The 72,089-nt window shown below is 31.7% G+C and overlaps 1 protein-coding gene across 1 annotated transcript; it reads right to left on the reverse strand.

The window, feature by feature from the left end:
- Nucleotides 1-9,095: 9,095 nt before the first annotated feature.
- On the reverse strand, nt 9,096-60,284 carry LOC135963847 (uncharacterized). The gene is made up of 5 exons (XM_065515837.1): nt 59,970-60,284; nt 54,169-54,437; nt 27,851-28,252; nt 24,636-24,927; nt 9,096-9,807 (listed from the first exon to the last, which is right to left on the reverse strand). The coding sequence occupies exons 2-5, from the start codon at nt 54,195-54,197 to the stop codon at nt 9,415-9,417; spliced, it is 1,116 nt and encodes a 371-aa protein (XP_065371909.1). The 5' UTR covers nt 54,198-54,437; nt 59,970-60,284; the 3' UTR covers nt 9,096-9,414.
- Nucleotides 60,285-72,089: the final 11,805 nt, after the last annotated feature.

A 72,089-nucleotide genomic window follows, 5' to 3' on the forward strand; every position in this document is an offset into this window, starting at 1 on the left:
ATTACATGGCAAAGAATTAGTTTAGGCATAGAATGCATTGATTGCATAGAATCAATGCATGTTCGATGAATTGACTACGTTTTTTCATTGGTGCAACACATTTATTGTTATATGCATTGCGGCAGGTATTTTAAAAGATAACTAAATTAAACAAATGTTTAAATTGTAATTCACTATTGCTTAAGAAGTCGTGAAAATAGCATTCACTTTGAACTACTTCCAAATCTCGCCAAGAACCATTTCAAATGAAGATTTCCTAATAGTTGCCAGCCAAGCTGACATCACCACTGAAATAAGACGTAGACACATCGTGAGAAAATCGTGCTCGCCATTGTGGATTGCTCAAATTAGGAGCCAAAGGAAATCAAATGTACATATATACATACATATATAAATTTACTAAATTGTAAGGTTTCACATGAACTCTTGGAAACTCAGACTTTGACACAGGACCGATTAGCTGACCGATCCCACATAAGGCATTCATTAAATAAACACCATGCAGTTCCAATCGGTTTTCATAAATCCATTTGATTTTACATATTACGACAATGCACACATATGTATTTCTCAAAACATATTCATAATCAATGGTTTTTTTATTGAAAAATAATCATGTTCATTTATAATAATGAAAAACGTCTTGTCCTTTATTCACCAATACAAAAGTATGAATCATTTCAAAATAATTTTACATTTTTTCACTTTCATTTAAAAAAAAACTCATCGTCTTAAAGGTTTATTCAACCGTAACAAAAACATTCTTCCTTTTTTGCAGTATTTCGCCAGTAAATAAAAAATACAAACAAACAACATCTTTTTTTGATTTATAAACATTCTCGTATGAAGGAAGTGGTGGAGAACAGAACAAAAATAAAAAGCCAAAGAAAAGAAACGAAATGAAACTTTAGAAAATACCAATAAAAAATTGGCTGGAAGACCACAAAGAACACATACCAGACATCGTAATATCCTGATATGAGTTTAACTTGACATACCTAAAGGCATTACTTACTCGTATGTAAGTAATATGTAGTATGTTCCAATCTACTCGTATGCTGTGTTGCTACCTACTACTACGTCGAACTTTGTATGGAACGTTTACTCCTCCGGTGCTAGTACAATGTACATAAATACTCCTGGGTGCATTTTTGTTATTTATTTTCTTTATTTTTTTTTTTTTTTGGAGATTTATTTTTTATTCGACTTCATTCTAAATAAACGTTTATGAATAAGTTTATTTTTGGGTTCTGTTGTCGTTAACTTACCTTGAAGTGTGGTGGTCTTTCAGTCATGTCAATATCGTTATGAGGAATAAAGACTGAAAATGATTTAAAAGTTTGATGGCTTTGTGTATGATAAAGCAGAGCTTTAATGTAATAAATTCTTTATTTATTAGAGAAATATCGATAAATATTTCAGTTTTTTCTCGTTGACCCAGCCCTCAGGAGATGACCCTATGCAATACATTAGTTGTGTTCGCGTACTTGATAATTTGTAATAATTTGTAAAAATTATCACTGGAAGTTATGGGATTCCGTTCGTTTACTTTTAAAAATTTGTAACGAGAGAGCAAGAGAGTATTAAAAGTGACAGTTCGTAGATAGAGAACATGATATTTTTTTTATCATAAAAAATGTGTTTAAAACACATTGTTGCAAATGTAAACCAAACAAAAAAGTTGAAAAGTAACCCAATTTACAAGTCTTGCAAAGAAAAGAAGTAAAATAACACAAAACAAACGTTTTAAATTGATTTATAATAAGGAGTGAGATCGAAAAATTCTTAACATACATATATGTTTATAAAAAAGAAACCACTAAACTTACAGCTTTAATTTTTTTTTTATTTGATTGAAATTATTATTACAATTTACAAAAAAAATTATTTTTATAGTTTTAATCACTAGTGATGAAATTTTGAACCTTTTTCGGAAACCCTTCCATTAACGTTTTTATAGTGCTTTCTGTCACTTTGCTCGAACATGTAGTCCATCTCCGTTTAAAATCTACCACACTTTTGGACACCTTTTTTGTACTCTTCAATTCTCTTTTAACAAGAGCCCAATATCTCTCCACTGGCCTTAGCTCCGGGCAGTTTGGAGGATTTGCCTCTCTTGGTACAAATACCACATTATTGTTCTTGTACCACTCAAGGGCTTGTTTGCCATAGTGACAGGATGCCAAGTCAGGCCAAAAATAAGTGGACACATTATGAAGTCTTATGAATGGAAGCAGCCTTTTTTGTAAACATTCCTTGATGTAAATTTCGGTATTTATAGAGCCCGTTGTAACAAATGAGTGGCTTCTTTTGCCGCAACTGCATATTGCTTGCCATACCAAGAACTTTCTGGGAAATTTTGTCTGCTTTTGGGTCCTAAACTTTTCTTCAACATTCCCTCGAGCATCAGCAACATAAAATTTTTGACCTGGAAGTTGCGAAAAATCTGCCAGAACATACGTTTCGTCATCCATTATGCAGCAAGAATATTTTTTTATAAAACTTGACTTCAATTTCCGTGCTCTGTTTTTGGCCTCTAAATTTTTAGTAGCGTTCCTGTCAGGAACTTTTTGAGCCTTGTATGTTTTTAAACCTGCATTAGCTTTAACTTTTCGTACCAAATAGTCCGAGCACTGAGCTAACCGGGCTGCTTTCCTACCGGATGTGTTGGGAGCTCTTTTGAAAATGCGTTCTATTTTTTTGGCTTTAGAAACATCATGTGGACCATTCCTTCTACCTGAACCAGGTTTTCTATCAATTGACAAGTTCTCCCGGTACTGTTTAATAACATTGGAAACAGTTTGACGGCAGACCTTTGTATGCTTGGCCAACTTTTTGTAAGACCAAGTTGGGTTTTGTTGAAAATATTTAATAATTTCAGTACGCACTTTTTTCTGGTCACTCATTTTAATCAGATTAACAAAAAAATTAATATAATTGACATTACACATAATAACTGACATGTTTTTCAAAGGTAACTTGATCAAAAAAAAATTCAAATAATACTTGGGTTAAAAAATGTAATGAAAAACGTGTGTTAAGAATTTTTCGATCTCACTCCTTAAAATACAACTTATTTTTACAAATTGTTGTTCGCGTACTTTTTTGGATATTTTTTTAGATTGAGAGTAAATGTATTTTAACGCTCTAAATTAAAGTTAGTGGATAATTTTTACTGGAAAGTACGCGAACACACTTATTGTGTTGGTACTATTATTATTGTAGAGAGTAGTAAAGGAAAGAAGTCTGTTGGGAGTTTATTTCATATACCGACAGTAAGGCTAAATATCAAATTTTCTTGTAGTCTGTGATTTATTGGTCGAACGGCCACAAATAGATGAGATTTTTACTTTATAAAATAGATAAAACTTTGAAATACAACTTGTAATTCTGTAATGCTCCAATGAATGAATAGAAATTGTTACGCTACTGTCGCCGATTAGCAACTTAGGTATCTCATATCTTATTCTATTATCTGCGGAATGTAGATGGTATAATTAAGGCAGTTTGCTTCCTAAATATGTATACACCTGAAGCAATATGATTGGGTCTAGCTGGCATTAAAATCAACCCTATTCGCACGATAAATAAAGTTCTGCCTCATGACACCAATTTAACAACCCGAAATCCAAGGGTTGCGGGTTCGATTCCTGCAGAGACTCTGGGTGTTTCTGCAGACAAGCAAAACGCTTCGCAGTTTGTGTTTGTTTTTTTTTTTTAAAAAAAAACTCGCATATTTTGATCTCTGAGAATGCTTGGTATAAATCGAGAGAAGAAGTTGTCGATACCCAAATTTTAACAACTTTTGAAATATATTTAAGGTTCAGTTTTTTCAATATTCTTTAAGATTTCTAGTTGGCCAATTCGTCGTGGATGAAATTGTCTTTGACGATATATGTAAGTTATTTTTAAATTCGTGCCCAATTGCTAACAACGACAAAAAGGAAATTTACGTTAACGACAAGATAAAAGTTGACTTAATTAAACTCTATTGATGACAAAATTAGTGACATCAGTCTTGGCTAAAAGATGGGAGACATAATTGCAAATATTGTCTTCTTTTTTACTCACCTTGATAAAAAAAAAAATAGTGAACATGTTTTCTTGGATTTCTTCTCTCATCCTCTGTTATTGACAAATTTAGCAATATGGTCTCAAATGGTCTATGTGTTCTATAAAAAAGGATTTAATTAAGTGATAAACCTTTTTTACAAATTGACCGACAAAGTCACATTTGTTGTCTTCTGTAAGACTATTTTAACGTCAAGACGATAATCCTGAATGTTGTCTTCTGTAAAACTCTTTTGACGATTAGAAAGGGGAAAAAATAGTGAATATTGCGAATAGCGAAAAACTCCCTTTCACCACATTTTGCTATAAAGTTTAAATATTATATTCAAAGTCATTGTAAAAACTTAAGTCCCATTTATGACGCGAGCAACAATTTTGTTACTAAACTTATAGGAGCCTAAAACACTGGAACGATCCTTTTGCAATTTTTACTATATGTTTCTTCATATCTAGAGGGAACAATAGGATCTTTTTTTATGTTGAAAATAAAATAGAAATAGTTATTATGGAATATCTGGAGAACTATAATTGTGAAAGTAAATCTGGTGAACTATAACTTCAGCGCTTCTTGGCTGAAAATGGGCGTGGCACCACACACACCATAGTCATTTTAGAATATCTGCAAAACTATAATTGTGACAGTCTTCAAACTTTATACGAATCAATTTCTTATCAGTGCATGAAGTTTAAACAAAAATAGGACGGATTGGAACAGTTGGTACGAACCCTCCCATACAAAGTAAATAGTATAATTGGAGAACAATAGCTTTGGAAGTCTTAAAATTTTGCTCTAATATCTCCTTTATTATTGTACATAGTTTGGCTGAAAATGGGCAATATTGCATTAGTGGGCGTAGCACCTCCCATACAATGTAAATACTTAATTTCGAATATCTGAAGAACTATAATCTTAAAAGAATTTAAACTTTGTACAAATTATCACTATACGGAGTTTGGCTGAAAATGGGCGGGATTCTATTATTAGGCGTGGCACCTATTATACAAAGTAAATAGTTATTTTCCAATATCTCAGGAACTGTAATTGTGAAAGTCCTCAAATTTTATACAAAAATATGGGAGGGATCGGTACAGGGGGTGAGTCACCTCCCATACAAAGTAAACAGTTATTTCTAAATATCTTGAGAACTATAATTACGAGTTCAATTCAATCTAATATATAAAAATCTCGTGTCCCTATCCACCCATTTTTTAAAATATTTTTCGCCAAAAATTTTTGTTTGTATTTCTCTTCATTTGGCATCAAAAATACCTATAATGCCAACTTCACTTAGAATACATTCGCTATTTTTTATTTAACAACCAAAATATTCACTAGAAATAATTTGTATGGCAGAACAACGTTTGCCGGATCAGCTAGTATTCAATATTATCCGAATAGCTCTGTCACTTTACACATATTTTTTTGACTCTAAACTTTTTATTTCATTACGATACGGTTAGCGAAGCACACCGGGTTTTAGCTACGATATACAGTAGCGAGCATAAAAAATTTGTCCAATATTTTTTTACGTAAGGATAATTATATAATTTTTAGTAAAAACAGTGGTAAAATTGTGCGAGCAAACAAAATGCAACTAACTCTACAGAAAATTGACTTGATTTTTAAAATTTAAAAAAAAATAATTATAAAAAATTGCTAAAAACTATAATACTGTTACAATACAGTAATTTACTATTTGAAATCGATGTCTTCCGTTCGGGATGAAATTTGCACCCCAGTTAGTCCTATTGGATAGTAATTCAGATACAAGAACTTTCTGAGTTAGAGGAGGTCAAAATTTTACATTTTGGTCAAACATGTGTCATCTATTAACTAATATTCTTGGCAAAATGTGTCCAAATAGTTTATAAAATAAAAAAATTTTTGTAATTTTTTTTTTCCAAAATCAAAAGCTTTTTTTTTTCAAAATGGTCTCTTTTTCTCAAAAGAAAGCTTAGATCTTTTCTTGAAGACCTTTTTGGTTACTTAGTGGGGTGCGAGTTGGATATCTATCAAAATAAATGTTTTGTAACTCAAAACATTTTGTTACGAAATTGTACTTGAATTCAAATATAACGATTTTAACGGCTGATTTAATGTTGCATAATGCTTTCAAACAGCAGTGCCTCTGAAACTGTAACATATATGTGGACTTTATTAACATAGAATAAAAGCTTAGAGTTGATCATTGATCTTAGGTATGGCAACGCGAATTCGAATATAAGAGCTTTGACAGTTAAAGAACATTGTAGAAAGTTTACCAGAGATGGCGTGTGTGTTCGAAAGCTCTAGAATATACGAGCTTTGACAGTTAAAGAACAATCTAGAGTGCAGATGGCAGTGTTATAAATAGTGGCAGAGGTTGCAGTCAGTTTATCAGATACGCTATTCGAATAAACATCAACTAAGTGCCTTAAAGTGTGCTGTATTTTTCAAGTGATTTCGTGTACATTATAAAGTGTGTCTGTATTTCAGCGAATTTATAAACGTGTATAAAAAACATGGAGTGACTATTTAATTCTGTTGTTGTACATTTGAAATAAATAAAGAGTTGTTACAATTTTTAAATTACTAAACGGCTTTTATTTGCAATCAAAAGTATCCGGTTTATTTAAAGGAAATAAACCAACGTTTTGAAAAGGTTAAAACGTAACAATATAATTTTTGACATTTTATGCAAAATCGAAAACTTTGTTGACATTTTTTTTTTCAAATTTTTTTAATTTTGCCAAAAAAATCCGACTAAGCGACCAAAAAGCTTTTAAAAAAGGGCCCATTTTGAAAAAAAATTGAATTGAACGTCTTGAGTTACAAAATATTTATTTTGATAGATATCCCTCCCACTCAGCGATAACAAATATCTTAAAGAAAAAGACCAAGCTTTCGTTTCAGCAAAAAAGGGTACATTTTGAAAAAAAGTCAATAAAGTTTTCGATTTTGGAATTTTTTTTTTTCGAAAGATTGAAGAACAATAAGTAATAAGTTACATGGATGAGAAAAAACACATGTTTGGCCAAAATTTCAAATTATGACCCCCTCTAACTCAGAGAGATCTTGACCGATCTTGTTGAAAAAGGACTAACCTTGACATCGATTTCAAAAGTCTGTTCACTCGACATGAAATGCCCCATTGTTGTGCATTCCTTCGGTTTCAAATATGAGAAAAATTATTCGACAACAATTCTATATATCGAAAGGCTTAAACTCGTGGTTTTTTTAAGTCGATATTTTTTGGATAAATATGATTTATGAGCCAACCATTTATCGAAATTAAAGAAAATCGGGGCTTACAAAAAAAAAACACGAGTTAGGACCTTTCTATATTAGGGTAACAATATGTTATTGTGTTGGAAAGTTATTGTAATAGTTATCAAAACAATTTTAAATTGTGTGTTATATAATACACTCTCTTACAATTCTGCCGCAACGTATCCATCTTCTAAAAGGAATTACATTTGGTTGTATTAAAAATCTTAAGGATATTTTTATAAATAAAACAACATGATTTGTATTTTTTGATTTATTGAAAAAGTTGTTGTTGGTTTATTAATGTTATCAGTCCAAATAGTTTGTTACAAATTCTGTATTTATCTTTTAAATTATTAATTTAAAATATTTCGTTTCTAATCATAATAAACTGAATGAACATATTCATGATCTTATAAATGAATTTTATATGTATAAAAATAAAACATAATTTACTTAATATTAATTTCAAGTAACATAAACATTTTTATTATTAATAATTATATTATTTAATTTTTAAAGAAATAAATTTATTTAATTGAAAAGTTTATTAAAGATAGGGTGGATGGGTTGTAAAAATAATTGGACGGTTGTAATTAAAAATACTACAAAATATAACCAAACAACTTCGGAATTTCCCTAAATTGAAAATTCGGAGGTTTTTTATTTTCGATATCGAATAAAACGTATAGATATTTTTAATAATGTCATTCGATAACGAGCGAGATTTTAGTCGTAAGCTAAGAAGCAATCGAAATTTATTGCGATTATGTATACGAAAATGAGCTATAACTAGAGATTTATATTAATAACCCCCATTAACACGAAGCCTGTTTATGTCCTAACTAATAGTTATACTGTCGGTTAAAAATATTTTTGTATGAAAACTATTAGTTAATACATAACCAGACTTCGTTTTACTGGGGGTAAAAAAGCTTAAAGTTGTGATATACATTGCTCAACATATCCCTAAATTTATAAATATTTATTTCTTAAGGATTTTTATTACAAAAACAATACATTTATTTTTTAATTAAAAATTTGCTTTTCAGATCTTTGTTTTATGTGGCCTGTATTCATTATGGTAAGTAAAAATTCCCATATTTTATTACAAATTAAAACTTTTTGTGTCCAAACTATTAGAGGGTTTTTAAAACATTTGTGTGTATGTTTCTGTTACGGCAAACTTCGTTAATAAACTTTCCATTTAAACAAAATATTAATTCTTTAAGTTGACTTAAGATACTAAACAAATTATTACTAAAAATACTACCATTACAATTTTTGTCTGCATTTAAAATTTAAATTTATGTTTATTGTATCGTTTTGAGTGTGAGAGAGACAGTACGATTATAAAAATATATTATGTATTTTAAATTTTGACATTTCGATAAGAAAAAGCCATTAAATTTTATATAAATCGATTAATTTTAATTGTTAAGGATCAGTTGCACAATATTTAGTTAAATCTAAATTTTGTTAGTTAGTTAACAGTTACAAAATCTAACATTTGTTCTGAGATTAAAACAATGGGAAATAGTTTTGAAAGTTAAAACTAAGTTGATAAATTTTGGAAATGATCTTCAGTTAAATTAAATTGTTGAATTTATAGAAATATTTGAAAATTTGAATGTCGTCCTTTATTTCGAGACAACTAAGAGTTTATTAAATTTTTTTAATCTAAGAACAACTTTTAAAACGCTAACATCATTTAGTTAAAACAAAAATCGTGAAAGTAACCCTTGAACATTTTATTACATTATAAAAGTATAAAAGGTTTTTTTTTTGTATATTTTTGTTTGTTTATTTATTTAGTATTATTAGTCTTTTGATAAGTCTAAAGTTTTACTTTATGCTTGAGTTATAAAATTTAGGATGCATGTACTATATTTTGCAATTAATATAATGTCTATCATTATTAACTACACAATTTGTTTGTTCTTTTGCAAAATAATAAAAAAGAAATGTTAATATGGCTTTTGTTTGCTTTAAGATTATGATATATTCCAATATTTATTAATTTAATCTGTCTTATTTAATTTCATTATTTTTTTTAGCCAATCTTTTCATTATTTTCTCATCTTTTGTTTTATCTTTTACGCTACAATATTTTTATAGTATGATGGTTTCTTTTGATTCTCTTTTATGACATAAAATCCTTTGGGTTTGCCATTGCCCGAAAAGTATTTATTGAAACTGTTTTTATTGACCGCACTAGCCGGTGCATAATATGTAGGTGATTTACGTTTTAGTGACTTTTTATAGCTCATCATTGAATCCTGATTGTAGGATTTTTCAATCGAATCATTTTCCCATGGTTTAGACCATGTTGGTATATTTTTTATATCAATTAATTGTTCGACTTTGTTCGGTTCGATGTTGGCAACGCTGGGAAAACGTTGTTTATCTTCGAGCATCTTTTTAATGACCGGCAAATTCCAATGGTAGATACGTCCTGGTTTGCCATTCGAGTTGAATGGGAATGAGACCTAAAACAAAGAATGAGACAAAAAAAGGAACAATGAAAGATGGTTAGATAAGTATGTATGAGTGTGATGGAAAGGATTTTTAAAAAAGGGGGAATCTGGGATAAAGAAAGAGAACACATAACTCTCACATTAAATTGACTACTTTGAGATAAAAAAATTTAAAAATCTAAATTGCGAAATGGAAATCAGGGTGCTGCACCCTGAACAAATCAGAGAGCTATATTCGACTGTGCCGAATCGTATGTACACAAAGTATACCTTGAGATAAAGATTAAAAACTAATTTTTGTTGAAAAAAAATTGGGGTTAAGAAAATTTTTGTTAAACAAATTACATTACAACAAAATCAAATTTTTTCCAAAATTACAAGGTCCGACCAATAAATTTTGATAGAGGAGAAAAAAAAAAGACACGTGTATCGGCGTTTTGAAAGTTGACATCTGAATTTTATTTGAGGGGGGGTTAAAGTTTCCTAACTCTGGCACATTCTTATTGTTAATCGTCATAAAAAATATGTGATCCTTACATTTTAGGTATAAAATGTGTTCAGCAAAGTTATGTAAAATGTTAAGGAGAACATTTTTTTAGAATATGTCCTCAATCCTCAAGGCATGGGTCTTTTTTGTCCTTCTCTTGAAGTGTTGTTTATCATTAGATATCTATATTGTCTATGTTAATGACTTAGTTATCCAAATATAAGGACTGAGAAGGGTATATATAAGTTTGTCATTCCGTTTGTAATTTCTACATTTTTCATTTCCGACCCTATAAAGTATATATATTCTGGATGCTTATAGATAGCGTAGTCGATCCAAATCTGTCAGACATGCTTTCGAGAAGTTTGCTATTTAAAATCAGCAAAATCGGTCCATAAATAACGGAGATATAGCAAAAAACCGGGACAACCTCGATTTTTGACCTATTTTTGATCTATAACTGGATTACTAAGTCATTAATATAGACAATATGGATACCTAATGATAGATATTTCAAAGTCCATTGCAACGATGTAGATAAGGCTATTATAGTAAGTTGGACCTACAATGGGTCAAAACCGGGAAAAATATTTTTTATCAAAATTTTTTTTAAAAAAAAAAAAAAAAAAATTAAAAAAAAATTTTTAAAAAAATTTGGGAAACAAATTTAAAAAAAAATTTAAAAAAAAAATTTGAAAAACAATTAAATTTTGTTTACCTAAAAATATTTAAACACATTTATTTTAAAGTATAATTTGGTGAAGGGTATATAAGATTCGGCACAGCCGTATATAGCTCTCTTACATGTTTTTATTAATATTTTCAACAAAACCCAACTTGGTCCTACAAAAAGTTGGCGAAACAATCAAAAGCCGTCAAAATGATTCCAATGTTATTAGACAGTATCGGGAGAACTTGTCCTTTGACAGCAAACCTGGTTCAGCCAATAAATAGAAAATATTTTCAAAAGAGCTCCCAACACATCCGACAGGAAAGCAGTCCGGTTAGCTCAGTTCTCGGACCATTTGGTACGAGAAGTTAACCCTTTAATGCATATTGTTGCCAATTGTCTACATTCCAGTTCCACTTAATTTTAGACGAATATAAGCTTGATACTAATTCAGATTCCAATTCAGAAAAATCAAATGGAGTACGAAAAGTTTCAGCTAACGAAATTCTAAATCAAACTAAAGCTGAAGGAAATATAATAAATAAAAATAAACTAAATATTTGATACTTTATAGAAAAATAAAAAGGGTTAAAGCAAATGCAGGTTTAAAAACATACAAGGCTCAAAAAGTTCCTGACTCTGCTAAAAACTGTAATTTTAGTGGTTTCTTTTTTATTAATATTTATGTATGTTAAGATTTTGTCGATCTCAGTCCATAATTGTATTTTAACAATGGGTTTGTCATATTTATCAACATAATAATGAATGACGAAACGTAGGTTCTGGAAATTTTTTCGCTGCTTCTTGGTCAATATGATGCTCGAGGGAATATTGTAGAAAAGTTTCGGTATAAATACCGAAACACAGGACCCTTAATATTTTTTGTATGTTGTAATAATAATTTCAATCAAATAACATTTATTAACATTTATGTATGTTTTCTCGATCTCAGTTCTTATGTAAAAAATAGGTCAAATATCGAGGTTTTCGTGGTATTTTACTTATATCTAGGGTTTTTAATTTCCTTTTTTGATTCCCGGGAATCGGGAAATTTTTTCTACATTCCCGGGTACCCGGCTATTCCCGAAATATATAATACTGTAAATTAGGAATAGTATAGCCAAATTTCATATAAAAATTAAAATTATTAAAAATTAGAGCTTCGAATTAATTAATTCATTAAAAAAAATTTGAAAATAATTCACTAAAATCTTAATCCGTAATTAAAAAATGTCAGCCATTCATTCCATAAATCCTTTTCTAATATTTAATTTTTTAGATTTATTCCAAAGCCTTTGTTTAAACTGAATTAATTTTAAAGTTAATTAATAACAGAATTTATTCAAGCTTTGAATGATTAAATTTTTGTTAAATCAAATCATTTACAAAATTAATTGAAAAAATTGTCATAAACCTTTTATTTTTTTTAATTTTAATTGAAGAAAAATTTCTGTTTCTTGGTGAAAAAAACAGATTTCTAACTTGTTTTCTATGTATTTTCGTCAGTTTTTAATTCCCGGGATTCCCGACTAAAAATCCCGGGAATCGGGTAGTGAAAAATTGGTAAAATTCCCGGAAAATTTGTACTGGGAATTCCCGGGATAAAAACCCTACTTATATCTCAGCCATTTGCGAGACGTTTTTCCTAACTTAAATAGCAACCGAACAGGGACTATATCAATCAAGTATGTATGTTTGTTATTTGGGGGCTTCAGAAAGTAGATTTAACCAATGTTCATTATAGGAATTATAAAAACCAGTAGGGTTCACAGAACGATTCAAGCAGGTAATGTGATAACTGTACCGGACATTTGTGAAAAGGACATTCCTTTGTGATGCAGGATGAAATAAGGTCGAGAGTTGTTATGAACTGCGTTAACCTTGTGCCATGAAGACTGCATTGGGTTGAATGTTTGACCAATTGACGAATTTTTGTCGGATCGGAACTCTTTTCTGGTAGTATACTAGAAAAAAAACCAGGTACTGGGTTTTTACTATCCATTAGGATAATTTTCATTTCTGATACAATTTTTAATTCATTTTGAACTCATATCAATTGGCTTGTTACTCATAAAATTAATGTAATGTGTTTAAAATTCCGAAAAGCCCTTGTTTTTAAAAAAAAATCCACTTCACTAATAACAACGAAGAATTTTGCATACAATTTCTTAACAAGAAAAGGGTTATTTTGTCGCATGCTGACAGTTTTGTTTTCGATCCATTCGTTGCATCATATTTTATTTTCAATTTATCTTCTTTGGTCTAAAATGCTAATTAGTATCGTTCCATCCCTTAAGCTGTTGTTTCTCTACGTACGTGTGTTTGTACTTGTATTCTTTTGTTAGTGTTACGGTCCATAAAATATGGTTTTCAATTTTATTGACGTTGTGGTGTAACAAATTTTAATTAAACCTTTTCACCGATAACCATCAATTGTCATAAGGATTTATGTGAGCACTTAAGGGCAATAATCAACTCACCTCTGACTGGCTGGATGGCTTTTGAAGAGGACGTGCAAAGCTATGGTAATATATTTAAGCTTCATTTGAATAAATATGTTGTTGCATGCAGCATAAAATTTATTAAAAAATTGTATACCAAAGTCTGTTTAATTTAGCTTTAAAAGTTTAGGAATTGAATTAAATCCCAAAAAAACATTCATGTCCTTTATCCAATGTGCTGATATTCCCTGTCATCGTATGTATGTTTTGTTCAAATTATAACTTTTAAATGATGTAAAACAGTCGTTACATAAATTGTATTCAAGTATTGTTTTAAAAATTCTACCCATTGTGCAGTAGGCCAGCTACCAACTTGTTTTGAGAAAAAAAAACTTTAAACAAATATCTATTTTTAGATTAAACTAACTTCACGTAGCTTTTCCTTTTTTATTTTCAATTTAAAACATAAATAAGTCAAGGTTCTTTTCAGCATTAAATCTACGTATTGTAAGCAACACTTCTAAGGTAAACTATCATTAAGCATTTGCCACAATCTTCAACACCACCGCCAACTTAAACATCATCAACAACAAGTGTCATACATATATAACCCCAATAGCGAATCATTTATTCCCATTCCGTGAGCTACAAGATGTAGCTGAGACTTTAGTGCGTGCGTGTCTAGGAGTAGTCAGTCCATTTAAAGCATTTACGTTATTCTATTCTCAAAAACCAACTACTGAGACACGTACATTTCTTGTGTTTAGTGTGATGATACAGTAAGGGAAGTTCAATTAGGGTAAGCTGTAGAATACGCATTAAATTTCCTTTCCGAATAGAACTGTATTTCCTAAGATAACTATGATTTTGTACAGATGACAACTGCGTGGGGTGAAATACAAAGGTATGTTCCGCAATATCATTTATGATTTTCGCTCTCATTTCTTCAAGAATGTGAAAGAACCCATAACAGGACTATGGACTGTGTAATCTTGCAACCTACTAGCTAATATACTTTTTTTTTGCTTGGACCCGCACTCAGGGGACGACCCCTACTCATGCAATGCATTGCGTTGGAACTAGGAAAATATGTTATGGTAATGAGAATAGAGGGTGTTTGGTCAGTGGATCGCATAACATACTACAGAGAAAATTCGTTCTTTAGCCATCATATCCCTTTCAATATAAACTACGGGTATCGGGAACAACTTCCTTAATTTCATCAGAACACATTCCATTGTAGTATCGATATAGCTGGATACCCTACTGTCACCGATAAACACCTTCGCCCTCTCCTGTACGCGGTCGAGTAACTCCGAAATAGACTTCGAAGCACCGGCCCATACATAAGAGTTATATTCCATTTTGGGTCGGATATATGTGGTGTAAATAATGAGGAGATCAGATGAAGTAAAGTATTTCTTACATAGTCTTAGAAAACCGATGCACTTGATGCTTCTTTCGATACTTGAAAAATGTGTTTTGTCCAGCGAACATCACCCTGAATTCTCATTCCTAGAACATCGAGAGCTTGTGATTCCTTAATATTGATACCAACCATAGTGTGTTAACATACTACATTGAGTCTTACGTGCATTAAAATCGACTCTGTTCGCACAACCCCATTTAGAGATTGTCACAAGATCTGGGTTAAGTGTATCCGTTACCGACACCAAAAGCAATAAGTTTCGATAAGAGCGCACCATGCCACATCCTATCGAACGCCTTAGAAACATCTAGAGCCACCACTTTACTTTCTTCAAATCGGTGAATGGAACGACACCATTTTTCCGTTAGGAAGACAAGCAAGACAAGCAAGTAAATTGTTCGACTATAGATATTTCACAAGATGGTGGATAACCAATCTCTTCATAACTTTGGAAAGTGCAGAACAAATTGCTATTGAGCGATAATTTGTTAACCTCTTCCTTTTTTGGAATTGGCGTTACATTAGCAACCTTCCAACATATAGGAAATTCACTGGCACGGTATTAAAATATTTGCTAACGGACAGGCTAGCATCGAAGAACACTGCTTAAAGCCCAGTGCTGGTATACCAGTCCGGTCCAGGAGACTTTTTTATATTGAGATCCGCTAAACCCGTTTTAACAGAGCGATCGCGAAATAACATATTTGTCATTTGTCAGTAACTATACTGATACTCTTTCAAGCTCGGGTAGTGGTTGATTGATTTCCTGTAAGTTCGAATTATTTGCAAATAATTTAGGCAAAATTTTAGCTTTATCAACCGGGTCAGTGAATGAATGGCCATTCTTTAAAAGAGTATGAATTGACTAATTAACATTATCCTTTATCCTTTTAACGAATGACCAAAAGCTTTTGCTGCCCCGGGGAACAGCAAGAACTTTTGCGCGGAGGCGTTGCTCGTGTAGAGATTTTTCACGCTTCAGCACTTTGGCACACGAAGATCCCGCCCTTTTCGCAGCGATTCTGTTTCGGCATTTTTGTCATCACACCAGATTCTGAACGATTCTTCTCTGGATCTGATTGCAATTTTACTCTTCTGATTAAACCAGGACTTTTCCATAGATTTAATCGAAATTTTCTATGTTTCATCCCCATCATAATTATGTTATCGACCATTTTCGCCATGGCATTGACATTACTGTCTAAGAAACAGAGCTTCCAATTAAAATGCCGAAAGAAATCGTTGAGCCCAGCCCACCGAGCCTTTTCGTAAATAAAATTAGAACGTTTCGTAGCTGGTTGTGAAACGTTACGAAATTCGGTGAGCGAAAATGGTACAATGATCCGAATTACCAAGAGGTGCAAAAACATCTACTTCATACTTTGCAGGGTGTGAAGTTAGAAAAAGGTCGAGAATGTTGTGTTGGTGCCCACTCTTGTTTGCAGCCACCGAATAATTCTGAAGTCTGGTATAGGTGTCCTCAAATTACTACAAACATACGGTTTCCAGCAATAGTGAAAATTATGGCGTATTCGTCAAGATAGAATGGATCCTGATCATAACTCTGTATACTCTCCTCGTATATACATACGTCCTGTTTAACATGTATCTGGGGAGCCTCTAGCTGTGTAAAGTCGAAGTTTAGGTTTCCTTTCCGATGTCGTACCAAAAGTAACTCTGCGCCTTTATGAATGTCGTCAAGTTTAAATGGATTCTAACATATGCAACTCTGAATACTTTCCTCGTAAATACGTATGTCCTATCTGATGTGTCTGGAAGAATCCTTCAGTTGTATGATGTCGATTTGATTTTCTCTTACATACGTTCGTCCTATCTGACGTGTCTCGGGGAACCCTCAGCTGTGTATTTTTCGTTGTCATCCCAGAAGGAACTGAGACGTCAGTATGGCGTCTGTAGCTTGAGTGGAACGTTTGTTTCCCCATGCATATGATGCTTTTTAGAAAGCTTTGAATATTTTCATTGGGAGCACACTGGAGCAGCTTGATTTATCACTGACGTATCAATCGTTTTGAATATAGTTAACAAGGTTTCTTCATCCATACCACAGGGGCTTTAGGTTAGCGCATTGAAAACATTGAGACTACTTTTGAAATTTTGCGTGTGCTGAGTATGTAATAAGTCTGTCCGTCTTTTCTAATAATGTCTCTCATTACCGATTTATTAGGTTTAGGTGCTTCTTCCTCTAGAGGAAGGGAATGGAAATTGATTTGGGTGCATCTTCCTCTAAAGGAAGGGAATGGAAATTGATCCAACAAAATCTAAAGAATTAGTGGAAGTTGATAATTCTCTGAGATGGTCCACAAATTACTATTTACTATGGCACTGTGAAATCTAACAGCTCACTGGGATATCGATATTGAAATCAGATAATACCACTCAATTTGTTCCCAATTTGTTAAAGCACTTCTCCTTTACACCTACAAGTATACGAAAGTTACAACCCCTATTAAAATTTCTCTCACTGTTTCAGAAACGCCTGTGTAGTATGTGCTTAAAATTGATTTAAAGAAACGAAATTAATATTCAAGGCTACTTTAATACATGATCTTTCATTACTCTGCGCAATTTTTTTTTTTTTTTGTTCGCCTTATAATTTTTTTGTATTTTATTTATTTATTTAGTCTTGAAAGGAATCTGTTTTCATTCTTTGTAAAGATTCGTTGGTTTCATTTTTAGCATTTTATTTGAGTGGCCAATTAAAATTGTAATTTGTAAGATGTTTCTTAATGTCTGTTAATATACTGCTAGTTTGACTTATACACAAGAAGTATCTATGTATGTAAGTATTCATATCGTTGTTATTCTTAAATACGTTTTTTTTTTAATACCGCCACATACTTGGAACTACTCCAGCGCTACTTTTAACGATAGTTTTGTGGAAGTTGGTGTTGTAAATAGCAAAAGGAAAAAAGAGAACGAGAAAAACAAATAATGTTTTGAAGAAATATTATCTTTCAGCACCCAGCATCATCAAATATTTTTCGATGAACGCAAACTGTTTTATTATTGTTAAACAGTGTGTATATCTTTTAATTTTTTCTCTTCATCGTTTTAGTTGTTAATGATTGTTGCAACAAAAGCTTTAGTTTTCATTTTTTTAAATTCATGGGGCGCCAATTAAATTTTACTGCTGTTCAGCCGAATGTCTGTTGTGCGAGTGTGGGGGGGGGCAATAAAATATATATTCGGTTTGCTTTTTAAACAACATTTTGCATCATTTTTGTGCAGTTTTTTGTTCGGTTGTATTCCATAATGTCCTGCCAGTTTAATTGTTGCCATTTAGGAGCTTTTGTGAGTAGCCATCATAAATACTAGCAATTTAACTTGTTCCTTCCTTGTGTTCATATGTGTAACCATTTGCAACAGATTGTCTTCTAATTTTTATTATGGCAATTAAACACTCTGTTGCCATACAAATCACTGTGGCCATTATGTTTTTGCAAAGTTCATTGCAATGATTTTTAAAGCAGAGTTTTCAAAGAATTGAATTATAGGATTTAAATATTTTTTAAATCAGGTTACGATTTTAGGTATTTTTCAAATCATGTTTTTACTTTTATCATAAACACTGGACAAATATTTTGATCCCAATTTTTTCACCAATGAATGAAATTTCCAATGAAATTTTTTTTTTCAGAAAATTCTTTTTAATCTTTATAGCCAAATATAGCACTCTGCTGTGTCGAATCTTAATCTTATTCGGGTTAAAATAAATTTTTTTCCGATTTTGACTCATTGTCGGTTTGATATTGATTTTGTCTCTGTGCATAACTTAGTAATTGAGATATTTCCTTATAGTTATCTCGGGTCTATATTCTCGATTTTTAAATAGCAACCTAACCAGGACTATATCAGATATGTTGATGTATCAATCATGGTTATAAGACTGACGAGCATGACTATATCGACTGCGCTATCTATAACGATCGAGAATATATTGTTAAGTTTTTACCTTTTAAAAACGGTTTATACACAGCGCCATCTTCCTTTAGTAGTAGAAAGTTCTATTTCTACAATGACCAACACAAAAATTTATGTTAATAATATCCACAGATATGTTAATAATGTCTACAGTTATCTGCTGTTAACAACATTTCCCACAATTAGATTAGAAACATGATGGAATTTAAAACCAGCCGTTGGAAACCATTATACTTGAATTCAAATACATTATCTTAACAATATTTATATACTTTATTATGGGGTCGGTTATGATAAATGTGGAAATTACAAACTTATGGTGAAGGTTTTAATTTAAAATTTTCTAACTTAAACATTTAAAACTTGTTAATTCGAAATGTTAATTTGAAAGGTGAAACAGACAGAAATTTGGTGACATCAACGTACAGTAAATTTTAGAATGAAATTACATTCAGATTGCTTTGTCTCTCGTGATTTTTCCATTTATAAAAGGATCTGTGTTTGAAAATAGAAAAATTTTTCTTACCAATATAAAACTTTTTAACGAATTTATTCTTTTAAATTTATATTCAACATGTTGTCACTATTAGCAACAACATTATGACTCTATTATCGGACTCATATAATGTTGTTAAAGATAATTTGTATAAATAATTACTTTTTATCGTCGTATAATTACCTATACGATATTAAAAGTGTGTGATGTTTTAAATTGTATGAAAAAAGAAAAAATAAAATCAAGAAAGGCCTGAAATATAAGTGATTTTTTAAAGTATTTTCTGTTAATTAACTGGATGTTATGGAAAATTGAGATCTACATATTTCAATTTACAAAATGAAATATGTATCTAAATGTCACTTCAAATAATCGATCTGCGATCGGTAATCATATCAGTCGTCTTGATATTATCATTTGGCCTCCTCTATTGGAATGCCGTTACAGATCCAAAAGTATTTCGGTAAAATTGGGTTTGCAGGATATGTTAATCTAAAGTCAGAAGAGGGAGTCACATGAATTAAATCGTGTTTCATTAATAATGGGATTACTTGTTAATTCTAACAAAGAAACTCTGAACATAGGTCTTGGAAAATTGGATTGACAGAATGAATGATACACTCTGAACCCAGCCGAGGCATCTAAATGAATGAAATTTTAAAAAATACCTGAACCTGGACTTTCATATCTACATACATATATAGAAAGTCACTGAAACACAGAAGTACCTGAAACTTCTGATTAGTTTAAAGCATGAATGATCCGTCTTATTATTTAAAAATATAAACAGCATTTCATTTAGATATCACTCCTTATTATATAGAAACAATTTAATATTTTCTCTAAATACAAACACAATTCACTTTGTATGCCAGAAATAGTAAAATGTCATAAAACATTCAAAGTCGTTTTTCTCGAAACGACTTTTATTTGAATTATGACTTTGTTGCAGTAAATGAGCGATATGTACATACTTATTTATATAAAAATTCAGCTTACATCTTCTAAATATACTTAAACAACATGATCATAACGTTTTGATAGTTATTTCAAACGCGTAAATAACAATCGATGGAAAATATGTCAGTCCCACGTTCAAATCTCAAAATCTTTCTACCGCCATTCATTCATTCTCTTCTCACGAGTTAAGGTTCAAATACAACAACAAAAAAAGAACTAAGAGGAAGAACAACAACTAGAAATTTTTAATCGAACTGTAGTCGAAGATGATGATGACAATGATGATGTTAGATGATGGTGTTACTGATGTTGAAGATAATGAAACTTCAATAGATATACAGACATACGGATACGTACGATACCGTACAACGACGAGTGGCATGAACAAACATTTTGCAACATAAGAAACGTGTGTTTGCAATTTGTTGATGGTGAGAGCAGCATCATCAGCACACTTTTTTCGTTTCGTTTCAACAAAAAAAACCTCTCTATTGAACTGGTCTGATGTTTATCTTAAAACTTGATGCGCAGACACTATTACAAAATACAGGCATAATATGCGTTTTACTTTATTTTATTTTTTTTTGCTAGTGATATTTAAGAAATTTTAGTAGCAGTTTTTCGTTGGGCGATTAAATGTTAAATTTTAATATAAAAACTATTACGTCTTTGATTTTAGTTAAAAACAATTATTTTGGAAATAATTTGTCGTGTCTTGCAATTAGTCATGTTATCAAGAGTAAAGATAAACTTCGAACTAGCCGTTTCCGTCAATACAGCTAACTTTTTTTAATCGTAACCGGAATTCAACCTACACAAAGCCGCAAGTCCACTACCAAGTTTTCTAGCGGAAGTTGCTTCCAGAAGTTACTTGCAGTAATTATGTGGAAACACGTGTTTGTTGCTGGCTTGAAGTAACTTAAACGACTTGCTAGCATTTCAAGCATTTTGATGACTTGCAGAAGAAGCCGGGCATACGTCGGGTAAACGGTTTGTGGTAGTCTCTTCTGTTTTCAGTTTTGTTTTGTGTTTTTTTGAGTTCTTTTCAAAATTTATAAAAATGGAAAAAAATGAATTCGCTTGGAATATTGAAAAAACTCATTTGGTAATTGAAAAAGAAAAAAATTATCCTGAATTATTGGACACGCACTCAAAAGACTATAAATATCAAATTAAAAAACAAAACGCTTTATAGGCAATATTCAATGATATAGACGAGCACGAAGAAGAGGTAAAAAGGAAATTGCTCAACCTCCAAACGCAGTTTGGTCAAGAAGTAAACCAAGAAAGGAAAAAAATTGCCAAAATGCTGAAAATCTATATGTGGGAGTTTTATAATGACATGAAATACGTGACGTCATCTCATGTACCCAAATAAACTGAGGATAATTTGGTAAGAATAACAAAATAAAACTTATATATAACTCTACTGCGAGCTCTACTCACATTGTGTGGAAACACGTCTGCAATTTCTTGCTACTTCTGGAAGCAGACTTTCGCAAGTTTCGATTTGAGTGGAAGCACTTCAGCAAATAATTGCAGAAGTTCTTCCACAAATGACTTGCTAGTGGTCACACGGCTTAAGTGAAGGAACCTATTTTATTCTCCTGAAATTCATATCAACTATTGTAATATATTCATGGACGTTATGTTTTAAAAGATCCTTGGTATTGACGAAAATCGCAAAGATGGTAACAATTACGGCTAAGCTACCGTCACTCTACAATGTAGAGTCTACATGAGGTTTTAAGAGTTATAGGGAGATCTCTCGAATATATACAATTACAGCCTTAGATATAGAGGGAACTTTCAATAACAAGCTCTTATTAACCTCGATGTTGAAGACTATACATCTGCATCTGGTTTGTATCCATGTTGAAATCAAATGACTTTTGCTCATCGTTGTTAAGTCGATTCTTCTTTAACCAGGGAATAAAGCGATAAAAGTCGTAGCATATGAGGACGATGTGGTAGTACTAATATCGGAGTTGTTTCCGGATAAGAATCATGTCCAAAGATTTTAACAACTGGGCTACTAAAAGTGGTCTAAGAGTAAATCCAAACAAAACATGAACAAATGCAAACATGATACCTTCTAAGCTTTGAATCCCTAGGTTAAGGAACTGCGAATAATCAACACAGTGTCAAGCAGACAATGGTAGCCTTACACCACGCTTATAGCTGAAATATGCATATGGTAATAAAGTGGAATTGCCTAGAGTTAAAAAAATGTAATTAATGAAGACTTCCTATCCAAATTCTTAATAAATACGAAATTAACCGTAAGCTCTCTTTTGTTGTGTCTTATTTCTGACTTTCTGGTTGAATTTTCCGTTTTGGTGTATTTAGTGACTTATAGTAAAATTTCAAGGATAATATTTTTGCGGAACATTTTTACCCCTAAATCCCTGTTTTAATGGTGGTTTTTGCACTTTTTTATAAGAAGGACAAAAAAGACCCATGCTTTGATGATTTAGAGGGTTAATATATACTACAAAAATATTCTCCGTAACATTTTACATAACTTTGCGGAACACATTTTATACCTAAAATATAAGGATCATATGGTTTCTTATGAAGATTAACAATAAGAATGTGCCAGAGTTGGGAAACTTTAACCCGCCTTCAAATGAAATTCAGATGTAAACATTAAAAACGCCGATACACGTGTCTTCTTTTTTTGTCTCCTCTATCAAAATTTATTGGTCGGACCTTGTAATTTTGGAAAATATTTGATTTTGTTGTATAGTGTTATAAGCTTTGAATCCCTAGATTAAAGAACTGCGAATAATCAACACAGTGTCAAGCAGACAAGGTAGCCTTACACCAGTCGTAAGCTGTTCGGTCTAATAGAGACTTAGTCCTATCATAGTTAAATGGATTCATACATATGGAACTCTGGTATGGTGGACTGCAACTGTCAATCTTTTGACTATATTACTCCACATAAGTATATTGTTAGAGTGTTCAAAGTTTTAGTCATCTCCAGGTGTAAGTGGTGCCAGGGGTAACAGATGGTTCTAACGAAGTTGAGTGGTTAATGTAGTGTATTTCAGGCTGAAATAATTACTATCATGAAAGTATGCAAGCTAGTATATGAAAGGGAATATTGGTATTATTTTGGACTGTCAGGCAGCACTTCCGTCCCTCAACTTATAAACTACTCCAGTTTCGGTCAAAATACATTGAACAAGAATTATTATCTCTATAGGGAAATCAAAATTGCTTGTTTTTTAAAGTAGAAAATATATGATAGGCAAATTTCCAACTCTGATTAAACTAAAAAAACACAAACTGATAGACCAGTTTCAGCTGGGCTCTAAAGATATATAAAGAAACCATTTATATCGCAGAATAGTCGAAAAGATCGCCTTAAATTTGCTCGAGAACACTTGAAATGAACTGTTACACATTGGAATACCGTTTTATTTTTCGATGAATCTCAATTTGATTTTTTGGATTCTGATGGAATGAGGAGAGTTCAACGACCTGTCAATAAGGGACTAATTCCAAAATACTGTATTGGAAAAGTATTTAAGCGGATATGTTATGGTGTGAGGTTGCCTTTCTGGTTAAAGCTTAGGACCTTTACAAACATTTTAAGGAGAAGATTGTGCCTCATGTCCCTTATAAAGTGCCCACCCAATGGATATTTTAACATGACAATGACCCTAAATAAACACCTAAATTGATGACAGGATGGTCTCTGAATGTATAAACTTGATGTTATGCAGAGGTCAGCACAGTCATCCGACGTTAAACTGTAGAAAATTTATGGAAAATTGTAAATAGTTGTTGTAAATCGTTTTTAATAATACAAAGGATGTATCTTAATTTTAGAGTGCATTTTTAAAATCGTTAATCTTTGGGATTGGAAAAAGTTGTAACGCGAATTTTGACCGATACTGAACGTCTCTATTTGTCAGTCAATGTAAAAACTATTACGGCTGGGTCGTCTATCTGTCATGACTTTAGTTTTAGTCCAGAATGGGATTTGCTTTCAATATTTCTTAAGCGGTGTCAGTTCAATTCCTTTGGGAACTATTAAAGAATATCGTCAGACACTTTCTTCAAAAAGCTTGACCCTAACTGTTAGTTAGTTCTGTAATTACGTAATAACCATTGTGAGTTATCTGGCGTCTAGACTACTGTGATATGTCTTGAGATCTAGTACCTTCCCACATCTGCCGAGTGGTGGGGTCTTGTCAAAACGGAGTCCATTTACTGTCAGATGACGCCATTTTATAACAATTAAAACATTCATAAGTAGGGTTAATTATACAATTTTGCACTACCCTGTATTAAAAGATATTTGTTTAGGTAAACAACCTACAAAATGCGTTCATTTTCTTTATCTGGGAGACTATGAAACAAAAAACTAAAAAAAACACTTATTAAATAGAAAACTTGTTTACCTTTTTTCCGTTAGCATCCTTAGTTGTACTTGTATCATCCTTAAGTACATGCGGTACTAAAGAATTTTTTTTATCCACCGATGCTGCAATAGAATTTGGAGATGATGATGATGATGAGGCTGCTACAGTGCCAGACTTAGATGGTTTAGGATTGGTGTAATAATACATATTTGGCGGTAATTTTATAATAAACATGTGTGAATCATCTGGTGAAGCATGACGTCGTGATTCGATGGCCAAACGTTTCCGGTTATGACTGTTGGGTGCCTTGACTTTGGTGAAACCCAATTTGCTATAGCAACAAAAAAAGAAAAAAAATATAATATCTATTAAGAAAACCTAATGCAAAAACAGAAATGTTGTTTAGTTATGAAGTGTACAACAAGTAAAATCTTGTTTAAAGTTAAAAAAAAATTAAAAAACTAAAAAAAGAAAAATGATGAATTTCCAACATAAATTATATGCTAACTTTTAACTACGTCTACTACGTCTTTACAATAAAAAGTCATTGTATTTAATTGGAAAACGTTTTTAGTGCTCATGCTGCCTTTAAACTAGAAAATGGAAGCAAAATGTGTTGTTTAAGAAAACTTCTTATTTTTTCACTTCCAACTACTCCGCCATAAATTAGTTGGATTCATTATATACAGAAAATAAAAAGAACTTTATACATTTTTCAACATAATGAGGCACGAAAACGTGGCCTTTCAACAGTTGTGTTGTAATCTCAACTGGCCACTACCTCGTTACATCATTCTAATCAGCAAAATTGCAAATATGTCAGAATATGCTAGCTTATGTCATTTCATGTTTTACAAAATTTAGTTTTGCTGATGCAAACCATTTAAATTGCAGATGCTGTTCACAACTTTGTGGAAAAATAGGGAAGGAAATATGTATGTTAAAGCGTAAGTGAAATTTTAAATTTTGTTTCTTCCACCACCCAACCAAAAATTTTAAAATTTATTCCCTTCTGCGAAGTGATTAATTCTCGAAAAAAATTATCGTAAAATTGTAGACATTTTTTTTAAATATGAATGTTCGCAATATCGAATAATTCTCCATAATTTGTCGATGGATAAATACGAGAACTTGTAGAGAATAACAAAAACAAATCTTTGTAATAGTAAGCAAGTCTCAATAGATATTTTGCTAATGATGCGTTATTGATAACGTTCACGAATCTATAAAAATGAAGGTATTGCTGCCACTAACAGAACGACAGATGAACATTTTTCGAATCGTTTCCGATAGTCGTTTTTGAATGTTTGTAAGAGAAACAATTGCAAAGAGCTCGATGGTGATAAAATTTTCCAATTCCTGGACAGGTGGTTTAAATGAAGAAGTTTTCAATGCGTTTGTGTAACTTCTTATAAACAATCTACTAAGTTTAAAATAATTTAAATACCAACAAAGTTTCTGTTATTTTGAATGCTAATATATATGTAACTTGGTGACAGAATTCATAAGCGTCAGTAAATAGAACTGCCCGTGTAACATCAATCAGGGGTAATGAGGTGCAGAATTACCTCATAAGATATCGAATAAAACTGATCGTAATTTTTTTATTTGATGTTATGGCATTCGATATCGAGTACATTTGTTTATAATTTCGATATCGAAATCATCTCAAATTATGAGTCATTATGGATATACGCATACCGCAACAACAACAAGTAAGAGAGCTATATTCGGCTGTGCCGAATCTTATATACCCTTCACCAAATTATATATATATATATAGTTGTATATTATAAATTATATAAAAATTTTAAATATTTTTATGTACAGAAATTTTCTTTTTTTTTTAATTTTTTGGAGAAAAATAATTTTTCGAACTGTTTTTTAATTTTTTAAAAAAATTTTTTGGTTTTTTTAATATTTAGCAAAAAAACTTTTGGTGAAAATAAAATTCGGGTTAAAAAATATTTTCTCCGATTTTGACCCATTGTAGGTCCAACTTACTATGGTTATATACGTCGTTGCAAATGTCTTTGAAATATCTATCATTAGTTATCCATATTGTCTATATTAATGGCTTAGTAATCCAGTTATAGGTCAAAAATATGTAAAAAATCGAGGTTGTTCTGGTATCTCAGCCATTTGTGTACCGATTTTCTCGATTTTAAATAGCAACCGGGCGGGAATAATTCCGGAAATATTGATGTATGAATCGTGTATGTAAGTTATTTGGGGGCTTCGGAAAGTTGATTTCAACAGACAGACGGCCATGGCTTTATCGACTCCGCTATCTATAAGGTTCCAGAATATATATACTTTATAGGGTCGGAAAATTATATTGTGGAAATTACAAACGGAATGATAAACTTATATATACAATTCTCACGAAGTTGAAGAGTATAATTAATCAGTGTTTTGTGAGAAATGTTTTTCCTAAACTTTAAGCAACATATGCTTTTCATCATCGGCAAATTTCGCGTTCCGGACCTGTGAGCTGGCCGCCTAGATCATATGGGGTTATGTAAAATCAAAAGCCAGCTACGATTCAAGACTTGAAAGCTAATATTACTTGTGTAATTCCCGATATACCGGTAGCAATGCTGAAAAGAATGGAATTGGATCTTCCGAATGGACAACCATCTACAGCATAGTCTCAGCCAAAATTATTCTTTCAGGTCATAATAAAGATTTCGACATCCAATTCTATTTTAAGTGTTTTATTTAAAATTATAAAAAACTCTAAATTAATAACACTTTAGTTAGTTCAGTATCAGTTCTTTTGGTAATGACTTGTGCCTAAATTAAAGGAAAACTAAAATTTCAATCAATCGTAAATACGAATGCACAGGGAATGACTGCTAACTCTAAAATATATTACATTTCGTGAGTAAAATAATTACTTCCTTATGTGAAAAATAAAAAAGTTTATACTGACTTCCGTATTAGTATGTTTATCCTAAGTACACTAAACTTACAATTGACTCCACACTGGATTACCTGGGATGTGTAAAGTAACTAATTCTCTTCTTTTTTGCATTACAAAGTAAAGAAAAATATGTAAACTTATTTATGGGTTGACTGAAAATAGCTCAGTCATCAATGTATGATTTCATTCTAATATGTATTATATCAGGGTTGCTTGATTAGATCTTTGTTATTAAAAAATGTTTTCTTTAATCAAAATAACCATACAATTTCAATAATTGAATGTATTTTAAATTCATTGTCTGCTTTTTATTTCTTTTCATACTCACTTTAATAATTTTCTATTTAAACCATGTGCATTTTTTCCCGATTTGCGAAATTTTTTTGTGCGATGTTTGTTAGACGTAGTAACGTCGCCGCCGCTTTCGGTAACTTTGTAATTTCCCTTATACTCCTGATGATGCATGACATCCTGTTGTCTTGACTTTTGTCCTTGTTGTAGATGTTGCTGCTCATGTTGTAAATGGTGTAGATGCTGCTCCTCTATTCGTTGTTTATGCAAGTTTTGTTTATCCTTTGATGGATTCAGTCTTTTAATTTTATAAATGGTTGATTGTGCGGCTGTGAATTTTGTATCCTTTTTATTATTTCGTTCCGCAGTAGCTGAAACAGCTGAGTTTTCCGTCTTTTCACACTGTACACGGTGTATCAGACTTAAAAGGCAGAATGAACTGTTTTTCGAACGGCAAAATGAAGTCAAATGAAAAGAACGGATAAGAGAAAGAGAGAAAAAAGGATTGTGATTATTTTAATAATGTGTTTGTAATTAGTTAATTAATGTTTATTATATTGTGTAGAAAGTAAATACATTTGTATCTTTTGTAAAGCTCTGGTATTATATGATAGCATTGAAATATTATACATGCATACATATTTGTTTCGCATTAGAAACTACTACGTATTGTCTGCTGTCACTGTAATAAGTATATGAGCAAAACCCCCACACAATTTTATATATCAAAGAGAGCTAATAAGGAATATAATTGAATGAATTAAAACTCGTTTATTAAAAATTAAAACGAAAGTTCAATTTTAATTAATTACTTAATGATTAAGTTAATTAATGAGATAAGATAGATTGGGTTCAAATAATTTTTTTGATATTGTCGCCAAATTAATGATGAAGTCAAGCAGCATTTCGGACATTCAAAATCGTCTTTGGATGAATCTTCCTGCTTTTGCAGTAGTAATGCGTACAATTCTTCCAGTATTCAATTATTCGATTATTCAATTATTTATCGATTATTTTTTTTATTTTGAATTGAAAAATGTTATTCATTGGAATAAAAATTATTTTTTCCTCAATTATTCGAATAATTTTTATTCGAATGGCAACTCTAATAGTCAACTCAGTCTGTGACACACAGTCTTAAACAAGCAGTCCAACAATATATTATTTGTATTGAGTGATTTCCAAATAAAAAGTTGACCACTAATATGCCAATCCGGCATTTAATTTGATCATACAAATTTATTTTGATCTGTATATTTATTTACTTATTTCAATACAAATGTATTTGGATTTGAATATTTGATAATTTCAGTGTATTTGGTACCAATTGACGTTTATCCGATTGACAGTGCGACAGACGTATATTGAAAATAAAATTAACAAACTATTTACCTCATAAACAGTTATCACTAGACCCAAAATATTTTGGCAGACATTCTAAGGAGTGAGATCGAAAAATTCTTAACACACGTTTTTCATTACATTTTTTAACCCAAGTATTATTTGAATTTTTTTTTGATCAAGTTACCTTTGAAAAACATGTCAGTTATTATGTGTAATGTCAATTATATTAATTTTTTTGTTAATCTGATTAAAATGAGTGACCAGAAAAAAGTGCGTACTGAAATTATTAAATATTTTCAACAAAACCCAACTTGGTCTTACAAAAAGTTGGCCAAGCATACAAAGGTCTGCCGTCAAACTGTTTCCAATGTTATTAAACAGTACCGGGAGAACTTGTCAGTTGATAGAAAACCTGGTTCAGGTAGAAGGAATGGTCCACATGATGTTTCTAAAGCCAAAAAAATAGAACGCATTTTCAAAAGAGCTCCCAACACATCCGGTAGGAAAGCAGCCCGGTTAGCTCAGTGCTCGGACTATTTGGTACGAAAAGTTAAAGCTAATGCAGGTTTAAAAACATACAAGGCTCAAAAAGTTCCTGACAGGAACGCTACTAAAAATTTAGAGGCCAAAAACAGAGCACGGAAATTGAAGTCAAGTTTTATAAAAAAATATTCTTGCTGCATAATGGATGACGAAACGTATGTTCTGGCAGATTTTTCGCAACTTCCAGGTCAAAAATTTTATGTTGCTGATGCTCGAGGGAATGTTGAAGAAAAGTTTAGGACCCAAAAGCAGACAAAATTTCCCAGAAAGTTCTTGGTATGGCAAGCAATATGCAGTTGCGGCAAAAGAAGCCACTCATTTGTTACAACGGGCTCTATAAATACCGAAATTTACATCAAGGAATGTTTACAAAAAAGGCTGCTTCCATTCATAAGACTTCATAATGTGTCCACTTATTTTTGGCCTGACTTGGCATCCTTTCACTATGGCAAACAAGCCCTTGAGTGGTACAAGAACAATAATGTGGTATTTGTACCAAGAGAGGCAAATCCTCCAAACTGCCCGGAGCTAAGGCCAGTGGAGAGATATTGGGCTCTTGTTAAAAGAGAATTGAAGAGTACAAAAAAGGTGTCCAAAAGTGTGGTAGATTTTAAACGGAGATGGACTACATGTTCGAGCAAAGTGACAGAAAGCACTATAAAAACGTTAATGGAAGGGTTTCCGAAAAAGGTTCAAAATTTCATCACTAGTGATTAAAACTATAAAAATAATTTTTTTTGTAAATTGTAATAATAATTTCAATCAAATAAAAAAAAAATTAAAGCTGTAAGTTTAGTGGTTTCTTTTTTATAAACATATATGTATGTTAAGAATTTTTCGATCTCACTCCTTAGAACAAACCTAGGTTTATTTTGAGGAGGATAACAAAATCAGTTTTTTCTGAGAGTCGGCTTTATATTTAAGTCTTTGAAATGCAACAGTCATGAAAAGTACTTTTAATCTCAATACAAATCATTATTTTTCATCGCATAAATATAAAGTACTGATCAGTTATTGGTATTTTATTGGCATTGTCGACATTAAAAACAACATTACTCTAAATACTTTATTCCCAACAAATCCACGAAATATTTTATAATATGCCCTGTCCCCGAAAGAAATGTTCTACTCCCAAAAGCCTTTTAAAATTCACAACATTGGGGACAGATCGTCAAGTCGGTCAGGTATGCTTTTAAGGGTTAATTTCCATTTTTGAAAATACTACTTAGACTATATATTTGGAGTATTCACATGGTCTGCTATTAGTCATATTGTCATAATGTCCTAATATATTATAATAGTTGTTGTTGTGTTTTAAACATAAAAAAAATATTAGTTTATGACAAAACAATAAACATAGTTCAAATAGTGTTATTAGTTTAGAACGTTTTTGTTTGAAACACAATAAAAATTTATTTAAACTATCATAATATATTACGACATTATGACAATACGACCAAATAGTAGACCGTGTGAATACCCCAATTATATTTTTCTTAAGTTTCATTAAAATCGGATAAAAATATATAGAAAAATATAGATTAGAAATTGCAAATATTGAAAAATTTGACCTTTGACCTTCACGATTTAAGGATTAGTGTTATCCGATTTTAGTAAAACTTTCAAACTATATTTAAAATTATCTGGACTATAATATTCTGAATAGATTTTACTTAAAATATATAACAGTAAGGAAATTAGGCTTATTCTGCAAAATATAGTTTTTCTCGAAAATCGAAAATTTTAAATAGAAGGTACGGAAAAACTATGGGAGGTATTGACATACTTTTTTTCTTTTTTTATTCCCTATTTTATTCTCAATAAATCCCAATGTGATATCAAGAAATTCTGAAATTTGTTTAACAAAATTTTTAAAAAATTGTTACTTGAATTTGTTTTTCGTCCATACAATTTTGGAGCATTTTAATGTACATCAGGGTGGATCGATTTTGCAATCGATATTGTATAAATTCATTAAACATTGGCATATTACTCGGTATTTATAAATTTATTCACTTTTACCGGAAATCCTCTCTTTAAAGATTTTATAGTTGCTTCCGTTATCTTTTTGGACTAGGTGATCTACTTACACTTAAAAGCGGACATGTGTGATACAAAATTGACATTTGGGGCTTTTTACATAGTGACATGATGTCAAATCGGGCCAAAAATATGAAGGCACTTTTTGTGGTACAAGTGTGCTGTTTTAAGAAAGGTAAAAATCCGTTTTTGTAGACACTCCGTAATATATATTTCTGTGTTTATCGTGCCTGATGTCACAAATGGTAGATTTATTTTGCCACACAAGAAACTTCTTGGGGAATTTTGTTTGTTTTTTTGTCCGGTATTGTTCTTGAACATTACCTCGTCCATCAGCCATATACAAATATTGATCCGAAAGTACATAAGATTCATCACACAACAAGTGTTTTTTTATACCCTTCACCTTCGTGAGAAGGGTATATATAAGTTTGTCATTACGTTTGTAATTTCCACAATATAATTTTCCGACCCTATAAAGTATATATATTCTGGATCCTTATAGATAGCGGAGTCGATTAAGCCATGTCCGTCTGTCTGTTGAAATCAACTTTCCGAAGCCCCCAAATAACTTACTTACACGATTCATACATCAATATCTCCGGAATTCTTCCGGCTCGGAAAAAAGAGAAAATCGGTCAACAAATGGCTGAGATATAAGGAAAAACCAGTACAACCTCGATTTTTTACCTATTTTTTTTACCTATATCTGGATTACTAAGTCATTAATATAGACAATATGGATATAATGATAGATATTTCAAAGACCTTTGCAACGACGTATATAACCATAGTAAGTTGGACCTACAATGGGTCAAAATTGGTGAAGGGTATATAAGATTCGGCACAGCCGAATATAGTTCTCTTACTTGTTTGACCTCAATTTTTTCGTTCGTTTTTTCTTTCTTCTAAGTTCTTTACCGTATTGCTATCTGGAACTTTCTGATCTTTATACGACTTCAATCCAGCATTAGCTTTGGATCTGCTCACAAAAGAATCAGAGCATTTAATTTTACGAGCTGCTTTTCTGATCGAAGTGTTCGGTGCTCTTTGAAAGAGTTCTTCGACTTCTTTTGCCTTACGAATATCTGTTAGAACTTTTTATCTTCCTGATACTGGTTTTATTTCAATGTTCAAGTCTTCCTTATACTATTTTTAAAGGCTTTTGAAACAATGTTACGATAAACCTTAAGATCTTTTCTATTTGTTTGAAAGTTCATATTGGATTTTTTTTGAACATTTTTAATTATTTTTTCACGTACTTTCTTTTCGCTGTCGATTTTGACCAAAATAACAGTTAAAAATTAAGTTTTTGTTTACTCAACTCTTTTTACTTTAAGATAAAAATATAATTTATAAAATTTTTGCGAACAAGTTCACAATTTTATTTAATAAAAACTAACAATTCTTAAAAATGTGCTGGCCGTGTATAAAGTAATGCAGTTTATTTACAGTCTGTGATTCTTCCGTTTTAATATACAGGACAAAGTCCTTGTGCACACACATATGCACGTACATCCGCAAACATCCGCAAATGTAAAGATTTTTCGTTAGGCAGCCTTTTGGTGGTCAATTCTCATAAAATATGTACATACATATGTGCGAAATCATATGTACATAATGCATCGGGCCATATGAAACTACATACATACGTTATATAGAGATATAAGTACTTTCGTTCAAACATATGTTGCACAATTTATTGTATTTAATTTACTTATAGTTTCGTTTTTTTTTCTTTTTTTGTGGTACAAGTAGCTACATTTTTTTTACTTCTTTTTTGTTATTTTCTATGAAAAATATTCCACCAAAGCCCATGTTATGGATACTGACTTCCTTTTCTGGTTAGAAATTTAATAAATATTATTTTATAAATTTATATACATTTTTTTTTTCTTTGAATCTCAAATGTTCATAGTTTATAAATAATTCTGCAATAAAGAGCAAGAGAAAAATATTTATATAATTTTTGAAATGCTAAACACGTACAATAAATAGTATGCGGCATTTTTTATGCTGCTAGTTGTTGTTGTTGCAACTTGTGTTGCTGCTTTTGTGGCATACACAAGAAATATTCAGTTTAAACAATTTTGCTGTTGCTTCTTAAATTTTATGCAATTTTATAGTAATATTTATTCATTGGATTTGCTGTTTTATATTGGAAAATTGTATGCTTAAATATAAAAGAAATATTAACATGAAATAAACATTTTATTGAAAGAGTAAAAAGCCACCAATAAATATATAGAAAAACTACATTGTAATCATTATCAGTAGCATCTTAGGCGGTCAATAGTACATTCAATAAATAGCATATTTTGCAAAAAGTTTTCTGTACTTTTTTTGTGTTGCACATTATTGTACAGTTACACTTGGAGAAATATCATACTAAAATACAATAGATTTAAAAAAATTTAATGTTTTTATAGGATTATTATTACCCGAAGTCTACAATAAATCATTACAAATCTCTAAAGGGAATTCCTGGAGAAACTTTTGAAAACAGGTTGATTGCTTTAATGATGTTTCGAAAATGAATTCTTATCGAAATGTCAACATGTTGGAGTCTATTGAAAAAACTCTGATTATACAAATAAAAGATCACTTTAACCCTCTAAACCGCAAGAGTGCCTCAAGGCATAATTTTTTTTAAAAAATTTAATGGTGAATTTAGTTACAGATTTGTTAACATTTCTCTTGAAGATCGAAATACATTCTGACTTTTAGTTTTTCTTCTGTCAGCTGTTTTATGAGTGATGTCATAATTTTAGTGTAATTTTGTGTGTGATTTTTTTTTAAATCAAAACACAGTGTGTTTGCTCAAAAAAAATTTGTTTTTATGAGTATCGTCGTAGAAAGTAAAACATATTTTCTTACTTTAAAGTTTACATATTATGGTTTTTTACACCTAAACCGGCAATAGTGCCCTGAGGCACTTTTCACCTTTTTGAACCTGGTTTCTAAACTTAATTTGTAAATTAGTTTCTGATGGCTGTTCTGAGTTTGTTACCCTAAAAAAAATTATTCGACAACTTTTTTTTTTAGATTTTTAAAGTTTGCGGGTTAACTCCCTAACCCGAGGAATGTATGCCATGAGGCAGAACCATATTATCACATCCAAATGGAATGTTTACTTTTCTCCTTCATAAAATCATAGATCTACTTGAGAACAGGCTTATATAAATCCTAAAGCGGTTTGTCTGTATGATAAGCTTAATATCATTATTTTTAAACCCTTATAGAGAATTATCGATAAAAAAGTGAAAAATACCACACCAAATACTGAGATTTTTAATAACATGCCTACGTTGGAGTTCGATCTATCGAGAACAAGATTATATAGGAAGTTGTACTTCTCATTTGATTCAGGATAATATATTCCCTAGCTGTATTCATTGATATAGAAGAAACCTTTAATAATGTTCTGACCTCAACTTTTCTTTTACGGCAGTTTGAGTTAGACCGGTATCATAGAAATATAAGAAACATAGATATATGTATAATGAATAAAGTATGTTGGCTCTGTCAAGGATCTTAGTTACGCAGATGATGTAGCGAACATTATAGCGGAAATGCATCCTAATTTTGTATGTCACTTGATATATCTGTCGACTGGATCAGAGGTCCAAATTATTAGTCGCCAATTCCATTATCTTTCTAAAGCCAATCCTGGTATTCTCTGCTATAGTCTAGTCGCAATGAAAACATCCTTCGTCATCGGTACCGTTGAGATACCTGGAAATAAAGGTCGAGGTTACGAATATATATATATATACCCGCACAACCGTATTGAGTCCATAATTAAACCTTTTTATATCCATTCCTGACAGATTCGGGAGAGAAGATTTTCAGACGTCTCATTCTTTTCCTCGTTATGACAACATCTACAGAAATCGTAAAGTAGCTTATTCAATTTCCTGGCGTGTAATCCTAACAAGCAATTACCAGTGATCCGTGCTACTAAATAACGCAGCACCTGCGGAATATTTGTCATACGCGTCCAACAAATAGCGTCTGTGGGCTACCTTGTCTGTGCATAATCGTAGAGTCTCGTCTGAATCACACGATTACGCCATGAAAGTGGTGACCCGAAAATTCGTAACCTGGTACACCTTGGTACCCAGGTATCCAATAGTGTCCAAGTATGTAATGTCTCGCCATCTCGTTAAGAGATGCATGGTATTACAGTACCAAGACTCCCCTAATCAGTGAAGACTCAAGTAGACTCTCATTTATATTTTATCCAGTATCGATCAACACTGAAAATTCTCTATGGGAGAAGGATTTGGGAGTGCAGTAAACAATATTTCTCAATATAGCTCGGTCGCATGTAAATATTCCAGAGTTAAGATAAGATCAACATGCAGGCAGGTTATCATTGTGAAAAGAGCCTTTGATAGCATGGTAAATAACACCATTAATCATAAGTATTAAAGTTCATAAGATTTTCTAAAGCGATTTCCTTTGGGTAACTTTCAGAATAGTTATTTACATCAGTATGGGATTTACCATCATTTCGAAGATTCATCAGGTGTTCCTGGAAGTAATTCCCCAGATTTTTTCTATTTAGAACATGAATAAATGGACGTAGATGACTTCGATTATACCCAGATATTCCGCGCTGTCAGATAATTTAAGTGAGGTAGTGCAAAAGTAGGCTCTTATATTTTCTCGTCTACAGTAGAAGGTCAGTTTTACGCAGCAATCGATATAATGAATAAGTAACACAATCACGCAGGTGATTGAATTATGACGATAAGAGTGCCCCAGTTTGTATTTTCAAGAGCTGTTAAACTGTTAAAAAAAGTTATATCTTAAGAAATGTTATTATTAAATCTCCGGAATAAGTAGATAAATTCCTAGAACTTATACTGAAATTTGGAGAATTGAAAACGCAAATGTCGTAAACAATTCTAAATAAGTTCCTCATTATATATTGTCTACATTGAAAACACTGAACCATTTGAGAAAGATCTCAAGGAATGTCGAACAACTGTTTGTGAAGGACAACACAAACAGCCCAATTATGAAAAAAAATTCCCCGGGAGTTTTTCCCTTTTCTCATTTTTCCTATTTAAATTCTAATATAAATATATTAACTGTCAACGATACTGATTAATGTACTTTCTCGGACGCACAATACTGTGTTTATTTTTATGAGAAATAAATATTTTCTGATGGACACGATGCCTGTATGGAATTGGAAATCTACGAGGCTTTATATCGAAATGACTAGGTTCATATACTGGGTCAAATTTATATGGAAATTCCAAAGACAGTGCAACTAATGCGTTTTTTGTGGTGTAGTTTATAAACCAGCCATACATACTTAAATGTGTACACAATTGCATAGAAGTATGATATTAATAATATTTCATATTCATACGGTTACTTATTTGTTCAATAACCCATGTATTCCCAATACAATATACAAAACGAAGAACGTGCCTTTTACAAAAAACAGTTTTTTATTTCTGATGTTCGTTCCAAGTTATTTAGCACATTTTTCAGAATTAACCACACACCATAACATATTTAATATACATACATATATTTCTCATATGTACGAGTATGTAATTTGTTTTCGTATGTAGTATTTGTTATATCCCAGCAGTTAAGCAAGAAGTCAATGTATCCCTTAAAGATAGTAATTGTCACAAATGTCTTATCACTTGGCTGACTCCAATTTATATATTTTGGTCATTTGACACGTGTGTGCAATTTGTAGTGCAGAGAGAAGACAATTGGTTACTTTATACATCCAAAGTAATCTAAAGTGAAGACAATTGACACTTAAGTGTCTCTAAGTAATCTGGAGTGTAGTCACTTTAAATGTTTTGTGAATAATTCGTACAAACTGGTTTTTTACAAATTGTGTTGATATAATTCTCATACAGTTTATTTTTATTTTTGCTTAAGTATACTGATATCACATGTAACATATCATGAAGTCAATAGTCACTTTAGTGCCTCTTAGTAACCTATGGTGAAGTCACTTCAAACTTTTTTTTGTACTGCACTTTATTTTACCCACCAGAAGCGTTGACTACTTTCGATCAGCTATCTGATAGTCACATTGTAATCAAAAGGGTCAATTGACCCCCTGCTTAGGACATGCACATGTTAAAATAACTAGTCAAGTAGCTGATCAAGTAACCAGTTACAAAGCTAGCAAGGTAACTGGCGCTATGTAACCAGTATGTGAATCCAATACGTTGCCTACTTTGCACATAGGTCTGGCGACACACTTTTTTTGGCCAAAACTAAAATATTCACTTATATACATAAATTCATACAAATGATACAATTAATAACAAAAAACATAAATTTTTTTAAGTTTTTAATAATTTAATTTTTTTTTGTTTTTTACTTCCACTCTGCCAAATTCTGAGTAAATCACAATTTTTGAAGTAAAAGTATCCTGAAACAAAAATTGATTTCTTAAAAATAAGCAAAAACTAGCAGAAAGTTATGGATGATTCCTAAGCACAAAATATCACTGTAATTTTGTGCGTTTTTGGTTCGTTGAAATCGGTTGAAATTATGTATGTTATATACATTATATAATTATGAGTAAATCACAATTTTTGAAGTAAAAGTATCCTGAAACAAAAATTGATTTCTTAAAAATAAGCAAAAACTAGCAGAAAGTTATGGACGATTCCTAAGCACAAAATATCACTGCGTTTGTGCGTTTTTAGTTGGTTGAAATCGGTTGAAATTATATAAGTTATATACTATTTTTTTTTATAAAAAGTTAAAATCACTGATTTTTAGGTTATGAAAGTTTTTTATGTAATTTCTTATTACCATAATTTTTATTGAATATTTCACTATTAAAAATTTAACTACTTACCATTGTCATTAATATCCATAACTAACTGATTTAAAAAGTTTATTTATTATCGTGTAACATGTGACTCAAAAAAACAAAAAATTACACCTTGTGTTTCAGTTTACCACTGCACTTAAAACATTGAACTTTCTCCCTTCATAGGATAACGGTTAATTGAAGTTTGTAAAACAAAATATTTTTTTTGTTTATCTGAAGTGTTTGCTACTACATCCTAACAACAAATATAGGAAAAAGAGTTTTGAGTTTTGGCCAAAAAATGTGGTTTGCCAGACCTATGTGCTTTGGTCCAGCTATTAGACAGTCCCATTGTAATCAAAAAGAGACAATTGACCCCCTGCCTAGGACATTCCCGTGTTAAAATGACTAGTCACGTGGCTATTGAAGTAACTAGCTCCCACCCTAAATGATGGGTAAAATCACTAGTTCGGTACTGTCTCCTAGAACTGCTGGGATGTCTTCTAGAATAGCACAGCACAGCAGTTCTGGAAGACTGTCCCGGATTAGATGTTTTACCTATCACTTAGGGTCAACACTTGTAAAATGACTAGATATTATAACATCCAATTGATCCAACGTAGATTACAAAGATACTGTGTGATAGCTGATCCAAAGTAGTCAACGCATTGGATTCACATACCCTATATATAGCCAATTACCTCACTAAGGGCTTACTTGGCTCATTTTAGTTCATAGTTCAAAAATAAACTAGGTAGCTCTTCTAGTTCAATCGCTCTTTTTGACATACATTTATTATAATAAAATATTATAATTGTTTATCCGGTCTGAACTAAAACAACAGATATGATACTAGAGCTAAAATGCTCCTTCGGTTTTTAATTTGCTGCCAGTTGCCATATAATTCTGAGAACGGATTATATCCATTATGACCCTTATTTTTTCGGCATTATGTCAGAATTCATATAAAAAGAATCAGGAAATAAAGGAAAACACGCATTTAGTTAAGAGCGTAAACATGAACCATTTTGGTTCATAGTTCAAATAATGGAATCGTTAAATTGATGTAGTTCGTTCATGAACTACCCGAGTCTATAGCCTAGTAATTGGCTCATTTTTGGGGAACTCTCATATTTTTTGTAAAAGAAAATCAATCGGGACACTTAGCTAGAACAGCTGGGATAGTACATTTGAATTTACTAATAAATAAATTGATTTATTTATTTATTGTTTATGTTACTCTAAACAGTTTTTCTATTAAATAAATGTTTTGATTAATGTATCTTGTCATTTCTCTCTTGTGGCCAGAGTTGTTAATGTGTTATACCCTACACCACCATACTGGGGAGGGTATTATGCGTTTGTGCTAACGTTTGTAACGCCCAAAAATATTAGACTAACATCCACCTTAAAATATAACGATTGACTTTTAATCACTTTCTGAATTTAACGATATCCGCCCGTCTGTTTGGCTGGTTTGTTGTTCATGTAAACCTTGAGCGCAAATTACTGGCACATGAGTTTTGTTCGGCCTAAGGACGAAGCCTATTGAAATTGGTTAAAATCGGTACATCATAAATGTTTAATTTATTTCGGAATCACTTTAACGAGCTTAAATATCTTAAAAATGTTGGTGTCCAAATAAAATTTAACACAAATTATGCCATTAAATTTTATGTGGATCGGTCTATAATTAATCATAGCTCCCATATAAGGCCCACTACCGAAAATCACTTTAACATCCATAAATATTTTACATGTATTAATATCGTGATAAAATTCAACTCAAATATGAGTTATATTCACATAAATCATGCTACTAAATTTGTTTGTAATCGGTCCATAATTTGCTCATATACTCTGGGCAGGGTATTATATGATCGGGCTTGACCGATAATACTTCCATACTTGTTTTTATTGTCGCTGTTTTTACAACAATGTAAAATTCTTTTGTTTTTTGTTTTTATAAATTGATAGGATTTATTTTTATTCATTTGATATTTGGTTTTCTTTTCATTACTATTTCAATTTCTTTTGTTATAGTATTACATTTCAATACTAAATACTATAAAAAAGATACACTTGGTAGTTATTGGGTTTTTTACGTTTTGTAAATAATATTCCTAAGAATGATTAAATAAAGAGGTTTTCATCGTCCAACCATTAATGGGGGAATTAAAAACAAACACACAAAAAATGTTTTCTTTATTGTGATTTTCAAAGTTGTCCATTGTTGTTGATAAGAGTATTTTTGCTTCCAAGGTGTTCCAATAAAATGCTAAACAATAATTTATAGTTCATTTAAAAAAAATTAAGTAAATGTATACTGGTTGAAAGCAATCATCTACAGCATTTATCGACAACATATGAGGAGTCGCAGAACAAAAGGTACTTTTTTGAAAATTTAAAAATTTTTGCGAAATGGATTTTTTCTTGACGATTCCAATCCAAATATTATAAAAATACCAAAAAATCTATTTGTAAAAAAATTCGAAAAAGTACCTTTTGTTCTGAGGCTTCTCAACTACTTTCTACTGTTCAAGATGTGACAGTTCAAAGGTGACAACAAAATATCTCGCTTATTTTGCATCCTATGTCCTATGTGTTTTACAGTTATTACTAAATTTAACTAATATTAACCGGTTTCGGTTTTTTAATAATAACCGTTTTTTTGGCAAAATATTAAAACGCCTAGAAATAAGAAGAAAATAAGTTTTATTTTATATTAAACATCTCATACTTATGATAAAGAATATACATGTATTCTAATTACAAAAAATAAGCCTTTCTAAAACGCTTAAATACTTTTTAATTCTAATTTTGATTACTTCTTTTAACGTTCACAAGGTCTTCGGGTCAAATTCGACCCATTTTGATATTAAAATTGATTTTTTTCTAAAAGTGTGTGGTTGATATTTTTGATATTTTATGAATTTTATTTAATTTCAAATATCAACAACTACGTTTTAGAAGCACAAATCTGCCAAAAAAAATATCTATACAATTTTTTGCACTTAAGGTCATTGGGTCAAATTTGACCTGGAGCAAAAATCTTAAATTTTTGTTACTCACAATTAAGTTAAATGTTTTCTGAGCTTTGGTAGCACTAACATATATCCGTCTGTTTTCATAATACTTGCTGAACATTATATTTGTATGAAAACTGGGATTCCCCTTGTAAATACCAAAGCTATTGTTTTCTTAAGATATTCGGGACAAATTTGACACATATTGAAATTAAAATTGAGTTTTTTCTAAAATGAGTGGTTGATATTTTACGACTTTTATTTAATTTCAAAAGTCAACAACAATGTTAGGTTAAAAAAAATTGAAAAAATATATAGAATAAAAATATATAAAAAGTCTTCTAAAATAGTTGGAGTATTTTTTTTTAAAGTTTTTTGGATTTTGAATATTTTTTTAAAGATTTGAATGCACTAAAACCATAAAAACACACTTTTAGAAATAACCGGTTATTCGAGGAGAAAAATCCGGTTTCTTAGATATTCGAAAAGTGAGCTTTTCTAAAAAACCGAAACCGACTTAACCAAAAAAACCGGTTATTAAAAACCGGTCCGATCACCCTAGTACATACATAGTTCGGAAACGATAAAAGTTTTTAAAATGCGAATAAAATTTCACCTCTTTTTCAAGTTCATTGAAAGTTGAAATTCAGTATTTTTTATTATTAACATCATGTATCGAACCAGTACTCCAAACGCTCGCCTATGTACGTATTATTTTAGCTAATTAAAGTTGCTATAGCTTAAAGGAAGTTTTATGCACTTTATTTTCATACATAATGTTTACTTAAGTAGTTAGTATTGGGTGACTTGACAACTTTGCCCGACAACACACATAAATCTTAAATCAGTTGCTAATTTCGTCCTTCAAGCTGACGTGCACATGCACGTTTTTTGTTTGTTTGCTTCTGCAAAACTCTGCAAGTCAAACAACCCCAAAGACAGACGATTCGTTGATTGTTTTCTATACAAGTTTAAGCAAAAGTATTGTTTAATGAAAAATTACAAAAGAATTAACTATGTAACTGAGTATGTGACGCAGCACCCCTTTTTTAAATCCAATGACACACGCACTCTTATTTAAGGTTCAACAGACAACCAACATTACGAATTAATAAAGGAAGTGTTGACAATCCAGCGTTTTTCAAGCTAGTTTATACATATTTTTACAACACATACATAAGTCTCTTCAAAATTACGTTATCAAGTACAAATTTTAAAATAAATAATTCACATACAAATTTAAAATAATAACAAAAATAAAAAAATCGGGTTAACAAATATTTTCCCCGATTTTGACCCATTGTATGTCCAAATTACTATATATAGCCTTTTACAACGATGCAATGAACTTTGAAATATCTATCATTAGATATCCATATGATCTATATTAATGACATAGTAATCCAGATATACATAGATAAAAAATAGGCCAAATAGGTTGTCCTGATTTTCTCCCTTTTTATACCCTTCACCTTCGTGAGAAGGGTATATATAAGTTTGTCATTCCGTTTGTAATTTCTACATTTTTCATTTCCGACCCTATAAAGTATATATATTCTGGATCCTTATAGATAGCGGAGTCGATTAAGCCATGTCCGTCTGTCTGTCTGTCTGTCTGTCTGTCTGTCTGTCTGTCTGTCTGTCTGTCTGTCTGTCTGTCTGTCTGTCTGTCTGTCTGTCTGTCTGTCTGTCTGTCTGTCTGTCTGTCTGTCTGTCTGTCTGTCTGTCTGTCTGTCTGTCTGTCTGTCTGTCTGTCTGTCTGTCTGTCTGTCTGTCTGTCTGTCTGTCTGTCTGTCTGTCTGTCTGTCTGTCTGTCTGTCTGTCTGTCTGTCTGTCTGTCTGTCTGTCTGTCTGTCTGTCTGTCTGTCTGTCTGTCTGTCTGTCTGTCTGTCTGTCTGTCTGTCTGTCTGTCTGTCTGTCTGTCTGTCTGTCTGTCTGTCTGTCTGTCTGTCTGTCTGTCTGTCTGTCTGTCTGTCTGTCTGTCTGTCTGTCTGTCTGTCTGTCTGTCTGTCTGTCTGTCTGTCTGTCTGTCTGTCTGTCTGTCTGTCTGTCTGTCTGTCTGTCTGTCTGTCTGTCTGTCTGTCTGTCTGTCTGTCTGTCTGTCTGTCTGTCTGTCTGTCTGTCTGTCTGTCTGTCTGTCTGTCTGTCTGTCTGTCTGTCTGTCTGTCTGTCTGTCTGTCTGTCTGTCTGTCTGTCTGTCTGTCTGTCTGTCTGTCTGTCTGTCTGTCTGTCTGTCTGTCTGTCTGTCTGTCTGTCTGTCTGTCTGTCTGTCTGTCTGTCTGTCTGTCTGTCTGTCTGTCTGTCTGTCTGTCTGTCTGTCTGTCTGTCTGTCTGTCTGTCTGTCTGTCTGTCTGTCTGTCTGTCTGTCTGTCTGTCTGTCTGTCTGTCTGTCTGTCTGTCTGTCTGTCTGTCTGTCTGTCTGTCTGTCTGTCTGTCTGTCTGTCTGTCTGTCTGTCTGTCTGTCTGTCTGTCTGTCTGTCTGTCTGTCTGTCTGTCTGTCTGTCTGTCTGTCTGTCTGTCTGTCTGTCTGTCTGTCTGTCTGTCTGTCTGTCTGTCTGTCTGTCTGTCTGTCTGTCTGTCTGTCTGTCTGTCTGTCTGTCTGTCTGTCTGTCTGTCTGTCTGTCTGTCTGTCTGTCTGTCTGTCTGTCTGTCTGTCTGTCTGTCTGTCTGTCTGTCTGTCTGTCTGTCTGTCTGTCTGTCTGTCTGTCTGTCTGTCTGTCTGTCTGTCTGTCTGTCTGTCTGTCTGTCTGTCTGTCTGTCTGTCTGTCTGTCTGTCTGTCTGTCTGTCTGTCTGTCTGTCTGTCTGTCTGTCTGTCTGTCTGTCTGTCTGTCTGTCTGTCTGTCTGTCTGTCTGTCTGTCTGTCTGTCTGTCTGTCTGTCTGTCTGTCTGTCTGTCTGTCTGTCTGTCTGTCTGTCTGTCTGTCTGTCTGTCTGTCTGTCTGTCTGTCTGTCTGTCTGTCTGTCCGTCTGTCTGTCTGTCTGTCCGTCTGTCTGTCTGTTGAAATCAGTTTTCTGAAGACCCCAGATATCTTCGGGATCCAAATCTTCAATAATTTTGTCAGACATGCTTTCGAGAATTTTGCTATTTAAAATCAGCAAAATCGGTCCACAAATGGCTGAGATATGAGGAAAAAACCAAGACAACCTCGATTTTTGACCTATTTTTTTACCTATATCTGGATTACTAAGACATTAATATAGACAATATGGATATCTAATGATAGATATTTCAAAGACATTTGCAACGACGTATATAAGACCATAGTAAGTTGGACCTACAATGGGTCAAAATCGGGAAAAAAAATTTTGAACCCGAATTTTTTTTAAAAAAAAAAAATTGAAAAAGCAAAAAAATTTTTTTTAAAATTTAAAAAAAAAAATTTTTTTAAATTTAAAAAAAAAAATTAAAATAACAATCGAAAAATTTTTTTTTCCAAAAAATTCAAAAAACAACTGGAAAAAAAATTAAATTTTGTTTACCTAAAAATATTTAAAATTCTGAAGTATAATTTGGTGAAGGGTATATAAGATTCGGCACAGCCGAATATAGCACTCTTACTTGTTAAATATAAATCGACCCGGAAGAATTCCCGATATGTTGCTGTATCAATCATGTTTGTTGGTTATTTGGGGGCTACGAAAAGTTGATTTCAACATACAGACGGACATTTCTATATCGACTTCGCTATCTATAACGATCCGGAATATACATACATATATACTTTGTGGGGTCGCAAATGAAAAATGTAGAAATTTCAAACGGAGTGACAATACCCTATAGGTATAGAAGAGGAAAAACAAGTAAGAGTACAATATTCGGCCGTGCCGAATCTTAAATACCTACCCTCCACCTAAATATGATGGTATAACAACTGAAATAATATAATAACTGAAATAATATAACAATTGTTAGAAAGACAAGTTTACGCAGAAGATATTTTATTTCAAATGTACAAAAAATTGTATCTAATTCAGCAATTTATAATTTAAATTTCTATTAGAACGTATGCAATTTAACAATTTATATACATAATAATTAGTTAATACGTTTGGATCAACATTTTTCCCAGTTAACCTCAAGTGAATAAACAGAGTATAAAAAAATATTTGGTTGTGGGAGCTATGATTTGATTGTCATAAAATATTTTAACGTGATTTTTATGGACTTATATGGGTGCTGTGGCCAATTATGTACCGATATTCACAAAATTCAGTTTTATGATTTTTGAATACAAATTACTGATCTGTGTACTATTTTGGTTCAAATATGAAAGCTATGACCTATTATGGTCTTAAGTATTTGAGGTCTATTTTTATAGAATTTCATATAAACAACGCTATTAACAAAAGTGGACCATATATGGGAGCTATTCCGAATTATGGACCAATATTTAAAAAATCTTGTAGCATGATACTTGGATACAAATTACTGATCGGTGTAAAATTTTGGTTCAGTACAGATTTTTTTGGATATTTGTGCAGGTTAATGTGTTTTCCTGAAGTGGTTATTATATGGAGGCTATGACCAATAATGGGCCTACCATCATAGAATTTGGTACATCGATTTTTGTATATATTGAATAAATTTGTTTCGAATTTCAACCTGATAACTATATTTGTAACAAATTTATGAGGATTTTAGTGATTTTCGGGAGTGGACCTTATATGGGAGCTATGGTTAAATATGGACCGATATTCAAAAAATTCAGAAGTATGATTACTGGATACAAATTACTGATCTGTGCGTTATTTCATTTTGATATCGATATGTTCTAAATATTTTTAGGGTTAATATCTTTTTCGGAAATGGGCCTTATAGGGGAGCTATGACCAATTATCGGGAAATCTGCGTACAATTTAGTGCAGTGATTTCTATGTATATGAGTATTATTTTTGTCGAATTTTAGCATGATAAAATATTTATAAGAAATTTATGAGTACTTAACTGATTTTCGGAAGTGGACCTTATATGGGAGTTATGGTCAAATATGAACCGATATTCACAAAATCCTGTATTATGATTTCTAAGTATAGATTATTGATCTATGTAAAATTTTGTTTTGATATTGATATGTTTTAGATGTTTATGTAGGTTAATGTGTTTTTTGGAAGTGGTCCTTATATGGGAGCTATAACCAATTATCGGCCAATCTTCATAGAATTAGGTAAAGCGATTTTGGTATATATGGGGACTATTTATGGCGAATTTCAACTTAATAGCTATATTTATAAGACATTTATGCATATTTAAGTGATTTTCGGAAATGAACTTTATATGGGGGATACGGTCAAATGTGGGCCGATCCACAAAAAATTTGGGGTTGTAATTTTTTTAGGCACGAAACTTATTTTTCCTGAATTTTGTGTGGATACTGCAATTTTGTAGGCATTTACAGACCATATAACCATATTTCGGGAAGAAATTTGTGTGGGGGCTAGGAGAAATCATGGACCGATTCTTATAATTTTCGCCAGAGTTAGTACCTTTAACATAAAAATAACGTGTGTACAATTTTATGGTATTATCTGCAATATATTTGCACAAATAACGAAAACTATGTTAAAATTATAAAGTTTTTTTTTAGGTTGTCTCACATTTTGGTTCATAACTCTGGTTCCACTGAACCGATTTTGCTGATTTTCAATACCAAACTGCTTAGGAGAACAATAAACATTTTTTTTTGCAAGTCTACCAATTTTGTTTGCCTATTTTGGACGTGAGCGTGTTTTACACAGACAGACAGACGGACATGGCTCAATCGACTTAGAATTTCATAAGGATCAATAATATATATACTTTGTTGGGCCTGAGATGTATATTTCTCAATGTTACACACGGAATGACAAACTTATATATACCCTCATTCACCACTTATGGTGGTGGAGGGTATAAAAAGGATACGTACCAGAGCTATACCTAATTCTTACAGTTGCGTTTTATTTATGAATAGTTGACATCACGAAAAGAAGGAAAACAAAAGGAAACATCCACAGTGTAAAATAAGAAAAGAGTATCTGCTGGTGGTGATACTTTGATTTGTTCTTCGGTTACTTTATTAAACTATATCACAGAATTGATGAGAGTTACAAAGGAGGAGGGTTGTTATGGCAAGTGAATGGGGTTCGGTTAACGACCACACATATGTGCCACTATTGAATTATTAATAAATCTTGGGCATTATTCTTTATGTTGTTGCAATGTTGTTGTTGCTCTGTGCCACAATCAATATTGTGAAAACAAAAACATTATATTTATGTCGGCGATGCCCCAATGATGGAATAATGATGAAACGATTGCGTGTCAACAAATGAACAGATGATTCAAACTGATTTCTTGAATAAGTATGTTGCAAAATTATGTTTTCTTTTAAATTTTTTTTTTTTTGTTTTAACTTTTTTTATGTTGAGAATGAATAAATATTATCTTTTATAGTCGATTATGAATTATTGTTTGTGCTCTGATTGAACAACAAACAAGTGTAGAATTTTTTTATTTTGGTTTATTTCTTTAAAATATACAGAGAATATTCTACATGTTTTTTTAATTATGGACTTTAATTTGTAGCAATTGGATTTGCAACATTTTATCAGTAACTTTTAAGTTCTGGACGGCACCATTTTTATCAGTTACCAGCAAGTGATGTCTAATAACACTGTGCTAATTGAAAAAACTGTCAAGCTGGGCACCCGGCGGTTTAAACTACACTGAATCCAGTGCGGCTAACTGTTTTTTTTAGGTTAGTTCTTGTTTTCGATATATACCGTTATTTTGAAAATGTAGGAGGTTGTACAACATATATTCGCGTAATGGTTTAGCTTGTTGAAATTCCGCAATAAAATTACCTGTAAGTAAAACTAAAACTTTTTTTTAAATCTGCACAGTCTTCGCTTCAGAGCCAACAAGCGGGAAAACTTTATAATATATCAATAGGTTTTTATCCCGGGAATTCCCGGTACAAATTTCCCGTGAATTCCCGGAATTTTTAGTCGGGAATCCCGGGAATTAAAAACTGACGAAAATACATAGAAAACAAGTTAGAACTCTATTTTTTCACCAAAAACCAGTGAAAAGTTTTTTAAATTTTTTTGCTTATATCTCGGCATTAATAGACCGCTTATTATTATTATTTATTTGGGGTTTTTCGTATGAAAATTTAAAAAGTGAATTCATAATTTATATAATTTATTTCTTATTGAATCATTGTAATTTCTTTAAATTTCTTCTTCAAATCCAGAACAAAATAGCTTCAAAAATTTACAATTAAATCTAGTACAAAAAGGTTTAAGACAATTTTTTCAATTAATTTTATAAATGATTTGATTTAACAAAAATTTAATCATTAAAAGTTTGAATAAATTCTGTTATTAACTGGAATGAATCTAAAAAATTAAATATTATAAATGGATTTATGGAATGAAAGGCTGACATTATTTAATTACGGATTAAGATTTTAGTGAATTAAGCTCAAATTTTATTAATTAATTCGAAACTCTGATATTTAATAATTATAACACTAAGTTTTTATATGAAATTTGGCTATAATATTCCTAATTTACAGTATCATTATATATTTCGGGAATATCCGGGTAGCCGGGAATGTAGAAAAAAATTTCCCGATTCCCGGGAATCAAAAAAGGTAGGGAAATTAAAAACCCTATATATCAACCAATATTTTGGATTTAAACTGATTCAAAAACACTCGTGTGCTAAGAGTTACAATTTATTCTACAGGCATAATAAAAGGATTTCCAAATAAATTATATTGGCAGTTATCTAGAATAGAAAGAAAATGATACAGTATTAAAAATTAATATTGAGCAATAAGAAAATTATTTTTTATTAAATTAAAATTGAAAAATAATTGAGAATACAGTTTTTAAGTTTAATAATTTTCTGAGTTCTTCTCGGCCCCCAATAATATTCATACGGACCCTAGAGGGCCGCGGACCCCATTAGAGAACCGTAAATTTAAAATATGTCGTTTTTTGGAGCAAAATGAGCTTGAATTCTCATGATTGACGATTTATTATTTGAATAAAAATATTAATTATAACAATTAATCTATTAAAAAAATTTTATATGCCAAATTTTCCAATTAATTTTTAAACGTATTTGAATTCCAGTTTTTGGTTAGAAAATGTACAACATGTAGGACACTATGTGGTCAGCATTGATCGTTTAAACATTCCAACATGAATTATACAGTACACACACTTGTTTTTTTTTTCTACAAAAACACTTGGAGCTCATAAAAATAACGAATACAGAAAAAGTTTTTGCTTAAATAAAAACGTATGTATCTTGTTAATTATGAATGAACAGAACACACAAAAAAGAATGAAAATCGTAAAAATAACAAACATTAACCACTTTATTTAAATTGTGGTATGTTGTAGTATGTAGTATGTTGCACATTGTACAAATACAAGTTAATGATATTTTTTTTGTTGTTTCATGTTTGTTTTCCCCTCCAGTTTTTTTTTTTTGCGAATCTAAAAATTGCGTGTAAATATGCAATAATTTATTTATAATTGTCTTTCTGCTTGTATTTATTCTATTGGATGGATTGGATGGATGCAGCTATTTTAAAAATCTGACTGATATTAACTTCCAACATAACATATTATTAAAATTATCACTGGTATTAATATTAAAATTATTATTAACATTATTACAACATTCACCGGGCAAATTGAATATTATTTATTAATGTCTGTATAATTGAAATTAAGATTCAATTATAAACGGGAGAAAATGTACTAATATTTTTTAACAACATCCATCCATCCTACTTTTGCCACAGGCAACATTTTACTAAACTAGTTATTTTTCATAAAAGGGACTAGTGTTGGTATTTTTGTTTAATAAATACGAAGATTTTATCAACTAAATATCACTACTGTGGGTCTAGTGTGGCTAAAATCCTACTTCGTTTGCAATGCCAGCGGCGAGGCATTCGGGTTGAAATTAAAATGAAAAATAATCTACGAGATCTAGGAGGTGCGTCCAATACTCTACGCATTATAATAGAAAAATCCCTAGAATGGCGTACTTCCCTATGCCTACTGTTCGTAGAAATCAAGAAATACATCAGACGGACTGCCATATGGAAAGGTTTGAGAAGAAAAGGAGTACCCCAGAAAATATCCCGAATCATCAGAGCTATGTACGAGGATGCAGAACTATCAGTTCAACTAATGTCTGCGCTGAAACAGACGTAAATAACAGGCTTTATCAAAGAGAGAGCTGAATTCGGAAGACTACAACCGGTATTGAGAAACTCACAAATATCCAGACGAACCAAGTTTATAATAGTCAACGCATGTGTAAAGTCTACTCTTTTGTACGTAAGTGATGCAGAATATTCTGGCCTAACAACATCAGCAACACCGATCTCTGGAACCCATACAAATACAAAATGGAGGTGGATCGGTGATACTATCAAAAATATTTGACAGCATAACAATGATGGCGCTAGAGTGGAACCCTCAAGTCTCTAGAAGCCGTCAAATCTCCATCTAGATGCTTTGTGGAAGCCTATGCTCCCATGAGGGATAATGGAGAAAAAAATCGTTTGGCATGGAGCGCTTTTAGCAAAACATATTGCTTTTGGTGTCGGTAATAGCTTCTCTCGATTTATATCGAGTTTTCTCAGAGATCGCACTATACGAGTTATTATAGATGGAATCTCATCAAACGAGTTCAAGATCAATTCAGGGGTACCGCAAGGCTCCGTTCTTTCTCCTACTCTATTTCTTATCTTTATAAACGACCTTTTACGTTAAACTTCCAACCCTATCTACTCCTTTGCAGATGACAGCAACATTTGCCATTCATATGCATTCAATTATAGACCAATCCTGTCGGAGATTGGGGCAATGAGGCAAAACATGAATGATTCGCTTAACCAAGATCTTGTGACAATCTCTGAATGGGGTTGTGCGAATAGAGTCGATTTCAACGCAAGACTCAATGTTGTATGTTAACTCACAAACGCGCACAACAGATCATGTTGCTCCATCTGTTTTCATGGGTGGTGTAAATATTAAGGAATCAGAAGCTCTTGATGTTCTAGGCATGAGTATTCAGTGCGATGTTCGCTGGACAAAACACATTTTTCGAGTGTCGAAAGAAGAATTCAAATGCCTTGGTTTTCTAAAACGGTGTAAGAATTACTTCACTCCATCTGATCTCCTTACTATTTACACCACTTATACCCGACCTAAAATGAAATACAACTCTCTTGTGTGGGCTGGTGCTTCGAAGTCTATTTTGGAGTTACTCGACCGCGTACAGGAGAGGGCGAAGGTGCTTATCGGTGACAGTAGGGTATCCAGCTCTATTGACTCACTGGAACATGTGTTTCAATGTTCTACCGATACTACAATGGTATGTGCTCTGCAGAAATTAGGGAACTTGTTCCCGAAACCCGTAGATTTTTACGCAACACACGTTCTTTGGCAAGGGCTCACCAATTCGTTGTCGACTGGATAGTGGATCGCACAACACATTACAGAGAAAATTCGTTCTTTAGCCGTACTGTCCGTATGTGGAATAATCTTCCTCCTGAAGTCTTTCCTGCCACTTTCAATATAGGAAAATTCAAATCTAATGTCCACAAACACTACTTCCTCTATCCTCCCTCCCATAACCTATTTTCCTAGTTAAAACACAATGCTTTGCATGAGTAGGGGTCATCCCCTGAGTGCTGTTCCAAGAAAAAAAAAATTGGTCACCAAAATATTTTTTTTAAAATCCTTTTTATTCCTGTTAAAGGACGCAAACAGGACAAATAAACAAAAAAATAAAATATGGAATCCTATGTGTTTTGTATAGAGGCTGAGAACTTTAAATTGAAACAAGTAAGAGTGCTATATTCGGCTATGCCAAATCTTATATACCCTTCACCTTTGTTGTGGATGCATTATTATTTTTTATAATTAGTATATATGTATATACATTGCCCACTTTCAGCGTACAGCATCCTAAATTTATCAAGAACACAAAAAACAACAACAACGCCAAACGAAACAGAACACCAAAAGAAAAAACAAAAACAAAATACGCAAGGCAATGAAACCAACACACATCCAAACATACGTTTAATTGTATAAAAAACAACAACAACGCCAAAAGAAACAAAACACAAAAGAAAAACAAAATACGCAAAGCATGCACATTCAAACATACGATTTGTTGATTTTTTGTCAAAAAATCCAACACACAACCAAACATACGTTTAATTGTATAAAAAGAACAACAACGCCAAAAGAAACAAAACACAAAAAAAAACAAAATACGCAAAGCTTGCACATCCACACAACCAAACAAACGGTTAGTTGTATAAAAAACAACAACAACGCCAAAAGAAACAAAACACAAAAAAAAACAAAATACGCATAGCTTGCACATCCAACCATACGTTTTGTTGTTTTTTTGTCAAAGCATGCAATACATTGTGTTTTTTGATGAAATTTTCAGAGGTTGTCTCGGATTTTTGCTCATATCTCCGTTATTTATGGACGGATTTTGCTGATTTTAAATAGCAAAATTCTCGAAAGTATGTCTGACAGAATTGTTGAAGATTTGGATCCCGGAGATATCTGGGGCCTTCAGAAAATTGATTTCAACAGACAGACAGACAGACAGACGGACAGACAGACAGACAGACGGACATGGCTTAATCGACTCCGCTATCTATAAGGATCCAGAATATATATACTTTATAGGGTCGGAAATGAAAAATGTAGAAATTACAAACGGAATGACAAACTTATATATACCCTTCTCACGAAGCTGAAGGGTATAATAAAACAGAGAAAAACGTTTTTAAGATCCATCCAATTGGCTTTATTAATTAAATAATTTTTAAATATGATTTCGGGCAGGTGGCCGCAGCGGCTAACGCGTACCTGGAGATCTAATTTTCACACTCTCTTCGCATTAAATGAAACTGTATTTCGCCACTAATGAGTCAAATTCGATTCTAAATGCTCGATGGTTTTTGGTTTATCTGCATAGACCTGGGACTTCGTATATGTTCAGAGAAAATAATCGAATGGAGTCAAATCACATGACGGCCAGTTAACAGGTCTATTTCATCTATTTCTCATGACATGTGGCACTATCCGGCAGAAACCCCATGCCTGATATACTAATACCTTTCAAATGGGGCACGAAAAAGTTATACCGCTCACCGTTTACTGTAAAATTCTGACCATCGTTATTTGTGAAGACATATGGAACAATGATTCCACCGGCCCATAAAGCGCACCATAAAGGGTGTTTACATATTTTTTGACATTTATGGTCAGTATACTCCGCTCTCATTTTGACATTAATGATCAGTATACTTCGGCAAATTATCATGAATAGATTGAAGCTTGAACAACGCTACCAAATTATGCAAATTTATTTTGAAAATCAGTCATCCATTAATTTTTTAACCCGATTATTTTGTTAAAATATTTTAATGACTGAAAATCTAGTTTGTAACTAATACAGTTTGACACAATTCCATTACATTATAAAAGAAATCATATATTTCCAAACGATGGCCATCTTAAGAATAAAATAATAAAAGAACTTACCTGACAATAATTAATTTTATTAGCAGCATTTTGTACAAATTTGTCGTTTACACAACCGCAACACAATGTAAAGCGCTCAATTACAATGGCAAAAACAGCAAAAAAAATCACAATAATCAAACGATCGAATCAAATCGAATGAATTGGACGAGCACAATTTGAAATAATCCTTGTTCAATTGACTTTAAAGTTTACACGCTAAAGCAATTCCAATTAATGAAGTCAGTCACAAATGATGAATGAATGAATGAACGAATCTCGATGAATCACTGTGAGTTGTAGAAATGAGCACAAAGTATAAAAAACAACATTAAACATTACATTAAAATCAAACGTAAAGTACAAAAAAAAAGCACTTTAAAAAGTTTAGTCAGTCAAGCACACACTATGAAAACATACAAATCGAAGTCAGTCAGCAAATATACTGATTGTAATGCAGTCGTTTGTTAATGTTCTTATATGGCTTTTTATAAGGAAGTTTTTTTCTCTATAATTTCTTCTTGTTTTCTTCTTCTAACGATGAGTTTTGGAGTGTTTTTTTTATGTTGTTGTTTTGTATGTGAATTTTTCTATAGTTTTCCAATAATTTGTTTTTACTGGCAGTGCATTTGTTTAGTTTTGTTTGTTGTACTGCAAAAGTCAACGACAAAAAACATCAAGTTTACACGTTTGGAATGTCAACATTACTTAAATGTCAGCATTAAATAAATGACAGTGGGTGCAAACGTTAAATAATAACGGGAAATATATATTACACTGAGTTGCAAGAGAATTTTGAAATTACATATTGTATTATTTTTATAACAAGATCAAAATACGCAAGCTATACCCTTCACCATGAGTGGCATAAGTTTATCATTCCGTATGTAATTTTTCATTTGAGAACCCGTTAGGTATATATATTCTGTAGTACCGTTAAAAATAACGGAGTCGAATTTCGGTAGAGCCCAAATAACTTACATACATAATACTTATATACATCAATCTATCCTCTATAGTCCCGGTTTGACTGCTATCGAGATCGAAAAAATCGGACCACAAATGGCTGAGATATAAGCAATAAATAAACCACGACTCGATTTTTGACCAATTGTTTATATCTGGATTACTAACTCCCATTTTCTCAATCTCTGATTATTTTTTAATGTGACGATAAACTGACAGTTCTCATACAAAAAAAAAATGTTAATTGGAGGTTTATTGTTACGAAAAACGATAACCAGATATTGAGAAAATGGGGGTAAGTCAATAACATAGACAATATGGATAACTAATGATAGATATTTCAAATACCTTTCCAACAACGTATATGACGACATAGTAATTCCATTTATTCGGACCTACAGTGAGTCAATATCGGAGAAAATATTTTTTTAATACAATTTTTGTTACCACTTGTTTTTATAAAAATAAAAAGATTTGTTGGTTTAAAACTTACTTTGAAAGTGGTCTAATGCTATGTTAAGACTTGAGTTTTTAAACGCGTTGATTAAGTTTACCAATGCCGTTCACATTACATTAAAATTTTATATAGAAAACACCAACAACGAAATTTAGGGACTTAGTTCATTTTTTGGGAATTTATTTCATTTCTAAAATTGGGGATTTAATTCATAATGAAATTACTCTGGGGTGTATCAAAAACTTGCTTCGCTCAGAAAAGTTGTTTTGCATTGCCGGACTTCGGCCGGGCGCAAAGGTTTCCTCTTCCGGGGTGTATCAAAAACTGGCTTCGCTCATAAAAGTTGTTTTGCATTGCCGGTTTTTGATACACCCCAGAGGAGAAAACATTTGCGCTCGGCCGAAGGCCTATAATGTGAAGCCGGTTTTAATTTCATATTGGTTTGGGGGTTTAGTTCCTTGTGTTAGGGATTTATTTCATTTAGAATATTTGGGTTTTAATTCATAATGATTTAAGCCCCCAATTTTGGGTTTAAATTAATTTTCGGTTTGGGGACTTTGTTCATTGGGGACTTTCTTCGTAGCGCCTCTTCAAAGCATTAAAAATGAAAAAAAAAAACACTTTAAATAAAGTAATCAGCAGATTATTTTGAACTTATTAATGATGGAATTGTGAACATTGATGGATTATTTAAGGACGAAATAAAAACATATAGAAGAAGGCGAAATGTTGTTTAGGAAAAAAATCTTCTGTCAAAATTTATTTATCGGTAGTACACCTGAAAGATAGGTTTATTGCGACCGATGCTACATCATAATCAGTTCGAGATATAATCAGATGATTATATGTGATTAATGAAATGATTAAGTTTTAATCATGTCAACATGAAATAATTAACAAATCATTCAAATGTATGGATAATCATCTTCATTTTGATGTGATTAATGCAAATGTGAAGATGCTATAACGCAATGTACTCCTCAAAAAATTATACTTACTTAAAATATACCAACTTGCACCAACATACCAGTCGGATTTGTCGCATGATTTGTTAATCGCTTACAAAGTGAGGCTATTATAAAAAAAAGTGCCACATTTAATATCACTCACTGTCCTCCTTTATTCGCTACAATTAACAAACTAGCTTCACAGTTTTCTTTTCTTATTTGTAATTTTTAACGCACTCTGGCTTAAAAGTTCTTATACCACGAATAAATAATTGTAACTTAGAATTTGCTAAAAAATTTAATAAAAGGCCTTGCGCCTACGTGCATAGATAGTGTAGCTGTAATTTAAATTTTAGCATTCACACTATTTACGATGTACATAAACTATATCCAGAGCTTATTAAAATATTTTAAACAAGTTCTGGTCTATTACTTAAGTACATTCAACTTTAATGAACATACAAATACTTAGTTGATATAAGTATCTGTGGTCATATGGAAGAGTAGCTTAAGTCGACATAAGGGCGATAATATAACGAAAAGGTTCTTAAGTAGAAAATTTGTCAAATCTTCTCTATTTACCAATATTTTTTTGGAGAACTTGTTAAGTTACTGATTTTTTGTAACACATAATAAAAATTACACAAAATTGGGAATATTTCAAAACATCTTTTTATACCCTTCACCTTCGTGAGAAGGGTATATATAAGTTTGTCAATCCGTTTGTAATTTCTACATTTTTCATTTCCGACCCTATAAAGTATATATATTCTGGATCCTTATAGATAGTGGAGTCGATTAAGCCATGTCCGTCTGTCTGTCTGTTGAAATCAATTTTCTGAAGACCCCTGATATCTTCGGGATCCAAATCTTCAATAATTCTGTCAGACATGCTTTCGAGAAGTTTGCTATTTAAAATCAGCAAAATCGGTCCACAAATGGCTGAGATATGAGGAAAAAACCAGGACAACCTCGATTTTTTACCTATTTTTAACCTATATCTGGATTACTAAGTCATTAATATAGACAATATGGATATCTAATGATAGATATTTCAAAGACCTTTGCAACGACGTATATTTAGTAAGTTGGACCTACAATGGGTAAAAATCGGAAAAAATATTTTTTATCGGAATAAATCGGAATAAATTATTTTAATATTTTAAATATTTTAAAAATTTTTTTCACCAAAAAAAAAATTAAAAAATAATAAATTTATTTTTTTAATTTAAAAAAAACAAATTTTAAAATTTAAAGAAAAAATTTTAAAATTAAAAAAAAACCATTAAAAAAATTTTTTTTTACAAAAAATTAAAAAACTGAAAAAAATAATTTTGTTCACCTAAAAATATTTAAATTTTTATTTTGAAGTATAATTTGGTGAAGGGTATATAAGATTCGAATATAGCTCTCTTACTTATTTTGACTTAAGCTATTCTTCCATACGGACACAGATATGTAATTACTAGGGTGGGCCTCAATAGGATTTTTTCGAATTTCGGTGCTTGGGTAAAATTTGTCTTCGTCATCTAAAAATTAAATCCATTGTTATAATTGTTTAGATGTAGTTAAAAGCAAATTATTGAAGAAACGATTATTTTAATCTCATTTAGCAGCCGATAAATATTTTTTGATATACTATTTGTTGTTATGAAAAGTCTCTGTTTACTTTATCTAAAATTTAGATTTAAAATATTGGAACTATAAAGGTTTAGACTCATTTCGAATTAGTTTGAAACTATTTAGGATATTCAATTATTTTTTTATCTATTATACGAAACCGGAATATTATCCTGTCATAGAAATAATTAATGATCATAATTGCTCGTGTCTAATTAATGTCGTTACACCATTTCCAGTAGATAATTATTGCAAATATTTTAAAAAACTACAGTTCAAATAAGGAAAAATCAAAATATTTTGAAAATAAATCTATCTTTAATTGATATGAAATTTCACATGGCTTATTCAATTCAATTCAATTTTATTTATTCATTAGCATTTAATATTAAATATTGAAGACCTATCGGGAGCGTTGTCGTGAGTTTTCAAAGTAGGATAACTCAGATATTTAAATGCAATTTTTGTGTTTTCAATTCAGAATATTCTTAATGATTTTGTTAGCAAGTTACAAGGCTATATCTTCGATGAGTTCAAAAATAATCGTTTCTAAAATAGAAAATTCAAAAAATATTTTTTTTCTCTGGTTTCTTAAAGGTCTTATTATTATATTTTTCTGATAGATAGTTTTGAAATAGCAAATGCCTTGAATTTACTAATAGGTTTTAAAAATTGGTTTACAATCAACATTAATCATTAATGTCTTATACTTAGTGGGTTGTACACATTTGGAAATTTAAATTTTAAGATTTTTAATTTCAGTCAAGTTTTCTGAAATCCCAAAGCAGTACAATTACATACGGACAACAGTTTTAGGTGCTATGATGCATTTAAAATAATCCAAATTAGTTTTTTTTGCCTGTCCTGGATCAAATACGGGCTTAATGGACTAAATTAAAAATCCTAATTTTATGGTTTTTTATTGTTATTTTTTTAGCAGTTTCCACCAAAATAATTATTTTTGTTTTAAAAAAATTTTATATTTTTTTCATATATAAAATGTTAGAAAATTTTAAGATCTTCAATTCCCTACCAGCGATTGAAAATCGAAATCTCTGTGCAATATGTATACAATACTTCGCTAATTTTTTCGAAATGGATGTCAAAAATTTCGAACTTTAAAATATTTATAAATTTTTTCACAAATATTTCACTCCATAAAAATACAAAATTTCATAAATTTATAAATATTTTTTCCATATTAAAATTAATAAATTTTTCGAAAAAATTTGGAAATTTTTTTTGAACGAATTATTTAATATCGAAATTATTATCTCAAGTAGATCAAATTAAAAATAATTTTCTAATTTTTAGCGTTAATAGGCATAGAATGTTTATTCCTTAAATTACAAAATATTGTCGTACGCCACACTCTAATGAATAGTCAGTCAAAGGGAATTTGAAACTAATTATAATTCTGGCACAGAAATCATAGTTATTATTATTAAAAAATAATTTGATTAGAAATTTTACTTTTTTAAAAAATTTACTATTTTATTTTTTATAGGATTAAATTGGAAATGGTGTTATAATAATATTGTTTTTAATTTTCACATTAAAATTTGATTATTTATTTATTATTGGTTGCAATATTTTCCATTCATTAATACCCTTAGACCATCTAAAATGTCCACTTTGTTTGTAGGATTTTGTTTTTTTTTTGTTTAGTTATCACACTCATAGATGCACGAAAATCTAAAGATAAATTTAAAACTTTATATCTGGCCATATCACATCAATATCATGAGCCCATTCACAGAAAAGCTAACAGGAAGAAAATAAGAACAACGAGAAAAAAAACTCCTTTTCCTAATAATTTTACATTCACACACACCCGATAATATTTAATGTTGGTTTTTAACACGTTTTTCCTTATTTCGTTTGTTTGTTTTTTTTTTCCTTGAATTTTATCTTTTTTTTGGTTTTTTCGATATTTGTTTTCCACGAAAAAACTAGAACAATTTACAGTACGATGTCAACCTAAAAGTCATCTGACATGCTTAAAAGGAGACAAACAGAGAACAGTAAAGAACACACTAACACGTTGTAATGTTGCCGTTAAACTGACACGAGTTGCAAGCAAGAAACTTTAATATGCAACAAATCGCATTTAATGTTGCTTCATGTTTTTTTTATATTTTTTTTGTTGTTTACACAAAATGTTTGTTCTCTTTATACTGCACACTAGTAGACTACACTAGTACGAGTTGAAAAATATACACCAAACTGAATTGAACTAAACAGAAAACTACACTGCGCAATCGCATCAAATATCTCATACGTACGCACACGATAAAATCTTGTCATAGACTGAAGCGTTTGTATGAATTGTCTGAGCTTATTTACTGAACTTCACCAAGTTGTCTTCTTATACGAACGAATATTGTAGTTAGTTGGATGTTAAAATAAACTGAGTAAAACAGAAAAAATCAAAACAAATAATGTAAAAACACGTAAGAATGTTACGTTCGTCTATGCCGAATATTATATACACTAAATTAAAACACAGACACTGTATTCGATTTGGACCAGACATATTTTTATCCATGTAAGTAGTTTTTGTCAATATAATATTTGTATTTTCGATCAGGTACGCCCTATTTTTCATAAAATGAGTAACGGCGTAAGTAATAATATATTTTCCGTTAAATTTTTCTTTTCATCAACAAAGATCTGAGTCTCATATTTTCTTCCGAAATAAACGGTTAGAGTTACACCATTTGCAATTGCATTTCAGAAAATTCAAATTGAATTTCAGAAATTTCCAATTGAATTTCAGATATTTCCACTTGAATTTCAGAAATTTCTAATTGTATTTCAGAATTTTCCAATTGTATTTCAGAAAATTTCCATTTGTATTTCAGAAGTTTTAATTTATACATACTTAAAAAGTTTCTAATTGTATTTCAAATTTTTTAGTTTTATTTCACAAATTTCCATTGAAATACAATTGGAAATTTCTGAAATACAATTGGAAAGTTCTGAAAAGCAAATGGAAAATTCTGACATTCTAACATTCTGAAATTCAATTGGAATTTCATAAATACATTTGAAAATTTCTGAAATAGAATTATAAACTTCTAAAGTACAATTGAAAATACATACAATTTCAGCAGGACTTTATATTTCGATATGTTACAAATGAAATGATAAAAACAATATACCTCCCGTATTTTTGATGGTGGGTTTAAAAAGTATAAATAAACTTACATTGGTTAGGGTTCTTCAACGTGTTGTTCTTGCTATTGTTTAGTTGTCTGCGAAGTTTGTTCTTTTTGTCCCGAACCATCCATATTGCGATACAATGAAGTCAGTATATGAAGAGTTGAAAATCATATTTTTGTTTACAGAAGGAGAACAAAGAACAGAGAGATTAATTTTTATATAGTTAATGCAAAACACTGAAAAAATATTAATTAACATTTAATAATACTTAGTTGAATAAGATCCATCGCCTCATGTGTGTTTATTTTAACGAGATCTTTGACAATTACCCTTGTATTGGCGAATCGGACTACATCCCAGTAGTTCTAGGAGACACTACCGAACTAGTGATTTTACCCATCATTTAGGGTGGGAGCTAGTTACTTCAATAGCCACGTGACTAGTCATTTTAACAAGGGCATGTCCTAAGCAGGGGGTCAATTGTCTCTTTGTGATTACAATGGGACTGTCTAATAGCTGGTTCAGAGTAGGCAACGCATTGAATTCACATACTGGTTATATAGCGTCATGACGCGTCATGACGCGTCAGTTACCTTACTAGCTTTGTAACTGGTTACTTGATCAGCTACTTGATTAGTTATTTTAACATGTGCATGTCCTAAGCAGGGGGTCAATTGACCCTTTTGATTACAATGTGACTATCTGATAGCTGATCGAAAGTAGTCAACGCTTCTGGTGGGTAAAATAAAGTGCTGTACAAAAAAAAAGTTTGAAGTGACTTCACCATAGGTTACTAAGAGACACTAAAGTGACTATTGACTTCATGCTATGTTACATGATATATCAGTATACTTAAGCAAGAATAAAAATAAACTGTATGAGAATTATATCACCACAATTTGTATAAAACAAAACGTTTAAAGTGACTACATTCCTGATTACTTAGAAACACTTAAGTGTCAATTGTCTTCACGCTAGATTACTTGGAATGTATAAAGTAACCAATTGTCTTATCTCTGCACTACAAAGTGCACACACGTGTCAAATGACCAAAATATATAAATTGGAGTCAGCCAAGTGATAAGACATTTGTGACAATTACTGTCTTTAAGGGATACATTAACTACTTGGATGTTACCAACTCTGATGTTGTACACGCATTCTATGATCCTTTACCTGAAAGGGATCAGGGGTTGGAACAAGCTAGGTGCGATGTTAATTTTGATCACTTGGGGTTTATGGTCCTCACTTTCAAAGGGCTATTCCAATGGGTTCTGATTATTTGAAGCGCAGACTTACGCCATCCTTATCTGAGCTGTTGAGTACTTAGGACCTTGTAAGGAATGGAAGGATGTAAAGCAGCCAATGAATACATTCCATCTCGGGTAGTCTAGGGCGGGCCTTATCGTTATATGGATGTTGATGTTTTTGCTCCCTAATCCAACAGATTAATTGGCTTCATATTAATTCAGGGCCTGTTGTGATAAAACTTGTGGCTGTACAAAAGATTAAGTTAAAGATTGAACAATAAAAAATGTGTGATTTAAAGAAATTGTGATACAAATAGTTTTGGTGAGATTAAATTGGCTTTAATTGATTTATTTGTTTCCCAGCAAACAGTTCTTCTCCATGTCACCTCAGGTCTTCCCACTCTGCGCGTGCCCTGCAGGTTCCATTGTAATACTGCGTGTGGGATTTCATCAGTATCTTTTCTCAATGTATGTCCTAACCAGTAAATTAACGATGCTGATAGTTTGAGTTTTTAGAATGTATCGGAGACATCTATTGATGAAGGTTTGTAACTTGTTCCCTAATTATTTTGTTACAAACCATGGCTCGCAGCCGTACACGAATCAAAAAGACGTATTTTAGTTGGTATGTTAATTGAGTTGGACAGCAGGATCGTCCGTAGCATTGCAAAACTGGACTTAGCCTTTTTTTAAACGGTTTTCCACATTGTATTTTAGTTTCCAGACGTATTTTAGTTGGGATGTTAATTAAGTTGGACAGCCGGATCGTCCGTCGCATTTCAAAACTGGCCTTAGCCTTTTTCAAACGGTTTTCCACATCGCGTTTGGTACCACCTTCCACATTGATAACACTTCCAAGGTATTCATCTGTTTCCTCTGCATTTATTGTAAGTTTTGAGGTATTCTGTGTATTCATCCTCATTATCTTAGTCTTTCCTATGTTAGCCTATAATCCAACTTTTATTGACACATCCGTTAGGGTTGTTAAGAGCTCCTACATCTCACGAACAAAGAACAACATCGTCCGCATATTCAAGATGACTTAGCTTCCATTTCATCCAATTTGACATTCATCACGGTGATAAATAGTTGTGGAGAAAGTGCACATCCCTGTCTTATACCACTAACTGTTTCAAAGCTATCACTTGTGCACCATCATGTAAGACTCTGCAGGATGAGTCAACATAGCTTCTTTTATCAGGACACGCATCATACTTAGTTGATATATGCAGAATTTATTAGGTCGAAATCCTGCCTGTGTATTACGTAGAAAATCATTTAAAGAGTCCGATATTCGATCTAGAATAATATTATTAAAAATTTTTAACTCATATGGTAAAAGAGAGATTCCACGCCAGTTATAGCAATTTTTCTTGTCAGCAAGACGATTGACTCCTTCCATTCTGAGGGAAATTTCTCCTCGCGCCAAAAAAAGGGGGTGCAAAATGCTTGCCGTTGTCAGTGGGTCAGCTTTAAAACATTCGTTTGGTATTTCGTCATTTATTTACCGGAGTTAAGGGTGCATATTGTAGTGCAAATTTCATCAATAGCTGGGGGATTGGTCGGTATCCAAGAAAACATTCGTTTGGTATTCCGTCATTTATTTACCGGAGTTAAGGGTGCATATTGTAGTGCAAATTTCATCAATAGCTGGGGGATTGGTCGGTATCCAAGAATAGTTGTCTATTAATTATTAATGTATTCGATTCACTGTGAACTATATTTAGAGTTCTTTCAAAGTGTCTTCTCCAATTTTGCAGCCGATCATCTTTTGATGTTACAATTTCCCCGCTAGTTTCGTCCAGAACCGGTGGGGTACCTTTCATATTGCTAGTTGCCAAGTTCCTTGTGACTCTATATAGTTAATTTTAATTTTCCTTTTCGTATGCCGTTTGAGCCTCCAAGCCAATTTGTTCAAAATAGAGTAACTAAGCACTGATAAATATCTATTTATTGAAATTAGGGGCATTAGTAAACGAGATATCGGTAAAAAAAAATCGGGGTATTCATTGTATTTTGCATATATTTCAGCAATTTTTCCGATTTTAAATAGCAACCGAACCAGAAATTTAATCGATATACTGATGTATCAATCAAAACAAAATATGATTTTTCGTTGATTAAACGAATAATTTAAGTATATTTGAATAAGTATCTACATATATAATAACCATTTATGTTCTCAGTGCATTCGACAACTTAAATTCTCTTTTACAAATAAAACTTGCACTCATCAAATCATATGAAACTTTAGCACCAGTAGTATTTCACCTGCGGCAACTTCTGCACAACATGAGGCACGTCTTCTCTTTAGTTTGTTCTGCTTATTTTGTTTTCCTTTGTTATTTTTGTTTTATTTTCCATCGTTAGCTGAGAAAAGCTGGCATTCTAGAACAAAAAGAAAAACCAACAACCACATTCAACAAAACAACTGATAATAGAAGCAACAAAAGTCACGCTTGGCAGCAACAACACCAACAACACGAGAAATAAATCCAACAATAATAACAACGACAGGCAACATAAATTGAAGAATTACCCAGCAGTTTTAATGATGGGGAGCTATGAATATCGCTAGTAAAACAGGTCTTCATGACGGACTAGTTACATTTTACCAACAAAATCGTTAGTACATAGTTACTTTTGCTGCATGAATTGGAGAACAAATAAAAAAAGTTTTAAGGCTAGAAAAATTACCACAATTCATTAGACGTGATTTAGCCAGTTTAAGACCTGCAAGTAGGTTGCTGGGTAAACAATGATACATGTTTGTCAACGCTAAACTAGTTCCCGGACCAGCAGGGTCAGTCAATTGCAATGGTGTTAGTTAAAAGTGATGATGTTAGGGCATCCATTATTAAGTTAGAAGACCCACTCGTACCACAGCGCCAATACAAATATTAGGAATCATTGTTGTATTTGTAGAACCACTACCGATACATGCATGCCTGGCTTATGACTTATGGCCATATCAAAGGTGTTTTTCTTTTTATTTATTTAAGTTTTTCTTTTTTTTTGTTCGTTTTATTTTCACGGTTGTGGTCAAAACAAAAGCAGCAACACTAACAACAACAAAAACAACATCAAATAGAAGAAATCAGCAACAATGAAAACTCTTGAAGTAAATGTTGCCAGAAATGAAATACAAAGAAAAACACAGAAAAACCAAAAAAATCATTAAAAAGCTTTAGAACTAAACAAAAAAAAGAAATCATAAAACACAAAAGTACCCTCTACTAAAACCGCACGTCCAACAACATGATGATTAAGCATGAAAAAAAAACTTCAGTATTGACTAAATGACTGACTGGATCTATGTGGCCTTTAAATATTTTTACCTGACTGACTTTTTAAAAAGCCGTCTGCTAAATCTATCTATTTTTGTAGCATCCATGCAAATATATTGGGGTCTATACATTTTTACATTCTGTTTGTAACATATAAATAAGGTTTTCCAATCAGGACAGAATAGTTAATAGGAAATACATATATTTCACTCATGTGAAGTCCATTCTATTGTTAGCAAAAATAGTCTTACAACATGGTTGTAACATTATAATAATAATTTTCATAATATCATAATTTTTATTGACAATCACATGAATCTTTTAATGGATTTTTGGTACAGGATCCTATTATCCGATTGGTTTCAAATGTAGCCTCATTTAGTTTTAAATACAAAATTAGATCAATGCAAACAAAGCAAATGTATTTTTTAATTCCGGTTTGGAAAAAAATACTAAGGAGTGAGATCGAAAAATTCTTAACACACGTTTTTCATTACATTTTTTAACCCAAGTATTATTTGAATTTTTTTTTGATCAAGTTACCTTTGAAAAACATGTCAGTTATTATGTGTAATGTCAATTATATTAATTTTTTTGTTAATCTGATTAAAATGAGTGACCAGAAAAAAGTGCGTACTGAAATTATTAAATATTTTCAACAAAACCCAACTTGGTCTTACAAAAAGTTGGCCAAGCATACAAAGGTCTGCCGTCAAACTGTTTCCAATGTTATTAAACAGTACCGGGAGAACTTGTCAGTTGATAGAAAACCTGGTTCAGGTAGAAGGAATGGTCCACATGATGTTTCTAAAGCCAAAAAAATAGAACGCATTTTCAAAAGAGCTCCCAACACATCCGGTAGGAAAGCAGCCCGGTTAGCTCAGTGCTCGGACTATTTGGTACGAAAAGTTAAAGCTAATGCAGGTTTAAAAACATACAAGGCTCAAAAAGTTCCTGACAGGAACGCTACTAAAAATTTAGAGGCCAAAAACAGAGCACGGAAATTGAAGTCAAGTTTTATAAAAAAATATTCTTGCTGCATAATGGATGACGAAACGTATGTTCTGGCAGATTTTTCGCAACTTCCACGTCAAAAATTTTATGTTGCTGATGCTCGAGGGAATGTTGAAGAAAAGTTTAGGACCCAAAAGCAGACAAAATTTCCCAGAAAGTTCTTGGTATGGCAAGCAATATGCAGTTGCGGCAAAAGAAGCCACTCATTTGTTACAACGGGCTCTATAAATACCGAAATTTACATCAAGGAATGTTTACAAAAAAGGCTGCTTCCATTCATAAGACTTCATAATGTGTCCACTTATTTTTGGCCTGACTTGGCATCCTGTCACTATGGCAAACAAGCCCTTGAGTGGTACAAGAACAATAATGTGGTATTTGTACCAAGAGAGGCAAATCCTCCAAACTGCCCGGAGCTAAGGCCAGTGGAGAGATATTGGGCTCTTGTTAAAAGAGAATTGAAGAGTACAAAAAAGGTGTCCAAAAGTGTGGTAGATTTTAAACGGAGATGGACTACATGTTCGAGCAAAGTGACAGAAAGCACTATAAAAACGTTAATGGAAGGGTTTCCGAAAAAGGTTCAAAATTTCATCACTAGTGATTAAAACTATAAAAATAATTTTTTTTGTAAATTGTAATAATAATTTCAATCAAATAAAAAAAAAATTAAAGCTGTAAGTTTAGTGGTTTCTTTTTTATAAACATATATGTATGTTAAGAATTTTTCGATCTCACTCCTTATATAAAAGCAATACATTTAGGACTTCAACATTAATCTATATATGGGGCATTTCATGTCAAGTGAACCAACTTTTGAAATCGAAAAAAATGGCCCATTTTAAAAACAAAGTCAAAAAAGTTTTTGATTTCGGAGAAAAAATATTAACATTTTTTTATTTTTTTTTAAAATATTTTTTTTTTCGAAATATTGAAGAAAGAGCTATCTAAACTATTTGGGATACATTTTGCTAAGAATAATATGTAATAAGTTACATGGATAAGAAAAAAACCCTTCTTGGCCAAAATGTCAAATTTTCTCGGGTAGGCTCCATACTTGGCGTCACCAAATAGAAGCCAGGAGGCTCCATATAAGACTAAAAGCATATAATCTGGCTAATAAACGACCAGTCGAAATTAAGCCTTGATTGGAAAGTCAGCCTATATAAGATTGTTAAACCGGATATACGGTGTTGATCTTACACAGAAGATACAATCCAAAATTCTTAGGACCATGACGAGGGTACCATGGCGAATAATTAATGAGAATATCCGTAGTGAGTTAGAAGTACCAAAACTATAAGGAATCACTGAACAAGGATGAAAATCGGTATACGGGAATTTTCAAGGTTGCTGATTTCGAATTTGATGTAAAATTTTTCAGATTCAAAATGGCGGCGTAAATTTTAAAATGTCTTCTGTTTTGCATGAAAATCGGTATATGGGGGTATTCAAGATTGCTGATTTCAAATCTGAGGTAAAATTTTTCAGATTCAAAATGGCGGATCCAATATGGCGGCGTAAATATTAAAAAGTCTTCTGATTCACACGAAAATCGGTATATGGGGGTATTCAAGATGGCTGATTTCGAATCTGATGTAAAATTTTTCAGATTCAAAATGGCGGATCCAAATTTTAAAATGTCTTCTGATTCACACGAAAATCGGTATATGGGGGTATTCAAGATGGCTGATTTCGAATCTGATGTAAAATTTTTCAGATTCAAAATGGCGGATCCAATATGGCGGGAACTTTTCCATCTAACTGAGATATTCTTACAAGAAATTCGCACTTTTTCCTACACATAATCCGATTCCTCATTCAAAACATTGCCGCATTCAACTTTACCAACAATAAAACAGCAGCATTCTTCCCCTCTTTTTTCTGCTCATCCAACCAAACTTCTCTATTTTGCAAGCGGAGGCTGCCACGAAAATGATATTTCTCAAAAAACACAAAAAATTGCAACATGAAATTGACAAATTAAACTCAAAATTCTTCATTTAACACGTTTGATTGTTTAAACCCGACCAAATTCGTCCAACTTTTTAAGGGCACCATACACTATCAAAATGCTTGATGTCACTTTCGTGTACGTGTAATTTGATGCTTTGATGTACACTTGATTGATGACTCGTCAATCTGCATTTTATTTTCGATTTTGTGGTGTTAACACCAATAGCGGGAATTATATTTAATTTTTATTTGCACTAAAATGTATTTAAAAATGTCAATATCGTATGCAACTTTAATTGCAATAACGAGAACATGTTGAGAATAAAGAAAACAACCAAAATCATCATAAATATCATCGAAATATGTAATATAAAAAATTATTCTCTTCATCCGACACGCTCATCAACCTCACGCCTTGAAATATTTTTGTAAATGACTTCGTGATTGATGAGAAAACACCATACACTATCAAAAAGTGACATCAAGCATGCTAAAAAAACAAAATGTTTTTGATTTTCCATCAAGCGTTGTCGGTGTCACACATACAAACACATTTTCACTAATACTACAATAGTGCTTGATGAGTATTTTGATAGTGTATGGTGCGCTTTAAAAGCTTATCAAAAATTAAAGGTTATATCAGAAATATGAGTTTTTTCGCCAAAAACAATTTTTTTTTACAAAATCTTTTTCTTAAACTATTAAGCACTTACTACACTTTTATTTTCCATATTTAATTTAAATTTATGTTTGTTTTTTAACTATTTAAATAGACTTAAAAATTCGACCTAATTGCATTTAACACTTTGCTCACATACAATGGCTTTGACCACTTGTTAAGCAGTCGCAATTAAATTTTTACAAAAACAAAACTTTGCTTTAATGTTTTCTTTATCAAATACCAACAACAAAAAATGCATTCCTGAAAGTGCAAAACATGACTTTTTGCCTCAAAAATGGGTGAAAATACCTATAGTGCATTGGTAAAAGATGAGTTTAGAAATATTCGAAAGAGTTACATTCCGAAATTGCATCATTATCCAAACCTGCTTGTAAGATTACCAAAATCCAGAGCATTCGAAAATTGTACCACCATATAACTTTATGCGAACGCTTCTCTTAAACACATTCATAAACGACTTTTTGTGGCAGTTTCACGGAATTACCTTTCGAAAAATGATCGAGAATTATTTGGCATTTTTAAAAATCGTAATAATTTTACAAACATTATGGTTCGAAAATTATTCGGTTTTGGGAAACTTTAATGTTTTATCCACCATCAGAATTCGATACTCTCTCGAATATCTACATAGTTCGGTCAATACTCATTATATTCAAAGCTCCATCTATATTAAAATGTGTAAGGTCATAATTTCATAATCCTTAAGTTGTTGCTGTAACAGTTCCACCATTGTCAAGACTGTCTCTAAGTTGACATTCTTTGTCCAATTAAAGCACGTGTCATTTCGAAAAGACTCTATTCAATTATCGTGGAAATGGAGAACTTTTATTCGTTGATCAAATCATACTTTTCGTTCTAGATTGTAGGGTATTGCAATAAAAGTCCATTATCATCAAGTTTAACTTGTGATTTACTTAATGGAGATTTAAAAGGGATTCTAAATATATGAGATTTAAAACTTAACCGCATCTTTGCAATAGTGTATGAGTATTTGAAAGTCTTAAACTACATAGGCACATGTAGTATTTAGTACCTTGCACGTGTTTAAAATCAAAAAGATTGGTCTTAGTTTTAGGAGATTGAATTTTTTTTTCAAAAATAACACAACGTCACAATGATATAAGGAAATTGTTAACACCTGTTAAGCTTAGATTTCGTTGATTTGTTAATCTCCTTGCAAATCAAGCATAATACAGATTAAACAAATTTAAGCGAAACATTTACAATAATTTGACAGAAAGATTAATTTGCAATTCATAAATAGAACAGTCAAATAAGAAATAAGGGACAACAGATACGACGTTTGGAGCATTCTTTGACTTTTAATTAAAAAGCGATGTTAATCAATTTTAACGTATTAACCACATGGAATAAAATTTAAAGAGTTTCTAAAATGCTTAACTAACTTTAATTTGTCACAGCTGACGGTATAACTTTCCTCCTTTCTTTGGTCTCATAAAAAAATCAAAATTTTCCTTTCTCCATTACAGCTCCCCCACAAAAATTAGCATACACGAATTTTAAATTGGCAAACAGTTATTTACCCCCTTTTGCTCATTATGAAAATAATGACCCTATCCAAGACAACAATAATAAATTTTAGCCAAATACTGGCCAAACAGCAACAACAATAATGAGTATATAACTTTTATTTATTAGATATTTGCCAAATGTTTTGTTAACGTCGACCACAGCACAACTACATTATTAACGTTGAAAAGTAAAAAAGCTGAAAATGTCAAAAAAACACAACATAAACTGTATAAAATCTGGAAAAAAAGACCAACATTATATTTCCAAACCAAATTATGGAGTGTTGTATTGTTTGTGGCTATAATGACAATGGCATTAACAGCAATGGCAACTGCAACAGCAACAGAATCCACAACAACAAGCAGCAACCATTTCAATAACAGCAGCAGCAATTGTAGTGCCACAAGTTATATTTATGTATAGACAGATGCTGAATAAACAATTGGGATAAAATTAAATTTCAATTTGTGTTTAGTTTAAACAAAAATAAATTTTACAATGATATGGATGGAGAGCAAGCAGCATTCATTCAGCTTGCTTGCCTGCCTGCAGTCAACAAACAAACAAATCGTCTTTCAACAACAATGGCCTATAAAATTGCTATATATGTACGTTTGCTGACTGACGACCATCACCACATCTATGACACATTTTACTATACCCTACCCTGCCAGCTATTGGATGCTATATTTTCGATACATACACTAAAATGTTTCTACTTCGTTCCGAAAAAATGTTATTCAACATACACTGCGTAAAACATCAAAATATTCCATAAATAATCTATAAAAACTAATAAATGCAAAAATATGCTCTTAAGAGCTAAATATGCACTGACAAATCGATGACAAAAAATTTTATATATAATAAGACCTAACTCAGTTGTCAAAAACCTATGTGGTGTCACTTAGGTTGTTGACAACTGAGTTAGGTCTTTGACAGAACGGTTCAGCTAAAAAAAATAATTATTTTTTTTCTAAAATCTTAAGCTTTTTGCTTGAAAAACTTGGCCTGATACAATTATCGAATTAATGCAATAATTAAGCAATAATTTTTAATTAAAGTCAT

Source organism: Calliphora vicina, chromosome 1 (genome assembly GCF_958450345.1).
Source record: "Calliphora vicina chromosome 1, idCalVici1.1, whole genome shotgun sequence".
Classification (NCBI taxonomy): Eukaryota; Metazoa; Arthropoda; class Insecta; order Diptera; family Calliphoridae; genus Calliphora; species Calliphora vicina.

Excerpts from the sequence above, each read along its gene's own strand:
- LOC135963847 (XM_065515837.1), bottom strand. The coding sequence starts at position 54,197 with ATGCTGCTAATAAAATTAATTATTGTCAG. Across the intron at positions 24,928-27,850 it reads TTAAATAGAAAATTATTAAA|CAAATTGGGTTTCACCAAAG; the intron begins GTGAGTATGAAA and ends TTGTTGCTATAG. Across the intron at positions 9,808-24,635 it reads AGGATGCTAACGGAAAAAAG|GTCTCATTCCCATTCAACTC; the intron begins GTAAACAAGTTT and ends TCTTTGTTTTAG.